The sequence below is a fragment of the Indicator indicator genome, chromosome 9 (genome assembly GCF_027791375.1).
Source record: "Indicator indicator isolate 239-I01 chromosome 9, UM_Iind_1.1, whole genome shotgun sequence".
In the NCBI taxonomy this organism is placed as follows: domain Eukaryota; kingdom Metazoa; phylum Chordata; class Aves; order Piciformes; family Indicatoridae; genus Indicator; species Indicator indicator.
In genome coordinates, this window is record NC_072018.1 from 7,019,739 (window position 1) to 7,091,518 (window position 71,780).

General features: G+C 42.2%; 2 protein-coding genes across 2 annotated transcripts; both read right to left on the reverse strand.

Moving 5' to 3' along the window:
* Nucleotides 1–15,265: 15,265 nt before the first annotated feature.
* Nucleotides 15,266–28,615, reverse strand: ANKEF1 (ankyrin repeat and EF-hand domain containing 1). The gene is made up of 9 exons (XM_054383748.1): nt 28,270–28,615; nt 26,987–27,186; nt 25,370–25,519; nt 24,579–24,702; nt 22,629–23,442; nt 19,044–19,270; nt 17,625–17,746; nt 16,363–16,506; nt 15,266–15,391 (listed from the first exon to the last, which is right to left on the reverse strand). The coding sequence occupies exons 1-9, from the start codon at nt 28,613–28,615 to the stop codon at nt 15,266–15,268; spliced, it is 2,253 nt and encodes a 750-aa protein (XP_054239723.1).
* Nucleotides 28,616–34,255: 5,640 nt separating this feature from the next.
* LOC128969064 (D-beta-hydroxybutyrate dehydrogenase, mitochondrial-like) lies at nt 34,256–56,012 on the reverse strand. The gene is made up of 5 exons (XM_054383750.1): nt 55,685–56,012; nt 46,944–47,096; nt 44,088–44,218; nt 40,769–41,111; nt 34,256–34,485 (listed from the first exon to the last, which is right to left on the reverse strand). Exons 1-5 carry the CDS (start codon nt 56,010–56,012, stop codon nt 34,256–34,258), a joined length of 1,185 nt encoding a protein of 394 aa, XP_054239725.1.
* Nucleotides 56,013–71,780: the final 15,768 nt, after the last annotated feature.

A 71,780-nucleotide genomic window follows, 5' to 3' on the forward strand; every position in this document is an offset into this window, starting at 1 on the left:
TCTATAGACTCTGACCACACATTGCTTGTCACACAGCCACAGAAGCTGGGTTCAGGCACAGCGCCATGCTGCAGCAAACATACACTGATTTCCTAATCCTGATCCACGCTCTGAAAACTTCTCCCAAAACACATGGTTGAAGCAAGAAGGGCTCCTGGGTGAGGGTGAGATGCTGCACAGACACTGGATGATTTACCCACTCGTGTGGGGAGCTGGTGGCAGTGCCAAAATGTGAGTCAGGTCTTCTCTGCTCCTTAAATTTAGACTTGTCAGCCTTCATCTCTCTCTGCAGCTTTGTGAAGCGTAACAGGATCCAAGGTAGTTACAAAACAATGTCAAAGGTGTTAAAATTATTACCATAAAAATACATCTGGTTTCTGCAGTAATGCCTTGAGGTGTTCCTGAGCTCTTGGAAACAAGAAGGGTGGCATGTCTTGTGTGGTCTTGGAGAAAAGAAGTCTGCCGAAACAGTAGGATTTACTTGCCTTTAAAAATCATTATTGGAGGCAGTTAGAAAAAATCAATTCTATTTCCCATGTGAACAGATCTCAATCTAGTTTCTAAATCCCTCTAACCTGATTAAGGCCTTAAGAACTTGAAAAATATGAGCTTTTTCATATAAATATCTCAGATTAAGGTCCCCAGTGCAGTGAATAAAATTAGGTGCCTAAATCTTATCTTGAGAAATTCAAATAGCTCAGCCTGTAGGGATCATTCAACCCTACCAAAAACTTTAGTACACCCATGTCAATACAGTTTCCCTACATATAAAGCTTACAAACATATATGTAAATATGGTTTATATATGGCAGTTTACAGCCAGTCTTAAGAAGCGATTTTCCTTTTACCTTTTTATCACATGTATTTGGGCAAACAGAGTCTGGCCTAGGCCAAACAGGTTTGAGATGTCTGTTACTTTCATCAGCCTTTGGATCACACCTTCACTAAAGGGAAGAGAAGGTCAGGTGTATGGACAGCGATTGCAGAGCTGCATCTCTTCATCTATGATCACATTTCCTTTATAGCACATGCTGGAAAGGGTGTCAGTACAGAAGAATACAAAGATACAGGACTCTGATGAATGCATGTGGTGTATATTTTTCCCTTGGAAGCGAATGTTGCAATTTTCAGCTGTGCCTTTGTGGCTTGCCAAGTCCTTGTGTGCAGTTTGCCATACTCAGCTTTCTCAGGCCGTACCACAAAGGAATTTGTCTATCCCAGCTTCTCCCCTTCACCACACCAGGCATGGGGGTCACTCAAGATCACAGGGCTGTGTGTCCCTTCATAGTGGGGACAGAGTGAAGACAGATCTTGTCAGTGCCACAAGAGGCCAAATATGCCCAGCTTTGATCCTTGTGATGAAGCTGGCCTGGTCCTGGGAACCATCTACCTTGGGGAGCCACCACTCCCACCAAGGAGGGAGAATTGGCCTTCCTTGAAAGTAGAAGACCATTATCATTTCAATCCTTCTGTACTGATTTCTTCACTGCCCTGTGAGGTACAGACCCATGGTACATGGTACATCCAGCATGTCTGCAGAGCACAGTCAAACCCAGAGCAGAAGAAAGAAGCTGCCCAGGGCAAAACAGATGTAGCACCAGCAGAAGCAGTGAGGGGTGGTTTTGTTGCTTTCCCTACCCTACTTCGCAATGCTTTGTGGAGTTGTAAAGGTCAGAGCACTTAAGCTCACCAAAGGAAATGTGGTATGTAGTATTTGACTTTTCAGAAGTACAGCATGGTGGCAATTGTTAAACCTGCTTCCTTTCATGCACCAACAGTCCCTGAAAAATAACATGCTAACAGAATAAATTTAGAAGCAGATGATGAAGCAGAAAGTGAACACTGAAGAGAGGCTAGATGCTGCAACCAGACTGATGTGGACACATCTCTGCAAAGCTGGAGATGAGCAGCGAGGGCTGTCCTGCAACCTTGGGGCAGGGTGTGTGGACAGGGTACAGGGGTGTCTCCATGTAGGGAGGGGAAGAAGGGTGAGAAGGGGGTGACAGCTGTGGTAGGGATGTGTCTGCAGGGGTTCTTGTGCTGCCTGTCCATGCTGTACCTGTCCTTACTGCCCCAGCAGAGCATTGGCCAACCAAGGCAGTGCTCCCTGAAACCAGCCCAGTGAAATTAGGTTGGTTGGTGTTGACACAAATCTGCAGGTACATCCTACTGGTGTGATCTGAAGATGCAAACCCAACAGACAATGGGTACAAAGCGGATGACACTAGTCAATCGCACATCTGGATTGTTTAACAAGTTAGAATTACTGCTGTGTTTTCAGCTGCCCCACTGTGCCATTTTGGCATCACAAATGCAAACTGTAATCATGCCAACATGACTAATCTTTGTGTGTGTCCTGGTGCATTCAAAAGTATGTTTCCTTGAGATGTTCCTGGTTGCCACTGTGAGATAATCAATGATCACTTTTTGAAAGTCACAAGATTTTAGCTGATTTGTCTCTTCCTGTGGAAAAATGCTAGGATATATGATCTTGGTAGGTGGTGGTAGTAATACAGGAGGTATCAACAGAAATAGGATGCTTGCTAGCTGGCAGCTGAAAATTTGTCTGCTGAGCTCCCTTTTTGGGTAACCGAAGGAGACTGGCTGTTAGCAATGGGAATTCAAAACCATACCAAAGAACTGCACTGAGCACTCTTCCCCTAGTATGGGAGTTCTAACTGGCTGCCTGTTTACTGAAAGGAAGGCTAAAACCAGAAGACAACCACAAGGAGGAAGAGGCAGATGCAAGAGGCGGAAACATACAGTGCTGGAAACATGAGGTGCAGCCCAGGAGGGGAAGAGGGATGGATGCAGCAGAGAGATAAAACAAGGCAGGCCCAACGGGTTTCTGCTCTTGCAATGAGGCAGGAGGGCACGAGGGATAAAGCAATACTGAAAGAGGAATGACAGCAGGTATCAGAAATTGAGAAAGTCTGTTCACCATCAGAAATTATAGCAAAAGTAGGCTGCTGTGCTTCTGCCATCCAGCTAGGAAATTCAGAAAGACATCCTTGTGGATGCAATTTAACAGCTTTTTGGTTGACCTGAAATCTCTGGATTATTCACAAGCATCTTGAAAAGCTGGGGCTGAGCGTGCAGGGCTGGTTTTGTTAAGACTCTCTCACTTCTTGTACTGTCTTCACATCTGTGATATTTATGGATAAATAATCCAGTACAAATAAATTGTGTCTGTCTATAAGAAGTCAAAGTTGTTGTGGCGCCTGGGGCTGTGACAGAGACTGTGTTAGAGAAACGCAGGCTGAGAGCTACTGCTGTAGGGAGGCAATGAAATCTGGAATTAAATAAAGAAACCAGCTCCAGCTTCATGCTTCCACCCAGCCTCTTGTTGCTGGGCTCACAGTAAATCAGCACGTGCTCCCAGCAGCCCCTTCTGATATATTAATTAGCAGGGCACCCTAACAAGGAAGGCAGTCAATGGTGTTTCAGTGACGACAAGCCAAGCCTGTTTCTTTCAAGGCAGTCTGCCTCATACTGAGCTTTCAGCTACTGTCGCAATAAAGAATGGAAGTGGATAATGGAAAACCAGAGAAGCTCTGATCTCTCCATGGAGAGATGGGAGGATGTAAAGGTGCTCTCTGTGTGCCAGCAAAGCAGAGTGAGCCAAAATGTGGAGATATCCCCCAGCAGAGCAGCAACAGCAGCAGCAAGCTCTCTGGAGAATTCCTCCTACTTCTTAAATCTGGTCAATAAACATTAGATGAAATGGATATTTCTTTGTCAATACTTATCTGAACTTCAGCTACGTGGGCACGAGCTGGCAGCCATAAAATATTTTGTGCTGGTTTATTAAAGAGGACCTTCAATTACCTTATTAAGAATTGACCATTGTCTTCCAGTACATTAAAATCAAAAGCTGTCAGTGTGGTTCAATGATGATTTCTTGCATTCTGAAGGTTAAAGAGCCCAGGAGTGCTGCTGAGATGTTCCAGTGTACACAAACTCCCATCATGGTGAGAGCATTTTCATGCCTTCTGCCACAATGTCTGCCATCTGCAGACAGCATCGGTCCAGTGTGATTTTGTGAATGGCATTTGGAGTAAAATTAGTGTGCTTGAAAGAAAATCCATTTTTTTTATGCAGTGGAGCACTAAGCTCCAGTTTGGAATTTGGTTTGAGTTTAAAAACAAGTGAAGGGTAGGATGATGTGTTTGGGAGTGGCTTGCCAGCTCTACTGGTATTAGGATATCGAGAATCCTGCAGCATTGCCTCTCAGCCTAAGCACCTTAATTCAGACAGAGGACCAGGCAGTGGCTGACCCTGAACTTCTGCTGTTTCATACCAGACCATGAACTGGTAGCTCAGCTACTTGACATGAGCCTTGGCTTTTATGACTGTGGCCAAATGACAGCTGCATAAACAAAGCAGAAATGCTGCTGAGTGGTTTGATTAATCTGGGCTTCCTGAGACCTTTCTCTTCAGTGACTCAGGCTTCTGTCCTTCACACACACACACACAAAGGATGTTCAGGCAATCTGCTTGTGGCAAATTTGCTTCTGAATTTCTGTTATTTGTTATTGATTCTACTGAGCCAAATGGTATAGATTTTACTGAAGGGAGAAAATTGCTTGTTGCTATCCAAGTAGTGCAGCCAAATAAACTCAGAGTCAGAAGATGTATTTACCAGGTATTAACCTACCTCCTCATCTAAAACCAAACACCACAACCTGAACAAGACCTCCCTTTACCCTGCAGCCCAGGTGGTTAAAATGATTCCTTAAGGATCAAAATATGCATCAGCTTAGAGAAACCCTTCACTGTACAATCCTTAAGCGTTCTCTGGGAGCTGCAGAGGGGAGAATCACAGGACAGGAGAGCTTGGCAAGGGATGTTGAACTGGGTGCAGGCAACAATACTGGTAAGGAATGACCTGCTTTAGCGGCTACCATCACCTATTCCTTTTCACAAAGCTCATTACAGGAGAATATTTCATCCTCTTAAGTATTGCATGAGTTAAATATGTCATTGGTGATTGTGTTTTTCACTTGCTGCAAGCACCATTCCAAGGAGACAGTACAAAAAGAAAGAAACAAGCTTATACTCAAGATCTAATTTAGAGTGTAAATCCTCTGCTGATCATGGCAGATGCTTCTCTCTCAGAGCAGCTCTGAGTGCCAAGGTCCTTCTCCAGAAACTACATCCAGAACCTGCTGAAGGACCAGTGTTAGTGAACTGGTAATAACAGAAGGAGCCACAGAGTCTATACAACAAAATGAATGCAGCAGAATCTAAAAGCTGTACTAAACTTCTCAATAATCATAAATCTTGTTTCCAACAGCTCTCAAGCTGCTTTACACTTTGTGGAGGCAGAGATTCAAGCATTGAGGAATGAAGCAATCATTCCTAGAGATGCAGGAGACTAAAAAGGGTTTGGATTTCTGGGTTGGTGTGTTGTCCACAGGGCTACATTGCCTCCCTCTCATGACCAACTGAGTCAGCTCAGGAATAACCTGCTGGTAATTTTCAGCTCTCTGGCTTTAAGGAAGCATTTCCCTCTGTGCCCTGCTGAGCAGCACTGGGCTAAGGCTGGCCAGGGTGATGCTGAGCAGTACCAAAGGAGCAGGTTTGACACAGGGCTCGTGATCTGCCTCTTCAGCCAAGAGCCTGCCTAATAGGTTTTGTCCCCTCTGTACTGGTCTCTGCATGCAGGAGTGGCAAAGCAGTCTGTGTGTGGCTTAAAGATCTGCTTTGCAGCAGGTGACAGGGAGAAAATGATGCCATTATACGCATGCAGCAGTCTGACTCCATCGCTGGTCACTTGCCATGGTGTTTATCTCAATAAAAATGGCAGCTTTTGTCTTAATTTATTTTAAAAGCACATCAGGCAGGGATTAGAGAATATTTTCCTGCTTCAGTCTTCCCCCAGAGCCCTGCACAGGGTGTGGCTGAGTCCCTGCAAGAGCCAACCTCTTCCCTGAGCTACTGGTGGGAAATACGTGCCTGATCTAAGTATATGGTTGTAGACAGCAGTAGATGGGTCAGGGCTGTTTCCCAGAATGGATTCTGCTCCAGGAAGAAACTGAAGTGGAAAATCCTAAGTCCTGAGAAGGGACCTAGTTTGAAGCCTTTAACCCTCATCTTACTTTTTTTCTTTTTGGTTAGTTGTTCAGGTCTGGGGGTTTGGCTAATATTGAAGTCTGTGAATTGATTAAACCTGTATTTGCCTGCTGTGAGGTAATGAGGATGAATTAACCCCTCCTACAACACTGTGGGGTGATTAAGCAAGGAATCCTTTCCCGAGCAACAAATCTTATGGCTTCAGAGTTTGTGTTGGGATCCAAGGAGAAACCACAGGTTGTGATTATAGTGGTATTCTAATGATGATGAGAGTGAGCTTTTGCAGGGGGGGGGGGGGGGGGGGAAACCAGTGAAGTTTTGGGTCCTTACACGGGCTCTCTTCGGCTTTGCCTTTCAATCAGCAGAGGGCAGCAGAGATTGAAAGAAAACATTGCTACAAAAAAATCCTGCTGCAGTGGCTAGAAGGGGAGAAAAATACTTTTCCCATATATTTGCATGGGCAACGTGCGTGTGCTAGAGGTGGGCAGAGGTGGGTATGCGTCCCTCCTGGCCCCCCACCAACCAAAAAGTGCCAGCAAGGGCTCACCAGGGGCCCAAGCGTTCATCACTGATGCACTTTGAAGGAATGCAAGCCTATTTCTATCCCTCTGGCCTCTGCATTGCATCAGGATCTCACTCCCGTCAGCTGGGTGGCAGAAGGAAAATATAGTGGTTAAATATTTGCAAGGAAGTTGAAAAGCCGTTCAGAATTACATCTGAGCCCCAGGTCTTGCTCTGGGCTGCAAAGAAAATAGAGCATGCAAAATGCTCAGTCCCTCTTGCCCAGCTAAAGCAAAAGCCTCATGGATGGACCTTTTCCCTGACAGCAACTTTTATTCACAGTATGTTGGCAAGCTGCCCCTTTTTCTCCTTCAGTCACAGCTGCTGCCATCCCCCAGTCCCAAGAGCAGCACTTTACATCCCTTACACCAGCAGATGTGTCTTTCTGCCCCTGACATTCCCCGTGGCTTTCTCTCCACAATTTTTTCTCTTCATGCCCTCCCCTCCATGATTAAAGCTGGTCATAAAACCAGCAAAGCAACAGTGTGAGCCCATTTACACACTAGGATTCTGCCAAAACCAACCCTGTGCTCTCCTGCTCACCCAGACATCAACATTAGCAGCAAAACTAAGAGGGTGCCAGAAAATCTTTACGTTGCCTTCTTGGATTGATCTTGTGCAAATTTGCAATTGAGGGCCACATTTTCACAGCAGGGTTAAAATGTAGCCCTAATGAGCGCCAAGGCACATCACCCTCATCCCATTTCTCAGGCTGCCACAGAGAAGCAGACTGCACATTGTTTTCGAGGAGCCTCACCCAGCAAAACTGTCCCATTTTATCAGAACCCAAAATGAAAGGACTGGGTAGAGACTGGCCCCAGCTCCACTCACTTAGCTGTCTGCTGCCACCAACACAGGAGATTTTCTCATACAGTAATTCAGCTTTAGGGATGGAGAAAGGTACTTGCTGCACCATAGCTCTCCAAAACAGGATTATTATGGATTTAATTATTTATGTTCTATTGCAATCATTACTATTATAATTAATAACTGTACATATTTACAACTATAAATAATTAGAACTTAGAAGCTTCAGCAGAAGGAAGGCACCAACATTTGTTTTTCTTCAGAGCAAACCTCACTGAAACAAAGCTGTCTGCTGAGGACTTACAGGTATACATTTGGCATATATTTGACAGATTAGAGTCTCAGATACCCAACGGGCTGCTGTCAGCTCTGGCACAGTGTTGTGCCTGTTCAGATGTGACTTTCAATTGTGCCTTTCACTTGTGTTTTATTTTCTTGGCTTACTTTATTGCTTCAAGACAAATTTCTGATTGTTGACAGTACCCCAGGCAGAAAACCGAGGGAAAAAGCATTGATGTCTCAGCTGCTGTAGCATGAGTCTTTGCAAATTATAAGGTATTTTTCACTACAAAAAGAAGGAGCAGGGTATATCTTGCCTCCTTGAGCTGTGGTGGGACATACCAGAGTAGCATACTTCCTCCTTCTCCCATGCTCACCAGGAAGTCTTTGCATTGGTCCAGCTGGGACTGGACAAGAACGTATTTTATGTGAAGAGAGCACAGGCAGGTCGTTGAAGTGTGAAAGGAAATTGGGTGATTAGAAGTGGTGTTAACTCATGCTGGCATGGTCAAAATCCTTGCCTGCACGAATTTTATTTTCCACTAGTGCCTCTTCAGTGCAAGAGTCACAAGCAATTCCCAGATACAGACTTCCATACAAGAAGTGGGCTCAGCACCGTCCTTACCACAGTTTCTTGCTGCACTTGTATTTCAGACTGAAACTGTCAGCAGCTGAAGGCATACCAAAAACAGGGGTGCTTGAGAATTTCTCAGGCATGTTCTGCTGGGTGCAGAGGTGCAGAGTGTGAGATAAATGACCTGCTCTCCCAGACAAGCTGGGAAATGGGGTTGAATGGTGTTTACTGACATCTTAGAAAATGCTTTGAAGATTCGGGGCAGGTTTTTAAACCCAGGAATCTAGCAAGGATCTGACTATCTCTTCCAGCACAGGTAGATAGTGTAATTGTACACCAAGGCTCCCCAGCTAGCACCAGGACCAAACCCAAAGAGTTTATCAGTGTGGCATTGCACACAGACCCAGTCTTCTGCCAGAGCTCAGTCATCACTTGGAGTGACCCAACCTCTGCTGCAAAACTTCCTGTAAACAGCCAGTAGTTAACACTCATCTTTGCAGCTGAGGCATTCGATGGAGATGGGTCAGACATGGCATGAGCGATTGTTTATCTTCCCTGATTAGGTAAGAATGCAAATAGAGTCAAGTAAACAGAACTGTCCCAAACTCCACGGGGTGTTTGTCATTTATTGTAGTGAAAACTATTAATGGCAATTCTGAAAAGTCTGTTAGAACAGAGATGCTAAGAATACAGTTGTGTGGGTTGTTTTTTGGGTTTTGTTGTGTTTGGGTTTTGTGGGTTTTTTACAACCCTATCTGGAGCTTGAAGGAAATTGTCCAGTTTTGAAATTTTTATTACAGCTTCATCAAAATTTTATTTCAGAGAAAAATATTTCAACATTTTTGGTGTTCCCCCAGAAGCTCTTGCTGTGATTGCTCAAGGCTCATTTAAAATGTGTTTTTTGTAAGCAAAGCAATATGCATCTCTGAAAATCACTTTTGCTGAGTGTTTCTGATAATCAGGACAAGTTGTTCACCAAAAGCACACTGCACAAGGTCAGGATCCTGGCCATAGCAAACTCATCTCAAAAGGATGCAAACCAGTGTTTCAAATGAAGAGGGTGCCTTTCAGTACACAGAGGTTTGACTGTCAGAACGTGACTATTCCTTGTTTACTGAGAAATTCAAACCTGTTCATCCAGGTAGGCTTTATGAGGAGAAACCATTGAGCTGTCAGACTGGTAAAGGAAAAACCCTGTGGCTGACAATTAGCAGCCAATTCAATCTGCTGGGAGTGGGAGGACCTTGCACCTTGATAGATGTGATCCCTTCAGCTGTGACAGGAGAAAATGGAGGAAGAAGTAGAAGGGCAAGCAGTTCTAGCATGCTGGTAGTGGAGAGCTCCTAGGAGTAATTGTGAAGAGGGGCTAAAAGGCTCAAAGGGATGAAAGTCATGATGAAATGATTCTTTAGGTATTTCTTGTAAGTAATGGTTATATTTTCTTTCTTTTTTTTTTTTTTTTTTTCTCTAGTAGATGCTAGGTCACTCTGGCCCATCAAATAATAACTGCTGACAGACATTCAGAATGAATAGGCAATTCAAAGGTAGTTTTGGCTGGTATGAATGTTTATGCTCACCTCCCCTCTTATGTGCAGACCTTTGTCTTCCTTAGTCACCAGGTAGGATGTATTGCACAAAATTAGTGGTTCCCAAAGTGCAGCCTGCTCTTTGCCTTTCTACAGCTCTTCCATCTTTTCCTTTTGGGATACTTGCCCTCTGTTTTTCCTGCAAGCAGTACATCATAGACTGTAGTAATTGGATAGCTGTAGCAGCTCTATAGTGCTTGATTTCCCTGCAAGCCCTGAGAAGAGCTGTTGGGTTATATGAGCACTGCTGGTAGTAGGAGAAGACTTACTCACCCGCTCCTTTCAGTAGAATCACACTTAGCAGTACTCTGCATTGTATTCCTTTTCAGGGCTTATAATAATAACATACCATGACACAGCCTTGACCCAGACAAGACCATTTTAAGGAGAGGAAGTCAGCCCTTAGTTGGGGATTAAGGAACAACTTCTTCCAGTCATTTAGAGCAATCCATTTCTTCTCACTGGACTCTCCCCTGATTTGTTATTACAAACAGGATGTTCCTTGGAACTGTGGCAATAGATTTGAGCAGTATTAAAGCTAAATGGCATTTCCTGGGGTTCAAGTTCAAACAATTGATGAGATGGGCTATTCAGGAGCCATTCAAAGGTCCTAAACTGTAAATAGATTTATTACCTGACAACAGATCTAGAATTCCAGTGCTGCAATTTGCCTTCCAAAAAGCCTAGTTGTAAGGTGCAAAAGCAGTAAAAATGGAGAAGTATGTTCTTACATTGCAGTGATCAGTATGTATTTCATTAAATATACGGTAAATTGGGGGAAAAAACACATGCACTGGATATAGGAACCCTGTAAGATAATCTGAGGACAGAGGTGAGAAAACTTCTTGTCTAATGTGGCCTTTACTAAAGCAGTCATCATATCAAAGTGACGATTTGTTGTATCATTTGCTTAGCATCACATCTTCTTAAATTAACAGTGATAGAAGAGGCAAGCTGGTGAAATCTAGATAAGCCTCAAGGACAATAGAAATGCACAAAGGGACACATGGTGGGTGTTTGCATTTTGGGTAGAAATGTGGGGGTTCCTGGGATAGGTGTGTGGGTGAAATGGGGAATTAGGTGTGCATGAGTTCAGTTGTCCCCATATGAGAGAAGAAAGATGCACAATGGTAAGGAGGGTTTTGCTTTGCTTTGTTTTAAAAATGAAAACAAAATCAGGCCTGTAGCACTTGACCATAAGGTCTTGTCCATCAAATATCTCTGGGTGCACAGTTACTGTCATGTCCTGTAGTATCTGATTAGAGTCTATTATTAAGTACTGGGGCTTCCTCCATAATGAGGAGCCTTAAAAAAAAAACACTCTAGAGTTAATAAAATTAGTTTTGAGCACATAAATGTGTGTCAATGGTATACTCAGCACTGACTAATTTCATGTGTTTTGCAATTGAACTAAATGAGGGGATGAGGAAGGTAATAGCCTCTGTTCTGTAATGGACTGGTAGTGAAATACTTCTGGGTGTCAAGAGCAGCTTAGTTTGAAACAACACTTGAAGACTTCACAAGTGTCTTGAACTTTAAAGGCAAATCACAAAGGGTGATTAAAGTTACATTACAGCCTGATTGTGAACCAAAACTAGTGTACAATTCATCTAGTCTTGAGTTGTGTAGATGTGCAGAGTTCATCTTCCCTTGTGCTTTCAGTGATCCTTTACTTAACTTTTCTGCACTGGTTTTGCCCTTTATTTTTCAATCAATTGTGCTATCTGTCATAGAATTATAGAATCATAGAATGCACCTCAGTATACTATTCGCCTTGGCCACCAGGGTACCTTGCTGTCCCATGGTTAACTTAACAACCACAACTCCAATGTTCTTCTCTGTGGAGCAACTCTCCAGCAGGGCAACCCCTAACCTGTACCAGTGTATGGAGTTATTCCTCCTGAGGTGTGCAACTCTACACTTTTCCTCGTTGGACTTCATTAAGTTCATCTTTGCTCAGCTGTCCAGTCTGTCCACCTCTCACTAAATGGCAGCACAGCCTTCCAGTGTGTCATCCACTCCCCACCAGTTTTGTACCATCAGAACATGCTCTGGCTCTTCATCTAGGTCACTGACAAATACGTTGAAGAAGACTGCCCCAGTGCTGACCCCTCGGGAGCACCACTAGCTGCAGGTCTCCGGCTGGACTGTGTGTCACTGATCATGGCTCTGGCTCTGTTGTTTATAAACTTAAACCATCTCACACCATCCACTCTTCTAACCCAGACTGCCTGAACTTTCTTATGAGGGATGTTATGGGAGGCAATGTTGAAGCCCTTACTAAAGTCAGGGAAGACAACATTCGGTCACACCATCATAGAAGGCTATCAGATTCCCTTGCTAAATCCATGTTGGCTGCTCCCAATAACCTTATTTTTCTTTCCATGTGCCTAGAGATAACCTCCAGAATGAGCTGCTCCATCACCTTTCCTGGGATGGAGGTGAGGCTGATTGGTCTGTAGTTTCCTGGGTCCAACTTTCTTACCCTCTGTATTATTAAGGTGTCTCTTTCTCATTGTTACTTGGTTCTGTTTAACACTATCCACCAAGTCATCCCTCAGCTTTTCCATCCCTCACAGCTTGCTTCTTATTCAATGCTTGTCTTTCTGCTGGTGTCAGATTTAACGCCTAGAGCTTTATCCCTTGACTCCATTGTGACACCTACTTTCAAATCCTTAAAAACTTCCTGCACTGCCATCTCTGCTCCATACAACAGGACTCTCCTACTCCACTTGTGGTGTACAATGAGGAGTCTCTAAATACATACTTATTACCACATTTGAGAATGATAATCTTAAAAGATGCTTCTTGACTCAGTTTGTTCTGGTGCCTGTTTCTGCAACAGGGACCTCAACAAACTGACTGTCCATGAAAAATGTTTTCTGAGCACTAGATAGTTGATTGGCTGTTAGATATCAAAACACCATTAAAGTCAGTGTTAGGTGCTTATTATACTTAATTCTCTGGCCCAGGGTAGCTATTTTTTCAGTATATAAACAAGTACACAAATACCACTGCCTTTCTCTCAAGAAAATGAACACGGGAGGTGTCAGCTCAGAGATACACTGGTGACATCACTTATCAGCTGATACCCCCAAACAGCACTGAGTCCACTCAGTTGATAAGATTTTAATTCTGAGACAGACTTTGAAAGCCCTAAATAATACCATAGCCCCTTAATAGCAGCAAAAAGCACTGACCAAGCTGGCCTGGGAGAACAATTAGAGGGGGAGACAGAAATCCTTTGTACAGAAAGTCATACATAATGATGTCCCTCATGCACCTCTTCTGTCAATTTGCACTCTGCTCCTGCAGAAAGACAGGAGCAGAGAGCCAGATGAGGGATGGGTAGTAACTTGTGAGACAAGTCTGCCAACTCTTTGGGCAGATGGCTACAGAGAAGACCAGGGAGCTATGGAGAAGGCAGCAGGCCAAAGGAGCACAAATATTTCTTTCTAGTCAGCCATCATGTTGAGTACTGCTGAGGCACACCTCTTTCTCCTCTCTTTTTGGGCCAATGTGTGAAGACTGTGAAAGTTTGCAGCCTATTCTGGCTGGATGAAAGCACATGGATGATGCTCATAAGAATTTCCTATGGGAACAGAAAATGATCCTTTCTAAGCACATTCTTTTCCAAGAAAAAAAAAAAGCCAACACAGTACAACTAAACACACAACAACCACAAAACCATCACAAAAAGCCCCAAACATGTTTCATTGTTACTCAGCAACTTTAACACTATTATTTTTACTATTTACAATCATCTGCAGACGGGAAAAGTTTTATGCTGTCAGACAAAGATGATACACTGATATTAAGAATTCCAGGACAGTTAAAATTTGAAATGGTATCTTTCTTGCTTATGGAGCCTTTCTTTATCCTAAACCATTAAAATGCTAAACATACCAGGACATTTTCTCAGTGTAAGCAACTTGCCATAAACTATTCACGTACAACCACATTAATACAAAATATATGATCAGTAGTGGTATCTCCAAATAGTATCTCACTGGATATATCTACTTGCTTTGCATTTCTCTTGGTTAGCTACTAAATATCACACTTCCATTTGAATGTGTAGCCTGAGTTAAAAAGGAATTGCTGCATGCAGCATCATGCAGGCAGAGATGGTGTCTTTAAGAACACGACCATGCAGGTTTTCTCCAACAACCACTCTGCTCTGTTCATACCTAGGCAAATCCAGGCATGGAAGTGCTGTATCACACATATCAGCAAGGGCAAAACTTGGTTCTCATTACTTGGTTCTTATTACCTGATGAGCCAGGAGGAAGAAAACCATTCTGGAGTCCAAGATTTACAGTTAAGAAGTGTATGTTTGGGGAAAAAAAAAATCCATCAGCAGTAGCTGTGCTCTTGAGCCAGACACATTAAGTCTCACACAACATTAAAATGAATTTGAAGAATGGGTACTAGCAAACCAGAAGCTGATTCAATTAACAGTGTTGGTCTAGGCCAGTGCCTTCTCCCCTAAGGGATGCACACATCACCACACCAGGCAATCAGGGAGTGAACAGCATTGCTAGGAATCTCTATCCTATGCCAACAGTGATTAGCTAAGGTCCTGAAACACAAGGAATTTTTATCCCTTCTGCCTTAGTTAACTAGACACTTCTCACAATCTATGTAAATATTTTTTAAGCTCCCAAGGATAATGGGGCTAGAGGGTTCTGAAGGCTATTTACACCTTGTGCAGTACTTAATGTGCCCTGCTTTCTCTTTTTTTCTGTAGTCTGTATGTTCTTCTACCCTGTGAAAGATAGGAAGCTTCACCTCGCTTCCCTATACTTTTTGCTTCTTTAGATATATTTTATGTCATTCCCTCCCACTTCTTGCCTCTCTCAGCTAATGTTCCTACTATTTCCACCCTCTGCTTACCCAAAACCATTACTGCCTTCTGGAAGCTCCAAAGGATGGGTGCTGCCAAGCAGAACCATCTTAGGACCCAGGCTGGTCCTAACACACAAATCTTCATATCTTTATACTTAATACCCTTTTAGTAGAAGGGCAACACTTAGACCTTTCAGGAAGGAGTTCTCTCTTGGGGTAAAAAATAGCTTCATAAAACTTTACCTTTACAAAGCCAAAGGACATGTGTGTGTCACAACAGTGACCATTCCCTGAAGTACACTGAGCAAGCTCCAAGACTTAGAATCACATGAGGATGAAAGTTTTTCCAGACTAAGCCCTTAACAAAAGATTGTGTGGAAGCAACATAACCTAGAGGAAAAACTTGCTATATTTTTTTATTGTCACTGAGACACATTTACTGAGCACTGCATGATTCCTTGCTGACAAAGGAGTAGCCTTTTAGATCTGTGTCCCCTCAACATATGTGCTGAATAGCTTCTTCCTGCTGGTGTGCTTATTCTGTAACTTTTCTATCAAAAGGCTTCATGGAGATTTCTGAGTGGCCACCAAGAGTAAGGCGTTCACGTAGCAGCTCCTGCTTTCTTACTATCTCCTCTGTTGTGGCTTCAGGGCCCCAAACCTAGAAAATAAAGGCATTTGTAGATAATTTGGATGCAACTTCTGCAGCTGAAGCATTAAGGAGATATTATTAGCCAAACAGAGCCATGTTTTAGCACTCCTTTCCATCCTGAGACAGAATAAAACTAGTGGGGTCTCCCAGCAATTTGCATGTGTACAAACAGAGCATTCTCTTGTTGTCAGTTCCAATCTATAACATAACGTGGGGTCACATTAGGGATAATGTGGGAAAGAAGATCCTAAGCTAATTGTTTAGAATGACTGACTCAGGTCCAAGATCTTCAGAGTGGAAAATAGTAATTAGCTGTGGAGTCATAGACAGTGTAACCTCATTCTCTGAGACCATTGCAGAAACTAGCACAGAGTTAGGGAAATGGTAAACAAACTCCAAACAAAAAAATCTCAGTTAGTAATGGGATTCTTTTCCTTTGTAAGGAGAGAAAAAAAAATTACTTTGCTGTGGTTATCTTTTCCTGTTTCTGTTATTTGTGAATGAGTATTAACAAGTCCCTGACAAAAAAATGAATCTATTACCAATATTCTAACTCTAGGATGTAAATGTTTCATGTGCTGTGATCCCTTTAGTTCAGTAACTGTCTCTGACATGAATAATCATGTGACAACTAAGTGAAAAGGCAAGTTAGAAGTTGTTGCTGGTCCCAGCATGAGGGCTCCTATCCTTTGAGTGCAGGAATGTAAAAATCCATACCATGAACCAAGCTCTGTTTGTGTTTTACTGTGGGTCAGCTTTTAAAACCTTGTAAGAGTTTGATTTCCATGATAATTTTCTTAGTATATGTGTACATATACACACAAACGAGATATGAACTCTTTAGTTTACTGTAGCTCTGTGGCAGCATCGCTAGTTGAGTTGTGAAGTCATTCCATCACATTGGCCTCATTCTTGATCTACAGCAAGGTCTACCTTTAAATTACCGTGAAACTACACTCATGTTTTGCTGTCACACATACTTTTCTGGGTTTGAATGTGATGTCATCTTCCTTGGTAGCACCACTGGTTATCAAAGAGTGGAGATAAAGAACACTGTCCTTAAGAGAATGCGTGGGCTTTTCAAAAACGAACTTCTCCACACCTGTCAGAGGTAGCTTTGAAGGCTGAAAGAGAAGAAGTTATCAGTTACACAAATACATGGTGCATGGAAGCAAGGCACCTTCTGATACTTCTTTTGCTGTCTGTTTACTGTGGGTGTATTTTTCTTAGTCTGTTCAGAATCTGTTTTTCTTAAAACTGATGTATTTTAATAACCAAAAATTGTGAGGGGAAACTTTTTTAAAAGTGGAGGATGAGTCTCCTTCTTGGACACTAAAACATTAGCTGCTCTTGAAGAGCTGCAATACAATCACCTAGTACCACTGGTGATCCCATTCTGTGCCAGGTGATGAATAAATAAACACTTAAAGTTGTTGTTCTCCTGAATATGAATTCTATACTATCCCTGACAATCAAAACGTTTTTGAAAGGGGGAAACTAACAGGGCTGCTGAAGGACACTTCCAGCCATGCAGATAAAACTGCATTTTCTCTGTAAAAAGCATCCTGGGTCTGACTAACAATTACCACTGGTAAACCACCCCCAATAAGACAAGCAGGATGTAGTCTGATGTCAGCTTGAGAATTGGGGCAACGAAGGTAGTCAAGGCTCCTGGGGGTGCAGGAAAGGTATTTGGGAATATAACAGCCAAACACCAGTGTGGGATTTGGGAAACAGGGCTTGGATCAACAGTAGAAGATGAAGGATATGAGAAAAGATGGGAAATGAGAAGTCAGCAAGCCTGATATCATTTCAGTTAGTTCCTTCAGCATAATAAAAAGACCTTTCTACTAATTCAAAAGGCTTTGGTTTCATCCTATGAAGAAACAGGTAGTCCCTTCAAGAAATTACAGTTATGGGTTTTTCAGTATTTACAACAACAGAGCTGGATGACCATAAACTTCAGGAAGAGGGGGGGAAAGAAGAGGAAATATTTCTGTGTCCTGTCACTGATACAAATCATAATTCTTGAGAGGGACTGGGGAAGGCATGGAGTTCATACAATTAGTAAGTCAAAATTTCAGCCTACAAGCAAGTACAAGTACTAGCAAGAACAAGTCCCAGCTTCTGAAAATACTTAGCAAAACTGTCTAATTTATAGCTTTAGTGAGACATGAATGGCAAATAAAAAAGCACTCCACCAAAGATTAACAAATCAATCCTGTGTTACCCTCTTTCATACCTCTTTTACTTTCTCTTCATCTTTTTTTTCTGGTACTTGCGGCAAATTTTCCAGTTTGGTTTGGAGCAGTTCAATTATTCTAGAATCTGCAAAGGCTTGAGCAATATCAAGAGCATTCTTTCCTGTATATACATATAAAAAAAAAGGCAAAACTCTAAACAAACAAAAAACCCCACTCAAAAACCTGTGTGAGCCATGCAAATGAACCTTGGCAGTTGTTATTGCAACTGGATAATAACACAATAGTCAACTGAATTTAATTTGGCCTTTATTTCATTAACTGTTCAGTGTGCCAGCAGCATACCTGACACTGGTGTAGGGGCTGGCAGTTATGAGCACTACTTGCAGAAATAAGGGCTTGGAGAAACAAACATTGAAACCAAATATTGCAGGAATTCTTAGAGTGGTTGCTTTGCTCTTAATGTCCTGGCATTTGCAGCTTAATATACTGGTCCTGCAGGTTGTAATTTTGATTTTAAGAGCTGAAAGCATTTAGCACTAGGAGATGGATGGCACGATACAAAGTTAGAAATGTAGACCAAGCTGTTGTAGGTATCTACCTCTTACAGTGCTTGCTTTGTGCATTGCAGGAAAGCCCTGTGGTTTAACTAGTGCTGAACACCTTCGGTGCCTAAGAAAGGAAAAATTCCCCTCAATCTAGAGACACTGTGGCTGTAATGTTGTTGTGACACCAAACTGCCAAGTGAATTGGAACTCCACATGGGAACAGAAATAAGCAATATACATCACTTCTACAAGCAGGGCTTCACCTACTAGGCATTTTGGGAAGGAAAGTCTCACTGTACAGAAATAATGCTTTCTATGTTTGAGCAAGGGCTTAAAATGTGATGTTACTGTTAAATTACTCTAAATATAGAAGAAATAACGTTGAATGAGGGATCTGCTGTGAAGAGGTAACACCTCAGTGTCAGTTCATATTTGTTTTCCTCTTAAGTTCTTTTTTTCTTATGAAGTAATCTTTGTGCCAAACAGCAAATATTTTAACCAGTGCTGCCTGTACATAAAAATAAGTGATTTAAATGGGTGGCAGTGTACACATTAGCCACAACTAAAATCTACTTTTCCATCAAATAATATTCATAACTAGGTAGATGGTTTTTATTAAAGTCACTTAGAATTCCATATATATCTTGTGAGGAGTAAGTGTCCTTAATCATGTAATTAATCATGTTACTTTATTTTCTAGATGCATAAAATCCAAGAAAGCTGAATATTTACAATAGTTAACTCCACACTGAGGGAAAGTAATTGAACCTAACTCACACTTTCATCCTGATCCTGATAGCAATCATAAATTCAGAACACTTCTCAAAGTGTTCCAACAACCTGGGGGGGGGGGTGGGGGTGGTTAATTAAACCCACAGGGAAAAGGACTTTTTGGCAGACGCTGATATTTACCATTGCTGTTTACTGTTTGGATGTCAGCACCCGCACTGATTAGAAAATAGACTATATCCAATCTGCAGATCTCAATGGCTCTCATTAGTGGGGTTGCATTGCCTGCTGCAGGGGCATCCACGGCCGCTCCAGCCTCCACTAACAGTTCAGCAATATCTAGGTATCCGTTGTAGCAAGCATGGTGGAGGGGAGTCCACATGAAATTGTCTGTTGCATTCACATCAGACCTATAAAAGTAAGAGAGGTTGTGGCAAATGCTAATAGATTCTGTACCATGCACAGCTCTAAGTACAATCAATGTTACCTGCCCACTGCAGTAGGATGTTCAGTATGTTTTTATATTGCTACTGCTACTCTGAAAACATTTTGGTATCTGGTATATAGCTCAGTGAAATATTAACTGTAAGAGTGTGTCTCAGTGGTGATCATATCTCTCGTGGTGTCTCATGCCTCATCTACAGGGTGTCTTCTATATGGAGTGTGGGTAAGATGAAAAGAAACAGTAGCATCAGGGAAAGTTTATGTTGAATATTAGGAATAATTTCTTCACCAAGATTGTCAAACCCTGGACTAGGCTGCCCAGCAAAATGGCAGAGTTGCCATCCCTGAGGGATTTAAAAGACATGTAAATGTGCTGCTGAGGGACATTGTTTAATGGTGGATTTGGCAGTGGTAGGTTAACAGTTGGTCTTGATCTTTACAGTCTTTTCCAACCTAAATCATTCTATGAAAGTTTTCAAAGGTACAGGGGGAAAATGGACATTCAAACAGCTTAGCTCTCCAGCAGGAAGAGGGAGGTGATTGTCACCCTGTACTCAGCACTGGTGAGGCCACACCTTGAGTATTGTGTTCAGTTCTGGGCCCCTCACTGTAGGAAGGATACTGAGGTGCTAGAGCCTGTCCAGAGAAGGGCAGCGAGGCTCATGAAGGGCCTGGACAATGGTCTGCCCAGGGCAGCGGTGAACGAGTTCAAGCAGCATGTGGACCTGGTGTTTAGGGACATAGTTTACTGTTGACCCTTCAGTGCTGGGTCGAAGGTTGGACTGGATGATCTTCAAGGTCTCTTCCAACCAGATATAGCCAGTGATTCTGTGGTGTTAGCGCTCCAGCTTGACTAAGATTGACAAAAAGCAGATTTAGGAACAGAAAACAGAATGCCTCTGAGGAAAGAACATGCTCTAAAACACTTGGCAAAATTGCTTATTGTCCAATTTACAAATGAGTTAGAGAAGGTCTGCCTTAGGAAAATATAAGGATTTAAAACCTTTGCAGCCACTGTGCCACTGGAGTAGACCTGTTCCTGCTCCCAGGTTAAAACTGGCATGTTCTGAAGGATGCAAGGCTTTGTTGGTGGGAAATATTTGCAATGTGATGCCTTTGGATGAAGCTTAGGGGGAAAAGCATGGTCAGCCCTTTAGCAACTGGCTACCTTGTGAGCTTTTGGTCTGGGGTTGTGAAAATCAAGGCTTGGGGAATGGGAGCTACTAAAGCCTCTTAATTATGTTTAAAGGGAATAAATACGGTTTAACCGAATCATTGCAGAAAACACAGTCCGTGAGCATGTCCAGACCAGCAACCTCCCACCTGCACCAAAAGCTCATAAGGAGAATCTTGAGTACTCAGAGTCAATTATTTGTGTGGTATTTAAGACAGCCTAGAGATCCTGAACTGTCCTGAAATTAGGGTTGTTGTCCCATTTACTCTAGGGACAAGGAGCTGATGTTTTCCCAAAAGACATGGAAGGAGGGAGAAGGAATTAAAATTATGATGAACAGTTTTTTGCTCTTCAAGTCAGGTGGTTAAAAATTTAACTCCAGACCAAAAGAGAAAATTTCTCTGTTCTTCTTGTTTAAATGTTTAATTTTTTTTCCTTTTTTTTTTTCCTCCAGAATTCTACCTTTGGTGAAGGTCTTATCACAGTTATTTCTCCTGACCTACCAGTTTTACCTTTGTTATCTTTCAGTTACTTAGCCCTTATGTTTTATTCGTACATAGTTTTCATTTCCTTTATATTTCTCATTAAAATAAGATATTCCAGTTATTCCACTTTCTCTCTCAACCCAGTCTCCATGCCTGTACAGATGCTCTGTCTGCCCCTGAATCCTTCTTCCTAATTTTATTCTATCAGGAACAAACCAATCAAATGGAACAGGGATAGCACAGCACTGACTTAAAAATTCTTCAGCATTTATTCCTGAACAAGCATTGAATTTGCCTTTAGCCCCAAACTGATGTACTTCTGAGTCTTTCTGGAACAAGATTGAAAGCACCTACCATGAAGTTGCATTTAAACCTCAGCATTTCTATAGCTCTGAATAAATGCTTTGGTTTCTATTTGAAATTAATCTGCGTTGCCACACTGAAAAGGTTATATTGTGACATGTATTTGAACTCCCATGCCAAACTCAAAGCATTTCAAAGTTCACTCTGTTGAAAGATGCAAAGCTAAACACTGTACTAATAACTTCTCTCCACTTCCTGATTTCTGTAAATTTAAAAGTCTCAAAATTGGTACTATTTGTTAAAACTATACTTCTAGGTCTTAAATATGGGAAGTAACTCAAGTGCTGTCTAGTGAGGTTTGACGAAAGCAGCAGGAATTAACTTGCTAGATTAATTTGCTAACTCTTGCATCCTTATGTTTGGAAGACCTGAATATACACATTTACACAACTTCCCCTATGCTCCAGGAATATCAGTATAATTACCAGGGTGTGTAAAGATTCATGTGCTGTTCAGTCTTTGCAGGAACTGAAGCAATGACTACAGCCACTTATCCTGAGAAATGAATGTTAAAATGAATTCTAGCTATAGGTAGAGAACAAAGCTAATGCAAATGTATTTGAAAAACGTTCATTTAAGCACTTATGTGAATAAGTGTAGGACTACAGCAGTCCAAGAAAAAAGAAAAGATTATGCTATTACACAAGTATGACTGAATCTTAAATTGATTTCATTTTTAAGCTGTCATTGAGATTTTTCACAAGTGTCTGCAAGCTGCAAAATTGCTGAAGCACTTCTAAAATGAGGAACAGACTAAACAGCAGCACGTGCTTCTGTTGTAAATCCTGCTGCCTCGGCCAGCTGAGGCTAAGGAGGAAAGTGATTATAAGGCTTATCCCCTTAAATCATTTGCAGGCAAAGGCCCTGGCATGTGGAACAGGGAAGTGAAGGATTGCCTTGATGATTTCAGGCGAGTCACTTGAGCCAGATTTCCCCAAAATCATTTATCTGTTTTTGAGAGTTCTTTTTCTGAGACAGTGGTATGAACTAACTGCAAGTCCAATAGACTGGATTTGTACGCACTTCGCTTCTGACCAGAACATTAATAGGCTAAGTGCTAAAAATTTCAGGCCTGGGGAATTTATCTCCTGGATGTCTCTATTTCCTTGCTACTAAAATGTGAGAAATAATAAACTAACCCTCTAATTCAGAAACATATTGAACTAACTTTAATACCAAATAATAATATTTGCATATAAAAACCAAATCATAGTCTGTTGCTTCCAAGTACTTAATGGGAATTTATGCTTTTGAGAGCCCTTCCAAAACATGTTAAAAACAAAATCTCTGAAAAGTTCTTACCCCTTTTCCAGAAGATACTGCACAACCTCTTTGTTCCCACTTGCACATGCAGCTATCAAAGGTGTTTTGTAATATTTATCTTTTATGTCTACTGGCACACCCTCCTCAAATGCTTTCTGTAAAGATAAGATGTCTCCTTCTCTGACTAGGTAGTTAATATTCATGTACATTTTCCTCGGCTCTTCTATATACCAGGCACGGTCATCATGCACAGGATGGGCAGATGGGTGGTCTCGGTTAAAATGGTAGCTATTAGCAGTGTCCTGAACAGCCTCAATCATGTACACTGGGAAGCCATCTTCCCTACGTGGACACGTGCTCTCTGGAACAACACAAATTGGCATGGCAGTGCCTTTTTTGCCTCTTTGTTTCTTCCCTTTCTTCTTCTTCCCTTTGGGTCCAAAGGCCGTTATAAGACAGTTTTTATGCAAGTAGACAGACCCTTTGAAGAATTTGTCCACTTCAATTCCCTCAGGGTCAGAACTTTCATGCATTGCAGCAATAGTTTCTATTTGTTCAATGTCCACAAAGGCACAATTTTTCTGGATAACTGCTATAAAATCCTCTTTAGTTACTGTGCCATCTCCCTGGTCGACAGCCTCAAATGCCTTGCGGAGGGCAGCCTGGTGCTCTAAGGACCAGTCGTAGAGCCTTATTGCCCAGCGTGGGTTGTCCTCCTTAGCCTCAGGCTCAGACTGCTTTTTAAAGGCATTTTCAATTTTACGTAATTCTGCTGCTGCTGCTTTAAAACCACCTTCCCTGGCAATAGCTCTTGGGGTTTTTGTTAATAAGTTTTTCCATGTAGGATCACAGCCTAAAAATAGAGACACAATTATCATCGTCATCAAATCATCATAGAATGGTACACTGAATATGTAGCAGAATTCCCAATTACATAATATAAGACTACTTGCAATATATATGCCAATAATTGTCACAGATTGGCAGGTTTACACTGGCTTATTTATCAACAGCAATAGGCAATGGAACTGCATCTTTGATCCCAGACTGGGAGGCTTGCAACATTGTCTGTGTTTGTTTCTCAAAGGAATTTTCATGCTCTTCTTATCTGTCCGCTCACGAATATGTATAGAAAGGCAGGAGTTCAGTGAAAAGTTTACATTTTTACTTAAAGCAGTGAGCAAGGTTAAGGAGAAACAAACTAAGATTAAAATGTCACTCCGTTTTCTATACCCTAATCTTGCAATTTGGCAATGTGCCACTAGTTACATGTTTGAATCATAAGCACAGAACATAGGATTTTGCATGGTCCTTTTGAATCAAAGGTTGAAGTGCTATAATCACCTGATTAAGGTAGAGAGTGATCCCAGATGCTTTGGAATAGGTTTCAGTCCCCAGGGGCACCAAGTTTTCTTTATGGCTACACTGAGATAATCTCATAGAATGGTTTGGGTTGGAAGGAATCTTAAAGGTCATCTAGTCCAACCCCCCTGCAGTGAGCAGGGACATCTTCACCTAGATCAGGTTGCTCAGAGCTCCATCCAACCTGACTTGGAATGTTTCCAGGGATGGAGCTTCTACCTCTCTGGGCAATCTGTGCAAGTGCTTCACCAGCCTCATTGTAAAAAATTTCTTCCTTGTATCTATTGTAAAACTACCCTCTTAGTTTAAATTATTTTAAAATTATTAGCAAACCAAAACCTCAAGTTTCAGTGCCATCTTCTACAAACAACAAGCACCAGAATCCTTTAATACAGGTAGACTATAACTTACACAAACCCATGATGTTTCTGCTGCTTTCTTTGAAAAAAGTTTGATCTTATCGAGATTCTTATCCAGAAATGAATCTTAATAACTTGTTAGGCACTTCTTAATGAGCATTACATTTGTCACATGATATGCCAGAGAGTCAAATCCTCCATAAATGCCAAGTGAAATCTTTCCTTCAGCACAGAAAAAGAAGTGCAAAGTAACTTATTTGTAACATACCTCTCTGTCCTATAAATTTGCAGCAATTTGCAAATCCTCCCTCCGCAGCATAGTGAAGTGGTGTGTTACCATTCATAGCAATCAGCCCCAAGTCTCCGTTATAAGCTGAAATTATCCGCAGAATCTAGAAAAACAAAGGCACCCAAAATCTTATCTTTTTCTTCAGATGGGGAAATGTGAGAATGAGTTACAAATAAATCATGTTCAGGTGATCAGTACATGCATTACATTCACGTTTTTGGTAGTGCTACGCTTACAGAAGTCAGGAAAAGGAAACTTTGTGTAGTTGCAGACACCAAGGACAGTCTTCATTCCTGCCAGCCTACTGCATGCCACCATTTTGAAGTAACTCTGACACTGCATGCACAATGAAAACTGCATGATTTTATATGCACATTGAAGATGAAAGATAAGGAGGAAGATGCCTAACTGCAGCTGTTTGCATCTACCCTTATTAGGGCAATGTTTCATCCAAGTTACACATCTGTGACAATGCTACACGTTGAGAGAAACAAGGTCTCCAACAGAGCTGTTCACACCAGAGAGCCACACTAGCATACACGCTCAGAGCTACCTTAGCAACAAAGGCTTTGCACCTGTGAGAGAATCTAGCACTGCTGGATTCCCTTTGATACGTAAAAAGCTGTTATTGACTGCTGACCATTATGCTTTGATCAGCTGAGGTACTAGACTCAAAACACAACCAAAAACACCCAACTCCAAACAAACAAACAAAAACACTCCAGGTTTGTCTGCAAACAGCAATGCTTTAATACAACGACTGATGATACCTCAAAAAAGCCTCCTTTGGCTGCAAAATGTGCAGCACTGTGTCTTTCAAAGTCAAACAGGTTAACATCAACTCCTCGTTCAAGCAGCCCACGCACCAGCTCGAGAACACCTTCTCTTGCAGCTTCCATTAAGGCTGTGCGGCCTGTAGCCTGCAAGGCAGGAAGAAAACTATTCAGAATTCATTTTGCATGCTAATTCAGGTTGAAACAATATGATCTGAGTGTTACCAGGTGGCATAAAATTGAAGGTCTTCTTTTTAGGTATTACCAAGTAAAAGGATGCAAGTTTAATGTTTCAAGGACACTTGGAGGTAAACTTTAAGAATCTAGTCATAATGCTGCTAAAGTATATGTAGTCAAATCCCCTCCACCCAATATATTAGTAAGTCAAGTCCCTTGACCAGTCTCCATGAAAATCAATTCCTCAGCTAAGGAATTATTTATTTTGTGTGCATGCTGTCATGCACATCTACAAAATTTAACACAAAATGCCACCTCTGTCATGCCAGAGCATGAGGAGGAGTGCTAAGGAGAAGGCAAAGCAACTGCACAATTCCACTACTGTTGTGTGAGGAAAATTCAGGTTCTAGTACACCAACACACTGTCTTTTTCTAGGTAATAGTGTATATTTGTGATTAGCAATGCCTGTTTTCTTTATAAAGGCTGACTTTGGTAGATCAGAGCACATCTTAGATAAGAGATCACCAGCTATTAACATGTTGGCTCATGGCATCACTTAGAATAACTTTTTTTTGGCACCCCGCATCCCAAGATGAGTAGAGACAGCAGTAAGCCATGGATGTTGTTCTGCTGAACCATGCTTTTTTGCTTGATATCTTTCTCTGGATCTAGCAAACCCTTTCCATTATATGACCAGGTATGTGCCCACTATACTACCAAAAAAATGCAGTTTTCTCACATTGCAGGTGCACTGTGTGTATGAAACAGACACGTGCATAAGAGGATAGGATTATGATGTCCAAACATGGGGTTTCCTATAGCTGCAAACTAGGAAAGATGTAGCAAAACTAGGACCAAAACAAAAGCCATGGGTAGTTTTAAGGGAAAAACTTGAGTTCCTTGACTTGATCAACAGCACAGAGCTTCAGTTCTTCAGGTCTTTATTAAATTAAGAAAGTACATAAATGACTAAGACATACAAAAGGGGAAAAAAAGAGTTTCTTATGCCTCACCCTTGCCTTGATTTTTCATCATGTTTTCCATGCTGGACTCACCTTTTAGTGAGTATTATTTCAACAATGAAAAACTTAGGATGTGAATATTATTTTAGTGAATATTATTTCAACACTGAAAAACTTAGGATGCACCCAGACAAAATACAAATCAGCATTGCTCCACTGAACTGTAGCTTCTACAAGCTGGCCCAATTACATTTGGGTTTGTAAAATATTTGCACTTTAATCTACAAAAATCTGAATCAAGATACATGGTTCAAATAGGAGGCCTGCTCCTGCAAACAAAAAAAAGGTGGTACAGAAGAGGGGAAAAGGCATGGCCACAGAGTTAAGCACTTGTTCAACTGAGGTATGTCATATACTCTAGTTGCCTGGTAACTATTCTATAGTCTCATTTCTTAGTTACAGAAATATTCATACCGGGTTTCTTGCATTGGGATTTGCTCCTCTTTCCAAGAAATTCAGGCATATTTCTTTAATATCATGAGCTTCCTCACAGGCTTTTAGAAACACAGGCTTCCCATCAGCAGCACAGTTGTTAACATCTGCACCCTTATCCAAAGCAATCTGTGTGCAGTGGTAGTGCCGCCTTGTAGGTAAAAGGCAGTAAAACAAAACACCTGCAAAGAAAACCAGCAGAGGTTATGAGCCAATACTAAGTTATTAGAAAGATTACTTATTAAGTTATTTATGTGGACAGTAAGTTCACCATAAGCCAGCAATATGCCCTTGTGGCCAAGAAGGCCAGCAGTGTATTGGGGTGTACCAAGAAGAGTGTGGCCAGCACATTGAGAGAGGTTCTTCTCCTTCCCCTTTACTCTGCCCTAGTAAGGCCACATCTGGAGCATTTGGTAAAGTTCTGGGCTCCCCAGTTCAAGAGAGACAAGGGATTACTGGAAAGAGTCTCTTGGAGGGCTACAAAGATAATGAGAAGACTGGAGAATCTGTCTTATGAGGAAAGGCTGAGACACCTGGGACTAGCCTCCATAAGACTGAGAGGGAATCTTATCAATACTTATCAGTATCTAAAGGGCAGGGGTCCAGAGGGTGGGGCCAGATTCTTTTCAGTGGTGCCCAGTGACAGGACTGGGGAAATGGGCACAAACTGGAACACAGGAGGGCTGTCTGAACATCAGGAAAAACCTTTTTCCTGTGAGGGAGAAAGCACTGGAAAGGGCTGCCCAGAGAACTTGTAGACTCTCCTTCTCTAGAGAGATTCAAAACCTGCCTAGACATAATACTGGGCAAACTGCTCTGGGCGACCCTGCTTTAACAAGGAGGTTGGACTAGAGGATTCCCAGAGGTTACTTCCAACCCTTTCCATTTTGTGATTAGACTATAAGCTTCACAGCTGAATGGACAAAGACCAGTTAACTTCTCCTAGAGTATACACATGCAAAATGTTTAGCAACTTTAAACCTGGGGAGCAAACCAGCATTTGATAAATGACAGGTCATTGGCATGATTCTCAATCGCAAGTTACCTTTCAGCTGTGTACTGGATGGATGTATGATTTAAAGGCTTAGACCTTTCAGGGACAGTCTTTTTCATCAAAGCTCTTATAGCCAATAGCTTCTGCTGAGGATCACCCTCAACCACTGTTCTTCTCTACAGATCGGACACAACATAGCCAACAAGTGTATAACGTAATAAAGGGGTCGTTATGTTGTATTTCTGGTCTGATAAAGTCCTCTTTTACTTACCTTTGCCTTCATTATCCACAGTCGTCATGTCTGCTTTAGCTCCTGCTAATATATCCAAAACCAACTCATGGCCCAGCTCAGCTGCCTTCATTGCTGGAGTACATCCCATTTTGTCCTGGACATCTGGATGAGCTCCCTGTTCTAGCAAGAATCTGCACATATCAGTGTTGTTTTTAATGCAAGCCAGATGAAGGGCACTATATCCTTCCATGGGCTCTGTGGCATTAATGAGATTGGGGAATCCATTCTGGACCAGCTTTTCTATTTGTTTCTTGTCTTTCTGGTGAACGCATTGAAGAAGTTTGTAGATCTGTAAATTTAGAAGTCTGTTATCTACCGGTAACATCCTGGAACAAGAAAAAAATGGCTTTTTTCAGGGAAGCAAGTTCTGTGTGCAGAGAAGAAAACATGCAAGCTCAAAGATGAGATTATAATTGCATGCCGGCAAGAACAGGAATCAAGTCTTGGTCAAGGCATGAAAAGATCCACTTCAACTTGACAGTACACTACACTTTGAATTAATTTATCTAATTTGGTACGTACAAGTTATATAGACACTATATAAGCACATCGTAGCACTTTGCAAAATTGTTCAGACTTTTCTGAAGGAGTCTCATTTAAGGTGAAAATTCGTAAACTATAAGGTAACTGCTATCCATTCACAGAACTGTTTTAATCTACCATTACTTGGAATCCTAAGGAGAGGCTGATCACCTGCCATTTTAGTACTTCAAAGGGGAAAAAAATAATCACAAGTCACAGCATCCTTGGACTTGCTGAAATATGAAATTAATAGTAGCATCACCTCATCACTACTTGGGCACCTTTTTTTTTTTCTTTTTGGTAGCCAATACATGACCTTCCTGTTGCACTATGGACATAAAATTGCATTTCTCTGTGGCAAAACCCTTGGGGAAAAAACAGTGCAGACAGTGGGGCACTGGCCTGGAAAAGGTTTCCCTAGGCAATGTCATGTATTCTTCTGGAGAAAATGTCAGTGCAGAAAGCCAGCTCTGCATTTCCCTCATGTCCAACTTTGATTTTGGTTTTAGGATTTTTAGCCTCTTTTAGTTTCAGCACTTGTAGGTGGAGGGCCAAGCACAGATCAGATGTTAAATAGGACCATTTCTGAAGCTTGCTTGAGTGGATGGGAAGCTTCCTATGACCTTCAGCAAGCCTTGGGTCACCCTGTATCTACAAGTGCGCTTACAGAACACACAGCAGAAAATTGTGGAGGAACAACATCCTGGTAGGGAATACTTGGGGTTTGTGGGGTGTTTTTTTATTAGCAATATATCCTGTAAGTGGAACCACTCAGCGATCTGTCTGGCTTCTGCTGGGTGCTTTGTGGATGTCCAAGAAAAAGTGAGTTTTAAGAGATGTGGAAGAATGCACAGTTCCAACCGACTTTTTTAGGCAACATCTCCCATTCTGGAAAGGGAACCTGAGACAAAACTGCAGGAAAAGTAGAAAAAAAATAATAAAAGAATGCAGACCAGTGTTGGAAATTGATAGAGTGGTAATCCTTGTACCACAGGTACAACATCCCAGTTGTTTTTTCTTCAACTACCATCTTTCATTTCTTTTGAAGCTCTGCAGCCAGCCTATTTTTCAAAGAGCGAGGGTGTGAGTTTACTGATTACCGTCCCTCCTGTGTTTCTCCCTACTAAACAAGCACTGGGCACTCTCCCTGTGCATCTGCCCATGCTGCCTAAAGATACCTGCAGCCCTAAATCAGGCTAGGTGAAAACCAACCTGATCTTTCACAACCCTCATTCTGTTTATATGCAAAGTATATTCTTGTATTGAAAAAACTTAATTATGAAGTAGCAACAACTTAAATCTGTTGCCAGTGGTTTATTTTCATCCCTAGCATGTTGTGCTTCTTGTGGTATGTTGTCCTGTGAAAGCAAATAAATGCAGAGATTGTTTTCTCTACTGCCAGGGGTTACAACTATCACAGCACTCTAGTTCTAAAGTTTAGTGTTGAGAAATCAGGCTCCTTCTGGGTAATGCTGTGGCAGAAGTGAAAACTGCTCTCCCCTGCGGAGTCTAGCTTTTAGAGTCTGAAACATTAGGGAGTAATTTCTGAGCAAATCCTCCATAGAGGCAGTTTCTCCTGCCTTCTGAATGCAGGGAAAGAAGTGGTGTAAAGTCTGCAGGGACTGTGACAAGGAGCAGCAAGAAGCCACTGCAGGAAAGGCTCTTAGAGTACTTACATCACTGAAACTCAGCAAAAGAAATATTTTTGAAGATAGATGGATCTGACAAGCTTAACTGTGTTCCATTTCCCACCACCCTGTAGCAGCAAGGAATTTGGATTTACTTTCAAAAACTGGATCCTTTCTTCCCACTGTTATTCATTATTTGCACCTGGATTTTCTACAGCATTTTTTCAGGAACTCATGTAGGATCAAAACTTGCTTTCCCTTCTCCTCTCTGAAGCTGCAAACACTGAGGAAATCTACATTCTCCATGGAAATAGATTAGCGATGCTACAGAACACAAGCAGCATTGCAGTTGGTAAAAATCTGTTAGCAACATTTGATGGAGACAAAAATTAACTTAATATTGAATGCATTATGTATTTGGATTTATTTTATGAATTATCCCTGAGATTCAGAACAGTGCTAGCGCTAGCTCTTGCACAAACATCGTCACTGAAGCACATGCATCCAAGAATAAGCACATCCCAAAATACCATGTTTTTCAGTGGGTGAGACAACACACTTGCAAAACAAGTCTGAAACTGAAGTGAAATAAATATGTGATTAGGTATTACGTGCTCTCTACAACCTTTGTCCTTCTCAGGACGTGAGACTGACAGGACACCTTACTATAGGCTTTTCTTTTTGCTCACAAGATAAAGTATTTCACTCCATTACAATTTTTGCCCCAATTCAGCCTGCTCTGTTTTTCGTGATGCTTTTGAGATGCTTATCATGGCATTCTTTTAATACTTCACATGCAATAACAAAATTATTTCCATAAACATAAGTGAAATGATTTTCCTCACAATGTTGATGTTGTTATCTCAATTCAACCACCAGTAAGGTCCTACCAAATTTCAAGTCTTTGCTTCAAAGCCCTAAGATCCAACAATTTACATGAAAACTACCACACCATCTTAACTGCAACAGTTAGTATTTTTTTGCAGTATTCCTTGAAAGTGACTGGATCAAGTTTCATTAGAAGTTCCTACAGTAACAGAGTGTGGTGGGTTGAAAATTTCCGCCCCCCCCCCCCCCCCTTAAACTTTACCGGACTAGCTCAGTTTGGAAGAGAATGGAGCTGTATTTACAAGCAAAACTACAATCTACAATGAAATGCAATGAATATGTACAAATATACAGTATTTACAATATTTACAATTAATAAAACAGCACAAGGACCCCTTTCCCTGTCCAAAAGACCAAGGAAAGCTGCCTCCCCCACCCCTCACTCCCACCCTGTACAAATGGGAAAAGAGAGAGAAGCAGAGAAGGTTAATACCAGACAAAAAGTGCAGTGAAGATCGGCAAAGCCTGTTAGAATCTCCCCAGAGAAGAAGCAAGGAGAAAAGAACAGAACTAGAGATTGTTTTGGGAACCAAATCTTATGGGAGATAACCCTCCAATGGAATTGTTTAGAATAATCATAATTTTCATTTTTACACCCAATAGTGATTTACTTACACTTTTACTACTTTCTTCTCTAAATCTGTGAAAAATTTTAAAGACATAGCCCTGAACTACCACACAGAGTCAAAGTAAGACAGAAAACTCTACCCAGAATTGGGTAAAGTTACAAGGAAGTGAAACACGTTTCTATAATGAAAATGTAACTGCAGCATTCTGCAAATTTTCATTAAGTAAATACTATCAACCATATGTATTTCACAGAGGTTTTAATCTGTAACAAAATTTTTAATGGAAAACAAGTTAATGTGGCTGTGGGATAGTCATACTCCAGGGAGGACTTCATGAAGCTATAGTCAAAAATCCCAAGCTTGTAATATCTGCTTAGCAACAATGTTATTTGTTGACAAACATCATTAGAATCACTACCTGCATTCTGTCAGCTTGTATCATCATTTAGGTTGAGAGCACGAATTAATTTCAAATTCAGATTAATCTTTTTCCTTGAACACTTGGCATTAAGAAAATCATTTTAATCAGATTCTTGTTTTCTCACAAAGCTTTCCAAGCTGTGATTAAGGCACATCAGTAGAGATAAAAGGTCTGGCGGTCAGCAGTCTTGCTTGCTGCCTCTCAGTTGAAGCCTGGCACCTGCCTGTTGTTAGAAGCACTTGTTACTCCCTTTTAAAAGTTTTCAGCATGTCTCAGTTTCAACATTTCAAGTTAAAAACATCCCTTTAATTGTCACTATTCTTGAACCACTAAACAAAATTTTCATGTGTTTTATCTTCAGTGAGAGAAAATAGCTTAACACTTTCTAAATTTAATCTGTTTGCATGCAGGCCATAGAGATAAACACAAGCGCTGCAGGCTGGTATAAAAGAAACCAATATGGCAACAGTGCTGTGCTATATTTACAGCCTTATAAAAATAATTGCACTGGATTTGGGGCTGTGACTAATGTTTAATAGGAGCAATGCAGCAAAATCTTCCTAAAGTCGAATTCCAGTACAATGAGGTGCCTATAATGCTGGATTGTCTCTTTAAGCCCTTTTTGAAGTTAATTCTCGAGAAACGTTTTGCCTTGGGCAGAGGCACAGCTCAGTGCTGAACAATGGTCACATGGCTGGTGCTCTGTGTCAGAATTGAGCAGGTTTCCATCTTGTGTTGCCATAGCCCAGATACAGCCCTCTGGGAAAATGGGCCCAGTCTTGAATGTTGTAAAGACAGTCCAGAGGTTATGGCTAGAATAGTTCAAACAATGTAAATTCTTTTTATCTTTAGTTTGTCTTGCAATTTCTAGTCACTTTAGTGTTCATCCAAACTGGAATGGAACAGAATCCAAGTGGCCAGCAGCAGATAGCCCTGGGGACAGCCAGCACGTGGCCATCAGGTGTATGAGCAATACCTGCTGGGGACAGGGGCTGGGAGGAGGTTGCTCCTCGGCTGGGAGGAGAGCTTAGGTTCCCTGCAAAGCCCTGGACTGTTGGGGAGTTGATGAAAGGTGGGCTGCTGCACCCAGGAGCAAGGAACAGGGTGAGAAACCACTCCCATTGCCCCTGAAGTGCTGAGAAGCCAGGTAAGGGACAAATCTGGTGTTCATAAAATGGTTTGGGTGGGAAGGGGCCTTTAAAGGTCACTTAGTCCAACTTAGTCCAACCTGTCCTGCAGTGAGCTAGATCAGGCTGCTCAGAGCTCCATCCAGCCTGGCCTTGAATGTTTCCAGGGATGGGGCTTCTACCACTTCTCTGGGCAGCCTGGGCCAGTGTTTCACCACTATCATTATAAAAAAAAAGTCTTCCTTGTATCTAATCTGAATCTCTCCTCTTTTAGTTTAATCACCCCTTGTCCTGTCCCTGTACTAGCTGATTTTTCTTGGATTGCACCCCAGCAGAATGGGTGGCCTGTACAGGAGACCAGTTTTAATAAGAGCAAACCTATTGGAAAAGGCACGCGTTGAAGAACTGGTGTGAACCCATGCTGTACTTACGTGGTGAGGCCTTGCTTGTCCGACCATGCAGAAAGGGGGTGTGCTGATGTCTAGCGTGTAGTATTTATTTTCGAAATCTGAAGCACAGCAGCTCTGTGGTGCCGTTCCTGCTGTGCCCCCCTCCCCTCACAACCTGTCATCTCTACCCGGAACCCTCAGCGGCAACTTGGGAGACACCGCCTCCCTCGGCTTCCCTCGCACCGCCCACCACAGCCACCGGGCGCTCACCTGCAGAAACACGGCCCCCCGAGAGCCCAGCCGCAGCGGCTGGAGCCCCGCTGCGTGCGCACCGCCCGTAGCCGCGCCCGCCATTGTCGCCGCCGTCTCCTCGGCAACGGCGTCGCGCGGGTGGCGGTTGGGCCGGAGGCAGCAGCTCCCCTCAGCCGCTCCCCTCAGCCGCAGCCTTCAGCCTCTGCTCCCAGCCGTTCCCCTCAGCCGCCGCTGCCTTCAGCACCGTGAGGGGTGCGAGGTACGGGAGGGCGCCTTTCCGCCCTCGGAATGGGGGGTGAGGCAGGGTACGCAGCCGGGTTGCTGGCTTACGGGCGGAAGGTAGTGATGAGCCTCGGCAGGGAGGGAGAGAGCGGCTGCAGGGCTCGGTACAGTGAGGCCCTAAGAGGGTGCAAGAGTCCGACCCTAACTGAGGGTCACTGGCCTGTGGTGCACCTGTTTATGGCCAACTGGCTGCGGGGGTGGCTCTCCGTTCTACTCCACTCTGGTGAGACCTCACCTGGAGTACTGTGTCCAGCTTCGGAGACTTCAGCACAAGAAAGACATGGACCTGTTGGAGTGTGTCCGGAGCAGACCACGGAAATTATCTGGGGACTGGAACCCCTCTGCTATGAAGAAAGGCTGAGAGAATTGGGGTGCTTTGCCCAAAGAAGAGAAGGCTCTAGGGAAACCTTATTGCAGCCTTTTAGTACTTAAAGAGAGCCTATTAGAAAGATGGGGACACTCTTTGTAGCAGGGCCTCTTGTGAGAGGGCAAGGGCTAATGGTTTTAAACTAAAAGAGGAGATTCAGATTAGACATAAGGAAGATTTTTTTTTTTCTGATGAAGGTGGTGAAACACTGGCACAGGTTGGCCAGAGAGGTGGTAGAAGCCCCATCCCTGGAAACATTCAAGGCCAGGCTGGATGGGGCTCTGAGCAGCCTGATCTAGCTGAAGATTTCCCTGCTCACTGCTGGGGGATTGGACTATGTGACCTTTACAGGTCCCTTTCAACTCAAAGTATTCTATGACTTCCCTGTGTCACCTCTTGCCTTCATGAGGGAAAAAGCGTTTGGTGTACTCATCTCATGTTGTTGTGCTACGGTGCAAGTGGTTGGTTGTCACAGCCTTTGACATTTTCTTGCTGTAGATGTTCTTGCCAAAACTTTCCCTCCAACAGAAAGCAGTGCAGTATAGTTGTTTCACCTCTAAATTTTACTAGAATTGCTGGCCACAAAAAATCAAATTACAAGATCTGTGTATAACCCAACTTCATAGCTATCACCAAAGGGTTTGTGTAGCACTGTAATATAAATTAGGTGTGTTAGACTTGAATTGAAACATAATTGTTCATACACACAACTGGAAGGAGAAACTATTTATTAATAGCAGAAAAATGTCAGTGCAAACAACTGGGGAAAATACTCAAAACTGTTTAAGCAAGTTGAAGCGTAAGTGATTCTAGAAGGCAAACACCACTAGCACTGGGACTTCCAAAGCTCTCTGTCTATTTCTGTCTATTTCCTTTAGCGTCTAAATTCAGCCTTCAAGTGTGGCAAACCAACTGGCACTTGGTGCCCTTGCTGTGGTCAGTAATAGTGTACAGGATGATGGCTGGCTGCTGCAGTGAGACTGTTTGTCTTGTACCTGGCCAAGAACGGCTGTTGAATTATATGCAAAACACCTCTAGCATTAGGAAGTTCAAAGACAAAGTTGTTTTTTGACCTGAAATGTCTTTTGCCAGGGAAGTGGTGACACCCAGCTGGATGTACATCCAACAGCATGGAAAGGCGGGTGACGCAAAGCATAGGACTGTGTGGTGAGTCACAGCAACAGATAACATCATTTTAGCATAAAGCTTTTAATTATTTTCCTTATGGGGAATGTCATTTGCACAGTAGCTATTTTGTGGTATCACTGTGTATTGTGAGTTGGGTGGATTATTAGTCTGCTGTTATGCTTTGGTTGATGGCTTTGCTTTTTGGAAAATACATTGTGCATGCCCTTCCCCTCTTTCTCCCTGGTTACACTATATAGATGGTGCAGAGATGGCACAGCAGAAGCTGTTTTTCTCTCTGTTTTGTGTAATGTTTAAGTTTTTTTGCGAGGAGATGTACTTGCGACTTAAACTGAGACCCAGGCAAATTCTCCTTTTTTTCACTTTGTAGAGTGAAGCACATAGAGCACAGAGACATAGTTCCCATGCAATTTGATATAGACAGGGTATCTGCACACCACCTGAGTCTTCATTTGAGGGCAGTGCTGTCCACAGGTTTGACATGGTATGAATTAGGGTGGCCTTGAGGCTGCTCTGTCTTGGATCTCTACACACGCATGCTCACCTGCCATACAGGGATATCTCTAGCAACTGACAGTCAGGAAAAAGCAATGTCCACTCTTGGGACAATTCTAGAGTTGCTCTACTGGCTGGCTTCATGGGAAGCCCATTACAGGTAAGTCTTGCCTACTGTGTCATCAACTGATAATGAGATAAGCAGTAGCAAATCATTTGCTAACCAGGAGTATTCCAAAGAGCATTTACTACTGAGGAGCATATATGTCTGAAACACTCCTAAACATTAACCTCAATTGCTCCTACAACATACATTCTTCATCATGATGGGTAAAGCTCCTGTAACTGATATGCTCACTATACAGCTGCAAAATGGTCTAATTACACATGAAAAGATTTCACTGCTAAACAGCTGCTTCAAAGTATTTGAAATACAGAGGCTGTGAAGTTTTCTTTGGTGTTAGCAGAAGGTGCCAGACTGACCACACTGCACAGTCCCTGGTCAGAACAAGTGGAATAATGCATCTGTCATCCTCAGTATCACTGCTCTCTTATTATTGTGCTGGTTTTTATCTGTTGATGTAAATGCACAAGGATGTTGCAAATGTTCCACAGCTAACCACTGGAAGGAAGCTGTATACTGTGAAGACTGTCATGCTGGTTGGCACTAGAGGCCTGCTGACATCAGTGGGAGCTGGGCTAGATGATAGCCTGGCTTCAGCTGGAAGGTGTGCTTGGAAATTGCATGGATTTTACTTAAGCCTGTTTACTGCACAAGTGATGTTTACTCCTAGTCATCTGTCTGTATTCTGCAAAAATCTGCTCCATGGTGCATCACACTCCAAATCTCCTTGTTCAGATTTGCCAGCTTGAGAAAATTACACAAACTTACACATTATACTGTTTCAGCTGGCTGTTACACTTGAGGGAGCATGAGATTAAATTGGAGTGTTAGTATTGCTAAGCATTGTAAAAATCTCTGCCTAGCCCATCAATGACACTGCAGTGGGACCAAAGTGCTGCAGCAGCTACTCAGGTTGTGTGTGTAACAGGTGGGGATGCCCACAGCAACTCTGACAGTAAGAGCAGAGGTTCAGCTCTTCCACTCACCAAAACAGCCTGTGGCCTGGACTGGGGAGTTGTCAGAGAGGTGTTTCTCAAACTGTGCCTTCTCAAGTCTCTTGGGAGGAACAAAGAATTTCTGGAGACAATTTTTGTTTCAGGTGGCAGCACAACCACCTTAAAACTATACTGGTGGTAAACACCCTGCTACTCCATGTGTTGTATGTATATTTCCTGGGAGCCAGTCTGCTCCTTTTTTGGTGACACTGTATGAAGCTGTTAGAATGACTCATATTAATGCACAACTTACTAAACTGATTTAGCTTAACTTTTTTGCTCTTTATACTCTTTCTGTAATTGTTTATTCCTCCAAATCATTCTTTCAGCCACTCAGTATGTGCTTTTAGGAATAAGCTCTTGCATAAAAGAGAAAATATATGAAATAACCAATGCAAATGCTGAGTAAAAAAAGCCCCACACTGTTTGGAAGTTACTTCCTGGCCAAACATCTGTAAAATCCATGTACATCTTCAGACAGCTGAGACAGTGCTCCATAACCCATGGTGGTTATCATGTCTGCTTACAGACTTTGTTAGGTCCCTGATAGCATGTCCCTGGAGAAGGGACTTGTGAGAAGGCTGTGTCTCTTCTGTGGTGGTTATTTTCACAGGATTTTTTTCCCCAAACTGTCAGCTGGCCTTATAAAAGAAAAGTAGTGATAGAAGTGCATGTGTTCTGCCAAGAAGTTCTCTGCTGAATGCTGAGATGAAAGTTGTATAGAAGAGCAGTCCCAGGAAAGCATCTGCAGCAGGCTAGCTGGGTATTGAGAGAGGAGCATTTCAGATTTAAAAGTAGTGCCAATAGAGTATTTTTTTTTTCTTTCATCACCTGGATTTTTCCTAAAACACTGTTACTTATTTGGATGTTGTAAATACCGGCTTAGATATGCATCTGCACTTCGACTTGTCTTGAGGTAAAGATGATGTCAGGGTTCCTGAATAAGAAAGAGGCGCTCCTCACCCAACCGTGTGACAGAGTAACAAAAGAGATGGGGGGTAGGCCAGCAATTGTATGCTCCTCAGGTGCCACGTGGGCCAGGATGAGGGCTGGAATCCCTAGAATTGAGTGAACTTTTCAGTGACAGGTCGGCAGAAATTCAGCTGAAGAGCCAACAGCTCTGGGGGATCCTCGGAGTTTGTCACTGACTAGGTTAGCAACGTTTGTTCACTGTAAGCTTCTGTAACTAATCTCAAAATTCTATAACCTATGAGACCTGTGGGAGAGGGAGTGGTGTCCCTTTCATTACCATTTCTTATGAGGATCTCTTTCCTATTAAGTCCAGGGACTGTGAAATAATTCCTGCTACATTTTTTAGGTTTTCTTGTCTAACACCATGCCTTGGAGCCCATATAACTCAGTGGGAGGATACCAGATGACTTTCAGTGGGAGTGCATCAGGCCTGTTAATAACTGAAGCTCTGACTCTCCCTTGATTAGTTATATGCAGATCATAATATTAAAAAGCTGAGGGGGAAGACAAAAGATAATAATTTTGTATCTACTTTTCAGTTAGCTTCCATGCTGAGAGGTTATACACCTATGAAAATACCTTCACTTGTCCATCCAGCTTGGCACTGCATCCCAAGTGAGATGCTACACACTGCAAGTTCTTAGTTTTCAAGACCACGGAAAAAATGTTCTGGAGTGTTTCTCATCTGATGTTACATGAAGCTACTAAAATATTGATCACAGGCCACATACATGATCACCACATACATGGCAAATAAAGGAGGAATTTTCAGCTGGAAATATTTAATGTAGTTGATATCTGGGGCGCAGCTCTTCTGGTGGTCCTGGATCTCAGTAACAACTTACTGTTGTAGCTTTTAGAAATGCAAATAGAAGGAAGACCACTTAATGGAAAGTGCTATTGTCTGTAAGGCAGAGCAAAGCACATCTCCTGGGCCCGATGAAAAAACATCTGAGTTTCAAAGCTGCCTCTTGAGTTCAGTGCCTGCTTAACTGTAAGAAAGGGTAATCTGCACAAAGAATGGCTAAGAGCACAAAAGCAACTCTTCCAAAGCAATGTAAGGCTGCTGAAATCCCTGAGGTCAAGCAAGGGGAATTCCCATCAATTGGTTCAGTTGGAATAAGCCTTGTTGCTATTCCCTTGCTTGGCCTTGCTTAGTTGTGGTTAAATGAGGAGAGTGGATGATAATCATCTGATAATCTTGCTGTTGATGGGCCAGGGAACAGGTGGGAGCTCTGTCTTGTACTCCAAACAATGCTATCTCACTAAGTTTCTGACTCAGCCCAATTACCCACCATAAGAGAAAGTAACTTCTCCCATGAATTAATTAAATATATTAGGAAAGACTTCCCAGGTATAGGATGCAATTTCTGGCTCAGACCGAAAAGTTAAGTAGGTCAGCTTACAGCAGAGCGTTCAGTTTGATAATGGCAGACCTGGCATAGAGTAAGATAATGCTCCATGCTGCTGTTACCACAGCTGATCTCAAATATTCTGGGAGCTTTTGGTCCCACAGTTCTTGGATTTTGTGCTATGCTACAACCAAGCCAAATTTAAAACTGTGTAGGTGTAAATCAGCAATCTTTTCCACAACAGTTTGTGGAAAATTGCTAATGAAGCCACTGTGCTCATTTACTCTCATAGATACACATTAGTGAAGTTTTCCTGCTTATGTTAATAGAGACTTTTTCTTCATCAGACCTTATCCACTGTAATAGTAGCAAGAACAGAGTGTGCTTTCTAAGCTACAGGTTGCTACTGCATGGGGGTATCAGTCACCATGGTGTGCAACTCTGACTACACTTGAGGTTAACACACTGATTAATCCAGACATTTGATAAAAGACAGTTTATTTAGGACTGGGATACTCTTTTGTAAATGAAATGTACTACTTATTTTCCATGATATAGTGGCTTTGTAACAGGTTTATCCAGGACACCTGAAAATGTGCTGAATTGTAGTTAGCCAAGACACTGTTTCCATATTACAACTTTGTTACTTGACTCTTCCTAATTTTCTACAGTCACCTAACTCCATTCAAAGTCTACCAAAATCTATTGCTGATTCCTAACTTTCCCATTAACTCCTCCCATCATCCCTAATAAATTGCTTCTTGGGTTCCTACAAATAAGGTATTTTCATCTCTGCTCTGATGATTTCACATGTGCTGTTGCCTTGTGGGATATGCTCCATTTTGTCTCCATCATGTCTCTGACACAGTAACCTGGTGTTCCTGGGGGCATTAAACTCAGGCCTGGCTGAGTCACTGAGTCAGGCCTAGCCCGAGTCACTGAACAGTACCAAGTTTTACCTTACTCAGTGCATAAGACAGAACAGAATCCATCACAACAGTTGGGAATAAAGTACACACAAACACCAGTGCTTTCTCCTTCAGCTTTGCTACCATGTAACGTGCTTTGGGAGCAGGAGACATTAAAGCATCTACCATAGCATCTACAACCTCACTGCTGTTAGGGCTTCCTTCACTGAGTATGCTGTTGAAGAAGTTTGCCCGCTCTTGAACATACTCCTTATTATAAACTGCCTTTTCCTCTTCACTGAGTTCATTCCAAATCTCTTCAGCACTGACTGGTGGCTGAATTTGGGTAGAGCGTGCATAATTTCCCGGCTGAATAATACAGACCTAAAAACAAGATGTAAAACTTAGCAAGATCATAAAACAGATCAAAAGCTTTCTGCAGATATATTTCTTCCAGAAAATGCTTTGTTGAAATTTTAACCTTGAAAACTTGACTGAAATCCAGTCCAGTATATTCCTGTAAAACATTTAAGATTGCAGAGGTGCTTTATTCTGACTTCCTCATTTGACTCTGAAGTTATTACTCTTGTTTCAACTACTCAGCATAGCTTCACAGAATGCAACAGTGCATCTTTGATTTTTGTAGTATGCTTAATGGCATAAAAGTTTTGACAATACTGAGATAAAGCATTTCAGTATGACTTTGATGTCGCTAAAGTGGAATATTTTGGACTTTTCACTGAGTGGCAAATCTTACAATTGGTAGCTTTTTGTCTCAGTTTGGGGCAAACAGACATGTCAGAGAAAATGAGAAGGTCTCTGGGAAAGAAGTGTTGTTTTCCCCAAGCAGGTGTAATTAAGAGGAAAATAGCTGTTGTGAGCCAAGTACAGAAGGGAAGTGGTCAATCTGTCACTGAAGCAATTAGCAAATGTCTGCGCGTGTAGACTTAAACTGAAAGCACACAGATCTGCCTGTTTTCTTTGCTGCTGTTCTGCTAAGTTCTGAGGCTTCTAGGGACTTTCAGAGCAGGCTGAGCACTCACAGTGTATATGCTTCTCCTCAGTTAGCAGTGGGCTCATTAAAACTATTTGTAGATATGCAACATTAAAAACTCCATGGCATTTAACTGACCTGATTTCTAAAGACAACACAAGGTGAGGGAAAATGGTGATGAGCTCTGTAAGGGATCTGGGGATCTGACAGACGTTCTCTGAAAATTCTATAGTAATATAAAATGTTAATGTCTCCAATCTGGCACCCAGCCCACCTATCAGAAGCTGAAGCAGAGAGACAGTGTACATAGCTGGGGGCTTCTTATGCTGCCTCAGGTAGGTTTATCATAGGGCATCTTTATGTGTTATTTTTGTAAGTGTTTAGTATTAGCCAAACTAATGCTGACACTAAACCTCCCACTTTTTCTTTCTTTCTTTCTTTCTCTTTCTTTCTTTCTTTCTTTCCTTCTTTCCTTCTTTCTTTCTTTCTTTCTTTCTTTCTTTCTTTCTTTCTTTCTTTCTTTCTTTCTTTCTTTCTTTCTTTCTTTCTTTCTTTCTTTCTTTCTTTCTTTCTTTCTTTCTTTCTTTCTTTCTCTTTCTTTCTTTCTTTCTTTCTTTCTTTCTTTCTTTCTTTCTTTCTTTCTTTCTTTCTTTCTTTCTTTCTTTCTTTCTTTCTTTCTTTCTTTCTTTCTTTCTTTCTTTCTTTCTTTCTTTCTTTCTTTCTTTCTTTCTTTCTTTCTTTCTTTCTTTCTTTCTTTCTTTCTTTCTTTCTTTCTTTCTACTTTTTTTAACAAAGGAGATGTGAAAACTTCATGTTTTGGAGCTCTCCAAAGTTGTTTAGGAGGGAAGGAGAGATGATGGGTTTTTTCCTTCCCTGATTTTCTGTAACCTTTTTAATGGAAGACACATTCTTTGTTTTCTGTAGGCAGCCAGCTTGCCTAGCTGGAGTTCCGTGAGACAGAGCCATAGCTCCATTTGTCCCCTGCCACCTCTGGGTGACTTTCTCCTGAAAGGACAAAGCGAACAACAGGGGAGCACAGGCGGCTGGGACTATGTATAACGTAGGTTCTCTGTAGGGTAGGTTCTGAGACAAATGCCAGCCAGTATCTTGCATGCAATGAAAAACAGAAAAATAACTCTCATAGATATTCTGGAAGTGTTTGTCAGCCTGGTTCACTGTACTGTGGGCTGGGGCTGTTCTGGGGGTGGAGGGAACAGTAAAAATCCCAAAGCAACTGGAGTAGCTAACCTGTTAAACTAAGCTCTTCCATGCATTTGAGATTATCCTCAGATAATCAGTTCAAATCCTCATCATGCTGTGTGGTATTAGGATGTGTAGAATCACTTGCATTTTATATTTATCTGAGAGGAGTTAATAGATGCATAGCTGTAATTTCTTCCACCACAGAGCTTAGGAACGATGCTGTGTAACCATGCAGGCAAAGGGTACACCATTGTAAATCCTCTAGGGAAGACTTCTAGTGTTTGAGAAGAGTGTTACAGCAGTGGAGTGACAGAGAAAAAAAGCCTAGTGAAGCTACTTAGTGATCTCAGCTTCAGATTTGACTATCAGTGTTGCTTAGTCAGGGCACTAAGAGTGCTCTTAGAGCCTCTTAAGAGAATAAAAACATAATTATTCTGCAAAATAGTGTCTCTTGCAGAATAGCTTTGCCCACAAAAAAAAGGAAGGAGCTTTTAAGCACTCTTGTCGTGAGGGAAGCAAGAACCCCTGAGGTAGGTGATAATCCTTCCTTGTGGCTATGAGCTCTCAACACCTAGGCTTTTTTGCTCCTACAGCCACCCCAGAGAAAGTTTTGGTCACCTGGTACTCTTAAGAGCTCTTCACTGAGCACGGCTCAGGCAGGCCTGTCTTGCAAGGTTCCTGTGGCATATTAAGGCATGGACCCCCTCAGGTCCCTGCACTGTAGAGGATGTGGAGAAGGGTGGAAGTTGTAGTGTTGGCACAAAGAGAAGACGTGCTATCCCACAGCTTCTTAGAAATACAAACATCACCCAGGTCCACTGTTCTCAGTGACTTACAGCTGACTGAGAAACCACCTCTTTCCAAGGGGAAGCTGCACCCATAGATTCAGCTCTGATCTCTTTGTGATATGGGTACATGGAAGTTGCTTTGCAAAGATTACTTATTATTTTGCATATGCTTGTTCTTATCCCATGGCCAAAAAACTTCACCCCAACACCACTGTATGGTATCTTTGTGCAAATTGCTTGCTATGCTTCTTTCCCCACAAAAAGATGCATTTCATTTCTGCAGGAACCTTTAGGAGTGAAACTTTCACATGAAAATCAATGTTAGAGATAGCAGGGAGTTTCACATGTGCAACAGCTACTCATTACATCACTTACCTGGACACCAAACTTCTTCATTTCCAGTCTTAGAGCATCACAGAATTTTTCAATAGCTGCTTTGGTCATAGAATAAATGCCGTTTCCCAGAGTAAAATAGGCAATAACACTGGACATGAAAACAATACGTCCTAGAAAGAAAATTATGCAAATAAAGTAACTTCACTCTCAGTCTTTAACATAGAATTGATTTACCTGGGTCTTGTGAGCTGCTGATAAGAGGATATTTAACATGATGCTGTTTAGCTCCATAGCGCACCAAAGATGGGGTGTGTAAGTGTGCAGTCCTAGCACAGGAAGGCGCTCAGCTCTGTTAGGCAGAGAACTTCACACAAAAATCTTCTTTCCATCTAGTGACTGATGCTGGACTAGACATTCCTGATGTGCCAGAAACAAAGTACCTTAAAAAACTTTAGTTTGAAAAATAGTGATAAAAGACTATGCTAGTGATAGGAGAAGGACTGCAGAGCAGAGGAGGAGATGATTTTCCCCCTGGTGGATATATGACTACTAATTGCATTTTTTTCTGTGTTTATGATGTCTCTGTACTGGGACCTGGCTTACCGCTGTGCATATAAGGTCAAATTCAGACTGTGGAGTGATAAGCATCACAAGGGAAAGGTGACTTGACAAAATGCGTGCAGCCTTACACAGCCTTGCTGTGACTTCCCTGATCTGTGCTCTGCTGCTTTCCCACTTTATAACTCTTACCAAGCACAGGCATGCCTTAAATAGCAGAGATTTCTGCTCTGAGGCACTGGGCTGTGGTTCATTTCCATTTATTACTCATAAACTTCTATCACACCGTCATACTACAGAGTAAGGAATGTGTGAATGTGGATAAATACCAGAAGTGAAAGAGAAGATGGCCTTGTTGCTAACAATACTGAAAACATGATTGGACTCCTATTGCTGCCACAGATGCAGATACCATCTAGGTCCCAGATCTGACGAAATGGTATATGTAGGATATATGTGGGATATTGAAAGCATATCATGGGACTGCAGTGAAATCTGAGTTAGGTTCTCTGCCTTCCTACACAGCATCTGGAATAAATCTTATATACAGGAGAACGACTGCCAGCTTGCTGATCAAGATGCTACATCAGCTGTCCTGGCCATCTGGAAAAGTTATGGGGAAATGTTGCTCCATTCAGATTAGAATGCTTTAATTCTAGGCTGGAGGGCAGTACCTCCCTTTACAAGTATTAATAATTATGAGGTTTCCTAAAATGGCAGTATGCCCCTTCCTTCAGAATGCAGCTACTGGGTCAGTGATGGTAGGACAACCTCTGCTTTCTTTATCCAGTAGCTAAGTGATTTGGGGCCTGCACCCAGGATGGAGACACATCATTTAACTCAACTTACTGCCTAAGGTAACTGGAACCCAGCTTTCCAATAAGAATGCTCTGACATCCATGAATCAGGCTTTATATTTGAAGAAGCCACTTGCTGCCCCCAAAAGCATACACTTTACCTGTGCTGACTCTTCCCGCAAGGAAGGAGACAGGAAACCTAGGATTCATCTTAGAAGTGCCCTGGACTCCTTTCCTATATAATGGGACTTGAAAATGGAGTGTGGGCAGTAAATAAAGGCAGCATCAACAGTTAGGAGTGAAATGCAGAGTGCTCTTTTGAGCTAAGGTATTCTGTGTGTGCAGCTATCCAGATCCAAATCCTCATGTGCATAATATCCCCCACAAAATTAGTCCCTTCCACTTCAGAGTAACCCCTTGCAATTCATAAAGTCAGAAAAATGCCTGAAGTGGATCAGGATCACAGAGTTTTAGCAGTATGTAAGACAACACAGCAAAAAGTGGTCGCCCCATGTAGTGGCCTTGTAACACATTCACTAGGTATATGCAATAGCACATTCTTTTACAAAAACATCCACCTGTCAGTATATAAAGGCTTCTCTCTTTTTTTTTTTTTTTTTTTTTTTTTTTTTTTTTTTTGCATCAGAGTATCATCAACCAAAGGCAACCAAACAGAAAACAGTAGAGTAGCCAAAAAGGGGACATGTATCTTACCAATGTTTTGTGTCACAGTGACACCTGGGGTCTCCAGATGAAACTTTATTGTGCTTGATGCTGTGCACACAGGAAAATAACCCTCACCTTAATGAGCTTACAACTTAAATAGACAAGCTAAGCAAATAGGGAAGAAAGGAAAAGGGTGTATTTTTTCCCCAAATATACATGGAGACAGGTAGGGAAGGAACTGCAGAGGAGTAATTGAGACAAGTTGTCATGCTCTAAGGGAACAATTTGAGCCACTTTTCAGAAGAAAGGATAAGGCCTGCATATGGAGGTTCATGCAAATGGGTACCCATTCTCTCCATAAGGCACTGTTTCACATGCTTGATGTGTCCTGCCCAAGGTCACAGAGAGGATCTTGCTAGGCCTGGAACTGCAAGCTGGATGTCTCTAGTTCACCTCTGTAGGGTCATCCTTCCTCTTCTAATTGCCAAGCAGTGAAATAGTAAAGCTTAAATAATGAAGTTAAGCAGTTTATTGGATCTTCCTGCTTTTATTGTCAGTACTTAGAAACTCTTGCCTGGGCTTAATGATCCTCTGTAAGCATTTTTTTCTTTCTTTTTTGAGTCAAACACTGAGAAAATTCATTATTCATAAATACTTTTTTCTTTGTATTGTAAAGACAGTCTTTAAGGGTATTTATTTCACTTACAGCTGTACCCTCTTTCCAGGATCAAGTTGCTCTTTCAGGCCACACAGAGGGAGCCTGTCATTTCAGTTCAATGAGAGACAATTAAGGCTTCTTTTATAGATGCTACATTACCCTGATTATAGTAAGCTATTTATTCTACAACTCTAAATAACAGTGGATTAGCATTACCCTTGTATTTCCTTAGAAGGGGAAGAAATGCCAGGGTTGTCCTGATGCTCCCAAGGAGATTCACATCTGCAAATTTTTCATACTTCTCCATTGACAGCCACCCTGTCTCACCAAATGTTGATATTCCTGCATTGTTGACAAGTCCCCAGAAACCTAGAGAAGAGAAATGTCTCAACAAGCATCTTTCACTGCAAAACAAACACCATCAGGCCACAAAGCATCACAAGGGATTTCAGCCCTTGGAAACAGCTTTTTAGTTGTGTTTTCTTTTAGTCTTTTCTATTTATATGTGCAGGTATGTTTTGTTTAATGAAGGTATGTAATTGTGGCCATTAGCTGCACTATTTTGTGGTTTTAAAAGTGCCAGGAAGCCACTCACTCCTCTCCTCTCCTCTCTTAGTAGACTGGGGAAGAGAATAAAAAAAAAGGTAACACTCCTGAGATAAGGACAGTTTAACCACTAAAATAATAATAATAAAATATAATAATTGTAATGAAAAAGAATGTAACAAAAAGAGAGAGAAATAAAATCCAAGTAAAGGCCAGTGATCCACAATGTAGTTGTTTACCACCCACTCACTGATGCTTGACTTGCCCCTCCTGGCCAGCCCTCCCACCCCCTCAGTTTATATGCTAAGTATGATACACTGAGATATGGCTGCTTTGGGTCAGCTGTCCTGGGCATGTTCCCTCCCAGCTTCTTATGTACCTGCCTCCTTGCTGACAGAACATAGAAAACTAAAAAGCTTTTGACACAGGATAAGCACTACTTAGCAACAGCTACAATATCAGTGTTATCAACATTATTCTCACACTAAACCCAAAACACAGCACTCTACCAGCTACTAGGAAGAAAATTAACTCTATCCCAGCTGAAACCATGTAAGTCTCACTGCTATTTAATAATCACTCACTTTATAGTCATCTTGAGATTTTTATGAATAACGTGATCTGGGAGACTGCATCTTACTGCCAATGTGGTGTACTTTGATATTTTAATTACTTAAATTCTACTGTGTACTATGAGCAGCTTTGCAAAAAATATATTAAGCAGGCTAATGGCTAAGAAGTAATATTAGTGCTTGACTAATTTAGGAGCCTACATTTTAGCTTCTTTTTCAGGATTTGTGCTTGAATTCCTTCTTGAAATCAGCCAGAATCAGGTACATGGGTGCAGCACTGGGTAAAATAACCAAGTAAAGTCAGTGGCTGTGGTTGTTTTTTTAAATTTTGTACTCTTGGACAATTCTATCCTCTACATAACAACAGGTTTTGGTGCTAAGAAGGCCAGCCCCGTGAAATGCAATAAGATTCCAGCATTGAAAAGAGGAAATTTATCAGCAGCAAATGTTGTTCTTACACAATTCTCTGCCAGAAAGTGCAAGCCCTTTAGCCCAGAATCACAGAATGCTTTGTGTGAGCACGATGCAGTGCTAAAAACCTCAACTGCTGGAAATGATTTTTTGTTGAAGTATAGACTGCTGCCAGTTTGGAGCTGATGTGCTGACTAAACACTGTTTAAGATATGCTGATATGTTCTTGCCTTCAGAGCACAGATCTGCAGACCTATAGTAAAGCAGTGAGTGACAAAGAGCTTTTGAAAACGTTTCTGTTTCTGTCCTCAAATCCTGACTGGATTTCCAGGGTCACCAGCAGTGTAACTAAAAGTACATAGGGTAGCCTGACTTGTGCTGAAACAGCTCAAGATGCAGACAGGATCTGCAGCCTTGATAATTTTGCTTGTACTTTTTTTTTTTTTTTAAAGAATTCTTGTACGTGTTTGAGGCACATGGTATTTCTTGTGCCTTCTGCAGGATCTCCAAGCCTAGGTTTCTGCTGAGGCAGAGTGGGTAACAGTGCCTATCTTCTTCTGGCACAGTCTGGCATGGGTGTGATGCTGATGTAGCTGTAGCCTCCTGTTTCTGTGATGGCAAAGATATTCTTAGGTGAAGGTGCTGCAAAAACACTTGGGCTGAACTATTTTCTTTCCAATCTTCTCTGACAAAGCCACTGTGATGATTTCATGGTCTGTTTAGCCTGAAGAGTGAGAGTGGATCTTATATCAATACCTAAAGGGTGAGTGTCAAGAAGATGGAGCCAAACTCCCTTCAGTGGTACCCAGTGACAGGTCAAGGGACAATGGGCACAAACTGGAACACAAGAGGTTCCATCTAAACATCAGGAAAAACATTTTTCCTGTGAGGGTGACAGAGCACTGGAGCAGACGGCCCAAAAAAGGTGTAGATTCTGCTTTTCTGGAGAGATTCAAACCTCACCCGGGCATGTTGCTGTGCAACCTGCACTAGGTGACCCTGCTTTAGCAGGGGGGTTAGACTAGAGGATCTCCAGACGTCCCTTCCAACCCCTGCCATTCCGTGATTCTCTGACTCTATATTTTGGTCATTCCAGAGCTCTTCCAAGAACTGCTAATAAAGGACTGCATTCACAACAATAGTCAAAGCTGAAACAGACAATTGTTTCAATTAGTCTGTAAAGTAGATCTCTGTAAGCTTTCCTAACATATGTACACTATTTGTATTACATAATGCAACTGAGTTTAAACAAAGAAAGAAACAAAGTTCTTTCAGGGATTGTCTCATGTGCAGAACAAAACAATCAGGAATTTACCACACAGAACTTGGGTAACTGTCCTCCAAGGAGGGTAAATGCAGCAGTCTGTCACTCAGCGATCTTTGACACTGGACCTCTCAGAACTTTAGACACAGACTGACAGCCAGCCTAATAATACAGCAGTTTCCTATATCCTCACCTCTTTTCACCAATGTTACAAGACCGGGGAGAGGAAATAGACCATAAAACTGGCCACTGGAACTGGGCATCCTAGATTTCCTTCTTCTCCCTGCCATTGCCCTGTTGTTCCAGGCCTTTCCATCATTCTGTGGGTCTATGTCTCCTTAAAACAGAACTAACCCTGTGGGAGTGCCTTCCCAGTAAAATGCTTCAGGTCCTCTCTAAGAGCTAATTATCAATAGTTTTGTAATTGCACATGATCTGATCTGGAGATGGACTGAGTAGCTGCACACTCCATCTGTTTCTACTTAAGACTGGTGGTCTCTGTACTCAGGGTTTATTTTACATAATCTAACGCAACATGAACTAAAGCCTCGCATCACTGAGAAAGCTGTTCTCTGATCTTCTCAGCTTCACCTTTTCTAATTAAAAAGTAGTTTTGCTTCTGCAACTGCATCCTGCCCCACACAGCAAGAACACTTGCTCCACATATCCCTGAGTTCATTATGTCTTCAGAAATACAACCATTAAGCTTCAGACAATTGATTTTCTTCCTCTTAACTGTGAAACACAAAATTTAGCCTGCAAGGCTGAAGTTTTTTCTCCAACCTCATGCACTTCAAAGACCCCAGATGGTTAATGGTGAGGCCAGCATGTGTGTATAAACAGGCTGTTCACAGAAAAATGGCTCCCTCTTTCTGTGCAGTGGCCAAAACAAAAGTCAAGAGGAGAAAAACTGGCTTAAGTTAAACTGAAAGATATTTTTATGAAGAGAAAACTAAGTAAAGCATAAAAAGAGATTTTGCTCAGGGGCAACTCAAAACATTTCATTTGCCCTCAAGCCAAACATACTGTTTCCCAAACATTTTGTCATTCCCAGATGGGAAATGTTCTGATATTTTCCACAAATTTTCTTGCCACTTTGTTGCATTGAATTAATTCACAAAGTTCTATCCCAATAATGAACAGTTCATTATTCTCTTATGCCACTTATCCCAAAGATTTCCTACCTCCTGAGAAACAAGCTGCACAGTGATGTAAACGGGCTACTTCAAGCAGCTTTGGTTTTCCTTTCCTGAAAGGTCTGCAGTAAAAATTAATTGCAATAAACGTACATACAAAATATTTTGCATATTTGCTAAGACAAATGCAGCTCAGGTATGCTAAGAAATACAGTCCTTAGATGGAAATCTAGAAGGGCGAGGCACAAGTAAGAATTGAACAGCTGAGGGGGAGAGACGTTCATCTCCTCAGAGTGTCCATGCACAAACACATTAGGAAACAATCAGCTTAAGTCTGATCTGGGAGTGAAAAATTACTGACTGACTAAACAGAACTCAATCCCAGCAGAGTTTAAGAAGAGGGGTGTTAGACTATGCTACATCAGACAGGGAATAAACAAACTGGAAAGTAGCACTGGGTTTCAAAGAGATTTTCACTGATCTCTGTGTTAGGAAAATGGATCTTGAGGACAAAGATTAAAAGATATAGCTGGGGATCTAAAGAAACACTTCAAGAACTCTAATTTAAGATTAGTGAGGCTTTCAGGAAAAGAACATTAGCTCTCACATAACTTTCCAGATAACTTCTACTTCAAGACATGGTGCCCAAGAGGCACACATCCAAAGTCCTTATTTAAGCCCAGAAGATGCCTGATGTTTTTTCCAGAAACACTTAAAAATCCTCTCCCTATTTGAGTCCATCAAGCTGTGTGCTTGAACAGGACGTTTCTTTGCAGGTGCCTACACACAGATAATGTCTGAATCTGGACTAATTTTCTAAACTCAAACTTGTATTCTTGATATCACTGATCTTTGAAGTATCTCATCAAAACCTGATCCCAGACAAAACTGACAGGCTCTTTCCTGAAAGATTCCAATCCAATGCTAGAGGAAATGAGCCTACTGAAAAACAAAGAGAGGAAACAAATCAAAACCTGAGAATCTGTGAATTTTGCTGTAGAGCCTGAGAGCTGCAAATCAACATGCTCCAAAGTCTTGCTCTACTTCATATTGGCTCTAATGTGCAAGCGCTAGAAGTTTCTTCTAAGTAACAAACGACTCATCTTAATGGGTACACAAGCCATAAAAATAGGCAAAGAAAAGCATCAGAGCTAGCAGATTTTCATGGAGGGAGTTAGCTCTAGAGAGTGAGCTACTACTATGGAAATTGATTTGTCATCCTTTTCAGATTTCACAATCTAGAACAAATATTTACAATGAAATAAACGATGAAGTAGAAGAAAATCCAGCTAGGTGTGTTGCCAGTAGTTTAGATTTCTACTCTTGCATAACAGAGAGAGAGAAGCCAAGGTGGAGTTTGGTTTATTTATCTCATGCTTACAGCATAACTAGAAGCTGTATGGAGTACTGTAGTTTATTCCTGAGATTTTATACATTTTTTATACATTTTATACTGAATAGTCTACTTAAAGCAGAGAGTCTTTTTATCTTTCAGTTTTTGACAACTCTAGTTATCCTTGTCCCGGAAAATGCCAGAGCACAGTATTCCCCCATTTCTTCTCTCGCCACCAACAACTGCTGAGTGAGGCTTCCAGGATGCATTCTCCACAGAACCAGGAACTTCTCATGCCTTCCCATGAAGTGAGTTGAGTCAGTGGGAGAGTATGACCCTCATGTCCAGTGAAACCCATAGTTATGTGGTCAGGTTTTTCACTGGGCAATTAAAAAAAAAAAAAATTACAGGCTTTATAGTGTAGAACTGCAGCAACTTCAACTTGGGTCGAGGTTTGAAGCAACTAAAATCTGCCAAAGAAAAAGGGTTCAGAAGGGACTTGGACTCAGTCAGCCCCTCTTAATTGCCACCTTCTTGTCCTCAGAGCTCTCCATTGCAGATTGTATACTCTTCAGGACAGACGCTCTCTTACTCTGCTTGTGTATCAGGTCTAGAACAAGAATATGTGATGCTGACGATAATCAATTGCCTTTACTGAAATACAAGCAGAAACAAGAGCATTCTGCATGTCTGTAAGGAGGAAAGTGGCATATAGAGACATAAAAAATGCCAGGAAACATGGATTTTCATCAACTACAAGAAAAGATTTAAGATAAAGGACAAAATTTGGTCTTATCAGTCAGATTAAGATGACTTGGAAGACTGAATATCTGCCCAAAAGCCATCCTTGTCTGAAATGTGCAGTCCATGGGAAGGATGCCAGTGCAATTGTAAAGAATGCATATTTAATTTTCACCAGGATTTGCCTTGAGCTGTTTAAACACAGCATGAAAGAACAATCTAACTGCTTTCTGTCTGTTCTGGTACATGTCATGAGGATTCACTTGGAATTCAAACCTTTGCACACTTACTATTAAACCTGAAGTGGTCTCCTTGTGGCAGTTTTTGGAATGATAAAGGAGTGTTTCAGTGACCTGAATTCAGGAGTCCAGTATGTTTGTGGTACCTGAGTTGAAACTGATTAAAAACGGCATAAAGTGCAGAGAGGGAACATCCCAAAGCAAAGTCCCAGTGATTCTCTGAGAGATGCCTCTTCTCAGTTTCTACAGAGAGCTGCTGAGTGGAACTATTCTGTTCTGAGGCACAGAGAGACAGACAGAACTATCCAACAGTACCTACAAGCTAAAAACCCCATGCAGAACACTGCCAGCAACTACTATAAAGGTGAATGTTTTCAGAGCTTTTAAGATGATCTATGAGCTACTCTTAACTTTTCAGCACCATCCACTGGAATCCCACATCAGGAAATCCTACTATTACCAAATTACTTGGTTAATATGAGAGGTAACCTTCAGTTGAATCATTAAATTGAAACTGTATTTATAATGTTAAAATAACAAAGAAACCTACACATCTATTTTTAGGGGTACTGAGGGTACACTCCCACTGAACTCTTTTGCTTAAAGAGTCTACATACAGAGTATCTTCCCAATTTCTTTACATTTAAGACAAAAATATGGCTTTGTAAGTTATGAAGGCAACTTGTGGCATTCACTCCGTTAACATCAGACATTTAAGTAACTCTTTTGCTCCTTTTTGCTTAATAAATTTAGGAAGAAGATTACTTGATAACTGGGAGGTTTCCCAAATGGCATATGTGCTATCTGGATCTAAAAAATGATTTTTCTGCCTTTGCCTATGCGCTTCATAGTAGTTCATTTTCTTCATAGTAGCTGGTATGGGCCTGTGTTTTGGGTTTGTGTTGGAAACAGTGTTGACAATTCAGGGATGTTTTCACTATTACTAAGCAGTGGTTACAGAATCAAGCCCTTTTTTGCTTCTCCACAGCAAAAAGGTTGGGGGGGAGGGGGAGGGGGGGCACAAGAAGTTGGGAGGTGACACAGCTGGGACAGCTGACCCCAGGAATATTCTGTACCATGATGTCATGCTCAGCATATAAAGGTAAGGGAAAAAGAAGGAAGCGGGAGACATTCAGAGTGATGACATTTGTCTTCCCAAGTACCCATTATGCATGTAGAAGCCCTGCTTCTCTGGAGATGGTTGAACACCTGCCTGCTGATGGGAAGCAGGGAATGAATTCCTTGCTTTGCTTTGCTTGTGCATGCAGCTTTTGCATTACCTATTAAATAGTCTTCATCTCAACCCATAAGTTTCTCACTTTTGCTCTCTCAATCCTTTCCCCATCCCACTGGTGGGGGAGTGAGCAAGCGGCTACATGGGGTGTGATCTGAAGACATGTCCACATGCCTATGAGCAGCAAGTACAACCACCACTTAGTGCTCAATTGTGGACTCCAAGAGTCTACATGACAGCATGAACACAACCATTCCTTAAGCTGCCAGAATTGCTGGATAAATTATCTGCAACCCAGAGTTGCAGGTGACGTGGCCCTCATTGAGCCTCTGGAGGGCTTTTGTGAATCGTCAGCATTGTCTCTGCAGCTTGGGAAAATGGACAAGAGGGAAGGCTCTGCCTCTTAATCAGATAAGGTCAAGATCAACCATAAATACATGTACTTAATGAGCGGTGTCTTGGTTTTTCTTCCTTCACTTGTTTCATCCTCTTCTCAGCATGCTCATGAACCAGGGTGGCAGGGGTCTTCCATTTTGTTATCATTCCACATGCTTTATTCTCTGCTTATATTCCCTATGTGAGCAGGAACTGTTTGTCAGTAATTCTGAGTGAATCTTCTGAGCCCAAGTAAGCCTGCTCTGAGCCAAGTGGCAATGGAGGTAACTGGCCTCATTACCTGTGCCTTTCCCCCCATGTCATGAGGGGATAACCCAGGATTTAGGTTGTCTGCAATTATTCTGCAAGCTAAAGTCTATGCATTCCCCTGGGTACACTCTCCCTGAAGTGTAATTGATAGGTTTCCTTTTAAGCAACCCTTCCTAGGACTGACATGACAAGCCTCAATTTGCACAACGAAGCAGTTAGTTTGGCAGAGCACAGCATTTACCTCGTCTTTCTTTTATTCTCTCTTTCGCAACTCATGCACAGAAACACATCACCTTCCCACTGCCTCCAATGTGTGCACAGTTGTTCTTCCCTTTCCGTGCTGTTTATTCCTTTGGGATACCTGAGGAAGGATCTCGGGGACACCCACACAAGGAATTTCCTCTTCTGGCAAAAGGTGACACTCTGAAAAGCATACCAACTTTACGCTGTCAGCATCTTTGTAAGGGCCCCAGTTTGTGTCTTGCTTGGCCAAGCCCCAGGACGTTTTTTAGAATAAAATATTATTACCGATCTGCTCCCTTAGTGGCAGAGCTCCCCAGCCCAGCCGACCCTGCCTGCAACTCCTCAAGCCCCGGGCTCACAGAGGGACTGTTTGCGGCCGCTCCGTGTCCGCCGGTTCTGCCGACCGCGTCCATCCCTCGCCCTGCCCAGCAGCCACCTAACGCAGACCCCGCGGCAGATGGGGCCAGGATGCCGGGGGAAAGGCGGTCTTCGGGGCTGCGGCGGGCGGGGTCCGCTAACGGCCGATAGTCCGGAGTCAGGGCTCGACCCGCAGCCGCCCCGTTGGCCCCAGCGGCCGTGCCGCCCCGCCTCACCTTGCTCGGGCAGATGGCTAAGTACCATCTCCTTAGCAGCCAGCACGTCGCGGTCGCGGGTGACATCGAGCCGCAGGACGCGCAGGTGGCCGGGGCCGACTGCTGCCTCTCGCTGCAGCCGCCGCGCCCCCTCGCCGCTGGGGCAGAGGCAGCCGGCGAAGACGGTGAAGCCGAGGCGGTGGAGGCGGAGCGCCAGCAAGTGCCCGAAGCCGCTGTCGCAGCCGGTGATGAGCACGGCTCGGCCGGCCGGTTCCAGCGGCAGAGCTCCGCGCCGCCACAGCCGCGCCAGCAGCAGCAGCAGCAGCAGGAGAGAGACCGCCGCCCACATGCTAGCCGCCCGCCGCCCCCGCGCCGTCTGGACGGGAGGGAGGGAGTGGGGAGCGCCCTACCCGCCCCCGGGCAGCGGCGGTCCGCAGGCACCGCCCTCGCCCCGGCGAGTTGAGGACGCGCTCCTGCCGACGATGGTTAGAAAGGCCGTCGTCCTACTGAAGCCTGGAGTTTAGTAGGGTCTTCTTGCCGCCGGAGAGGGCCACCATCATCCCCGCGATGAGTCATGCCGCTTGTTTGAAGAATAGCGCGGCTGTAAGCATTGTGCGATAGCCTGTCAGACGGATCTGTGCGGGCAAAAGGGAGTCGGGCTGGGCCAAAATCCACTGCTGACGTTACCATGGGCAAGTCAACCTCTCCGCTCACCTGAGTTTCACACAGTCCTGTCACTACGGACTAGCTATAGGGCACGAAATGAAAACATCATGTGGATCTGTGAAATGGGTACCTCTAAGACACCTGCATTATGTTACAGTTGTATATTGTGTTACAGTATTAAATCAATGTGGGTTCTTTATGTCTCAGGTCTGTATGCTCTATGTTATATCAAGGGTGCTTATACATAATCCTCGGGAGCAGAAAATGTCTGCTTCTTGTAGGCTAAAATGCCGGTTACACATTGCTGAACGAAGATCCCTGAGAGCTAAGATTACAGGGGAAATTTGATTAGGCAGTGTTTTCTCTGCCCTTTGTTTCATCTAAGAAACTCTCCATGCAGCTATTGGAAGGGATAGTATGTCATATCTGCCTCCTCTGAGCAAAATGAAATGGTTGAAATAACCAGATGGCTTTATTAATTGCAATTCAAAATTGGCTTGTGAAAAATACAGAAGGGCCAGAGGTCTTTTCCAATCTAAATGATTCTATGATTCATTGACATATACACTGTGGCACAGGAAGCAGCAGGACTTAGTGCACACAATTCCCAGAAATAGCACCAGTCTTTGCAATCAGCTGCATTTCATGTTTGCGTGGGGATGCCTTTCCACTGACATAAAGTGTTTTGAATTACAGTCTGAGGAGAAAGGCAATAATTATTGTTTAAACCTCTTTACCATGGTCTGAAGCATTAATGTGTCTTTTGTCGGCTGCCCATCTGCCTACCTTTACACTGGTTAGTGCTCTCTTACGCTCTCCTGTAGGCATTGTGTAATAGCCTTAAAGCCTCAAGTGGCTTGGAAAAGGAGGTTAGGCTTTGCTGCTGGGAGACAAAGTAAGAAGTGGAATGGTTAAACCCCAAATACCCAGATACCTTTCCTCAGTAGGATTTATTTGATTGTGCTCCTTTATACTGGGAAAGGCTGCCCTTTTTTAGCCTTCAAAGATCATTCAATTTTCTGCAACTATGTGAATCACCAAGCTTTGTCTTTACATTTAAAAAAATTATGCAACTCTCAAAATCATGAGAGTTGATAACAGCCTGTCCTCTAGGCAGCTTCCCTGTCTGGCATAAAAAGATGGGGAAGGCTTCCACATTCACCTCCTCCATGCTTCCTACCCACCTCTCCTCTGTGTCTGCCAGTCTTTACTCTCTCAGCTTTTGTATTCTGTTAATAATATGGAGATCACAGGCAGTGACAAAACCATTCTTCCAAATAAAAGGTGACCCAACTAACCTCTGAATCTTATGCTGTCTCTATTCCAAATAAACTTCAAAAGATTTTAGAAGTGTGGCACACGAATGTGGCAAGCTCCCATCAGAGAACAGGATTAGCATGTTGGCAGAGCAACAGAATAATTTAGCCTGAAAATTAGAATAATTTAGCCTGAAAATTATGGATTAAAACTGCATCCTTCACAGTTAGAAACAACTTCATGGCTACCTACCTAGTCTATAAAATGAAGCTATTTGGGTCTACAGTGGAGACAATGTTCAGTAGGATTTCTCTAATTTTTTGAATTATTTTCCTTTGGATCTATATTAATCTGTTCCTAGCTCAAACACATATATGTACACACACCGACATTAATATTCATATTGAATTCATAGCTCTGTGTTTAGGCTAGTTCCTGGAATCTTTTATATAAGGGCTCCAAAAGTTTTTATCTCTGTCTTAATCTGTTCTACCTCATAAGTAATTCAAGTCAGTTGCAGCTTACCTGTAACAAGTTTAAGCAAAGGCCCGGATTTTGAGGAAGTAGATGAGGAAATTAAAGGTGTTTAAAGGCTGGTACTGATGAGGATTTGAATTAGTCTGTACCTAGAACATGCCTAGGGATCTCCCACTCTTCCTGTGAGCCTTTTTGGGAATGGTAACCTGTGAATAAAGCTTATGCTTAATGTTTTCTTCTAGGTCACTCAGTAAGTTTCACAGTATGAAATAACAAGTTGCTACAGTTAAAAATTGAAGAGCAAGGCTCCCATAAGCATCACAATGTTTTCTGAGGTGAATAAATAAGCAGGTATTAAAAAATGATGCATTCCCGAGGAGCACAGTAATTACAGTTCTTCCACACTTTGGAAAATCAGGCCATTTCCCAAAGAGCCAAACTATGGATTTAAGGTATTTAAGATTATGCTTCTCTTGGAAAGCACTGCTTAGATTTTATTGACTCTATTACTTTTTGCTCAAAAGCAAATTAGATGGAAAAAATAAGCAGGGAAACATTGCCATGTTGTCCCTACTCTGTCAAAAGAATGTATGATTCTATGATTCTAAACCAGAGTGTATTTCTAAAGAAATGTCGGATTGTTCTCAGGCAATGGCTGGAAAGGGCCATAATAAGGAAGAGCTGGGATGGACTGTGCTGAGACCTCTGGTGTGTTCCAGGACTTTCCTACTGACTTTAGGAGAGAAAGATCTGCTTTTTACCTAGTTCCAGAGCAGAGGGTCAGTGGCTTGGTACGGGATGTTTAAATCACATGCAGAGGCAGTGTACCCTTTCTCTGACCTTAGTTCTTCTCATCTTTTTTCCTCTTCTTATGTCTGCTCACTTCTGTTTTTTCACTCATTCTCTTGTTCCTGTTTCTTCAGTCCCCTATCCCTCTACCCTTCCTAGTGGTCTTACCATAAATTGGAGCTGTCTCAAAATTTGCACAGTGGTACCTACTGTACCCACTGTCAGTAGCAGGTAGGAGAAATAATGGTATTTGAGGGCTTTCTTACAACCTCAGCTCTTCAGCATTGTGTGGAAGTCATCATTTTTATTTTCTGAAGCTAAGATGAAACTGATGTCTTTTCAGATAACTACAGAACCATCCTTAGTTTCACAGGAGTCACTTTTGGTGCAAAGCTTCAGAAAAATGCTGAGAATGTGGCAGAGTGCCTCTTAAAAGCTCCAAATGACAAAGCAAACCTAGGAAGTGATAAACACGGGCCTCTCTTTTGTTTAGCATTCTTACACTTTTGAAACCAATCCTGATCCTGGGGTGCAGGATCACTTATATAGTGAAAATTACATTTATTTCACAGAGAGAAAAATGAAACTCATCTTGAACAGCCCATCTGGATATAAATTTGGCAAAATACACTCCTGCCTTCTAATACAGAATCACAGAAGGGAAAGGGTGGGAAGGGATGTCTGGAGATTGAGCCCAAAGCCACTGCTAAAGCAGGGTCAGCTAGAACAGGTTGTGCAGGAACACATCCAGGTGGGTTTTGAATCTTTCGAGAGAAGGAGACACCACAGCCTCTCTGGGTAGTCTGTTCCAGTGCTCAGCCGCCATCACAGGGAAAAAAAATTCCTGATGTTCAGACAGAACCTCTTGTGTTCCAGTTTGTGCCTGTCACTGCGCAGTGCCAGTCCTGTCACTAGGCACTGCTGAAAAAAATCTGAACCAATCCTCTGAACCCCTGCCCTTTAGATATTGATAAGCATTGATAAGATTCCCTCTCTGTTCTCCAAGGCTACATGGCCCCGGGTCTCTCAGCCTTTCCTTGTAAGAGAGATGCTCCAGTACCATCATCATCATTGTAGCCCTCCACTGAGCTCTGTAGTAGTTCCTTGTCTCTCTTGAACTGGGGAGCCCAGACCTGGACTCAGTATTCCAGATGTGTCCTCACTAGGGCAGAGTAGAGGTGGAAGAAGAGAACCTCCCTCGACTTGCTGGTCACACCCTTCTTAATGCAGCCAGTGACTTAGTGCTAACACACAAATGATGCTGCTTACTGCAAGTATCCAAAAAGCCAAAATCAACTCTGTTTTTTCAGGACTGGAAAAATGAGCTTTCCAGGAAGAAAATGAAAACTGTGTATTTTTTCTGCAGTTAGAGGGCCAAAGACAACCTGAACAGAAATGGAAGCAGTTTTTAGAGCTGGCAAGCAGTGTGTCATGTTCAGGACTCAGCCAGTGAGTGCTGTGGTGTCAGAAGAAGGGAGCCAGCTGAAGACTGCCGCTGCATGGAGCAGTTGCATGTGGGCTGTGCATAGGCAATAGCAAGTCTTTGAAGACTAAGCAGAATGTCTGCTTCTGAATAATGTGATGAGCTCTATTAAAATCTTACTGCACATTTTTAAGAACACTAGCTCGGTTGACAAAACAGATTTAGGATGTCATGTGTATTGCTCAGTGGAGATGGCTTCTTTTTAAAGGGCAAGGCAGGAATACCTCTACTCATGAAATACTTTCAAGTACCTGTCAGTGTGTACAATGTCTAGCTTGTTTCAGAGGTGAAGTCTTCCATTTGTCATAATATTTTTTAAGTCCCTAGGATTAAGTCCTGTCCCTAGGATTAAGTCCTGTCTGGCAGTATTGGAGTGGCAGCAAACATAGACAGGAAGATGGGAGGAGAATTCACTTAGAAGCAGGAAAATCTGCCTTCTCCTCTAACCTGAAGTGACTGATTCTTTTTAAACTGGATCAGGGACAGATGTGTCATGGTTCAGTTGATGTGCATGGATAGTGTGGTAAGTGAAAAGTCACCCTCTACCTTCCTATTTTTACATTCCAGGAGAAAAAAAAAAGCCCTGTTTTGTCTTGTTTCTAACTTTCTGACTTGAAAATGCTACTACAAAATGACTCAAAGGGAGTAAAAATGCTTAGAGTGCTTCTCCACACAGACAAATACCCATTTCTGTCATGACAGAGCTGAGAGCTTCAAGTGGAAGTGGAGGATAAGGATGGGGGGTGACCAAGTTTCCCTCTTCTCCTGGGGACAGAGGTAGAAGTGCTGAAATCAAAGTGATTTCCTCCAGTACATATTTTCACCGTAGCTATGTAGTGTGGACATAGTTAAATTCATCAGGTAAACTTCTTTGGACCTGAAGGTTACCAAAAAAGAGTCACAACACGATGAGATTAGCATTTATCTCTGGTTACAAGTTAATTCAGCTTGGGGAAGAGCATGTGTTTGAACACAATGGCTCTTCCTGAGCATCTCCATATGATGAAAAACCCTTACACTGTCAAACTGTTGGGGAATTCCAGTGCTGTCAAGAGTAGATACAAAATCACTTGAGTGGCATAAACATTATCAAATTCTAGAAGAATTTTACCTAAGCCCCAAAAATCTACCCAGAATTATTACTGTATAAGTGCCTGGCAAAGCAGATGACATATTAATTTGACTGCAGATTCTCATGAAGCAAGCAGTAGAAATGTGTCATCTGACTAAGGCTGCTGTATCCTAAAGGAAGACCTTCCTTCCTTTCCAAAGGCATAGCTTACCCCTGTTAAGGATAGCGTGCTCATGAAAGTACCAGGGACCGTGAGCAATTTTTAAGGTCACTCTGATTAGCTTTCATCACTTCTAATTTATCATCTGAAGCAAAAGCTTTCTGAGGACAATACAAAGTTTGCCATTACTTTTGGATGCCTGATTGCATCAATACAGTGACAGAACAGCAGCAGCCTGGAGCTCATACAGTGACACAGACAGTGAAGTTTTAGCTTCTGTATAAAAAGAATGCTGAGCTTGCTGTTTCTACCTTGGTATTCCACAGCAGCACAGATAGATTTGCCAGTTGAAGCTGTTATTCTAATTGAAAATTCATCCCACCAACCACGTTACAAGCTGAACAGCTCCATCATGCTCTGCTGTCCTCTAAAGCTGGGGACACGAAGCTTTGAGGTTTGCTTGGATCAGCAGAGCAGAGTATTGACAGTGCTGTGTTATTCACACTGGGCGTTTCTTATTTCCAGGAAGATGCATGTGCCAGGCGATGCCCACCAGGTGGCAGCCTGTGCAGCAGAAAAATGGACCTGCAGGAAAAGAGAATTGCCCTGTAAATGTGCCACCTTCTCTGCGGGCAAAAGTGCACAGGGTTTATGTGTTCAGACAATGGTCTGCAGATGTGCCAGCTCTTGCAGGAGAGCTGCATGGGAAGCAAGCGAGACATACTGACAAACATGGAGATGCCACAGAGAAACAAGACAAGTTAAGACGTTTTAGAGGAATAGCAGGAAGTTGTATCCCTGAAAACGCAGTTTAGAGGAGGGGTGCAGTGAAAGAAACCTAGAAGACAGACAGCCAAAAAATACTTTGTGCTGATTAGAGGCAAAAATGTTCTGAGCTTGCAGTGCAATAAATATACATGAGCACAGGAGGGTGCTGCTCTTTCTCTGACTTAGCATAAAGCTCTATCTCTCTTCTCCACTCCTTGGTGCCATCAGTTTACAGGTTTCAGAACAACATGTGTTCTTTGGTCGTAGAAAAAGATCTGAATAAGCCCCAGATCTACATCTTTTTAGATTGAACTAACGTTCACAAGAAGGGTAAGCTGTGCATTGAGGTGATGACCTGCCGTAGCCATCAGTCTGCTGGATAAGTACCCAAATCTGTCAGCCTGCAAAAGGGTGTCCTAAGGACTTAATGCTGGTATAGGTGAAGGCATGGCAATTTTACTTTCATCCCTCAGTAGCTAAGGGCATAAATCAGAGCGCTGGTTGTTTAAGATTTAAGATCATATTTCCCTTGTGCTTTTTTGTTCAAGGACAATCCATAATGTGGTACATAATTTGCCAGTTGACCTGAAGTGGAGGAGTCTAGCGACCAATTCCTACTGCAAATAGCTGTATGTGTTGAGTGTCACTTGCCTCTCCTTAGCAATGTGCCAGCTAGTGTGGCCTAAGGGCACAGAGCAAATCAGAGATCAAGTGTGACAGAGAAGCCTGGTTTACTTATGTATAAGTCTGACTTGCCCCTTGTACAGGACAAGCTTAATACCTTCTCCCAAAAAACACCAGAGGAAATGTACAGATGGTGGAAATACAGGAGAGTTTGTATTTTTTAAAATAGGAGTAAAAAGACAACTCCATGGTAGAGTTGGAGGGATGGGAGTGAAGAGGTATTGTAGATATTTAAGGGGCTTTTAGTAGAAGAAACAGAGACACTGATATTTGCTGCTAAACCCACTGATGCAATCTGAGTCCCACAGAGAATGATTCAAAACCTGGTCACAAACCTCATTTACATTATACAGAAATAATTAATCAATAGGTCTGTTTTCCTCTTGGAATGTAAAATCCTACCAAAAAAACACCCAGGCTTAGCTTCTCTGATGTATTTCAATCTCCAGCTGCATGAAGCGCTGTCAAGGATGCTGTCTCCACAGGGTTTCCTTCTTGGCCCTTCAGTAAGTGAGACAGCATGTAAGGCCACTTTCTGGGCTCAGAGGGGAAGCACATGCTTGTCAGGACCATGTCTCTGCAGATAACAGGATGTAAATGTTACTCCTTGGGACAGTTTCTAAGCCCCATTTTTCAGAAGCTGTGTGTTTACCCATACCACTCAGCTGAGCAATTTCCCTGACTCAGGATCTTTGCCCTCTCTAACAGTTGCATCACTGCTAAGAAATTGTAACTGCCTGGTTACAGAAATATGAGGGCTCATTTTTCCAGCTTAGGCTGTGTGTGGGAGATCATTTGGACTGGCACCCTCTCAGGCATAATGTACTGAAATGTCATTCTGCTCCTGGGTGAAGCTTGGATTCTTCCCAACTTTGGGTTGAAGCATCTGTGCATCTTGCCCTCATCTTTTGGCAGATGCCCAAAGGCACAGGAGAATACACTTGTTAGTGCTGGGAAACTGAAAATAGATGAATTTTAAATCCTAAAGGCTGGCTTTTGTTTAGGTTCTTCTACTTTATTCTTGCCATCATGAAAATGCCCAGTTTTTGAATGGGCTCCCAAATGAAAGGAAGATGCTTTGGAGCAGCACACTGAACGTTCAAGTCCTACTGACAGGACTTTGGCTGCTCAGATTCACTCTGAACTGGATCATTTTTAATGCTTCTCACAGTGGACTCAGAGCATAACTTTAAGTACTTGGATTTGGAAGTTAGAATTTGAGAATTAACTGATAAACTTTGCACGTGGATTTTGGCCAGTTTCTTTCTCTGGCATTTGGGTTTTTGGTTTTGTGGGTTGGGTTTTTGCTGTTGTTGTTTTGGTTGTGTGGTTTTGGGGTTTGTTGTTGGGGTTTTTTGGTGGTGGTGGTTTTGTTTGTTTTCTTTTGTTTTAATTATTAATTTTGGTAGATTTCCAAGGGAACAGACATTTGACTCAAATTAAGACAACATGCCCCAGAGCAGCTCAGTTCTGTGGTGATGTTCCTACCTCTGAAACAATCTTCCTTTCTAGCAGAGCCCACTGGCATTGCTCTGACAGAGTACAGGGGTGGATGTCCACACAGTGATGTTTCTGATCAGTGAGAATCGAAGGCATTGCTCAGTTAGCAATGGGAACATTTTGAAGCTGCGTTCTTATCTGGCTTGCTAAAGAATATCATGTTTCTGAAAGCTATATGTCACGTGAGGCTCTTAACTAATGAATGCCAGGATGCATAGCTAAATGTTGACATACAAAAGAAGCTGTCTTATGAGCACCAACTTCTCTGCCTGGCAGCAGGAGCAAAACACAGTTTACCTAAATTTGCTCAGCTACTTTTTTTCCTTGATTAAATAGCTTCTTATAAGAAACTATTTTCCTAAGGGAAATATGAAGGACTTAAATACTTATAGAGAAAGAGAGAAAAAATCCCTACCATGAAATCTAATTGTGTGTTCTACTTTCCAAAGCATTGCATTTCCCTTCCTGAACTGTCATTTGACATCTAAAGGAAAAAGACTAGCAAAACCTGATTAAACCAGGCTCAAGTTTGGGCAGTACAGCCTCAAAATCAACATTTGTCCCTGGTCCTGCAGGGTTTTAATCCTAGACATGGAAAAAAACAGGTCTTTATCCTGTTGTGCCCATACTACAAGGGAATTTCAGAGACTTGGCAGAGGTCAACAGGGATCCAGATGGAGCTTCTTGAACCAGCTTTTTGCAGCCCTGTCCTGATTAGAACCACTCAGGGAGCGGCATTAAGTTATATCACAGAGTTTTGTTAGTGCAGGTGTGGGCAAAGCTGTACTGCTCTATGCCCAACTTGCTCTCCCTGTTCTCTCCTAACAACCCTTTATCTCCCTTGCTGTGTTGTGTGATTACAAGAAAAGTGTCTCTGGCCTCTCTAGAGCCTGCCTGTCCCTCACCATGAAGATTCACTAGGCAGAGCCAAAGAATTATTCAACAATGTTCTTAGGTAGACTGGATACAGGCAAACATAGAAGAATTAAGCGTCAGCACAGAATCAGAATCAGAAAGCTGGGCCTTGGATGAGCTGTATTCAGCCTGAGGTTGAATACATGTTCAAGAATCAAGAATCAAGAATCAAGAATCAAGAATCAAGAATCAAGAATCAAGAATCAAGAATCAAGAAGGTTGGAAGAGACCTCAAAGATCATCGAGTCCAACCTGTCACCCTAAACCTCATGACTATCTAAACCATGGCACCAAGTGCCATGTCCAATCCCCTCTTGAACACCTCCAGGGATGGTGACTCCACCACCTCCCTGGGCAGCACATTCCAATGGCCAACCACTCTCTCTGTGAAGAACTTTCTCCTCACCTCCAGCCTAAACCTCCCCTGGCGCAGCTTGAGACTGTGTCCTCTTGTTCTGGTGCTGGTTGCCTGGGAGAAGAGACCAACCCCCTCCTGGCTACAACCTCCCTTCAGGTAGTTGTAGACACCAATGAGGTCTCCCCTGAGCCTCCTCTTCTCCAGGCTAAACAGTCCCAGCTCCCTCAGCCTCTCCTCATAGGGCTTGTGCTCGAGGCCTCTCCCCAGCATCCACTTAAGTACTCAGAATTCAGAATGCAGGTAAATGCAGAGGTGCTAAATTTTGAAGTCAAAAGGCATTCCTAATGTTCATGAAGTTAAACATGCATCAAGAGCTTTGTTGTACAGGGAGCCAAAGGAAAAAAAAAAAAGGCTTAGTATTGCACAATAGGGTTTTTGGATTAGCTGGTCTCAATTCCCATTTTATTTTGTTATTCCATAAAATCACATGTTAGCAATAAGATTTATACTAGGAGTTCTTTGGTGTCTCTTATTGCCAACTCCTTTTCTCTCTCTTTTTTTTTAAGAGGAGAATTTATATACAAACGTAGCCATTTGTAAGCAACCAATCTATTCAATAACATTTCCCTCTGTGGTACCTTTATGCTAGAAATCCAGAAATGAGACACTCTGAAATGCCAGAGTCTGTAGAATACTCTCTCCATTGGATTTCCTCCTAGCCTGAATTTTCACAACAGTGACATTTGGGTTTCAGTTACTCGGTACGCTGGCTGATGAATATTAAACAAGGTCTGTATACATTTCTTGGGTTTGCTTTTACAGGCTCTGTTTGTACTGAGATTTTTTTTTTTTTACAGGGCCCTTCTTGGTGCCCTCTATTCCATTCTTTTATTGTTCTCAGGTTGTTCTGAGAGACAAGTGACAGTGCAAGTCAGGAAGAGAATGATTACATTTTGCAGGGAAATTATACGGAGTAGAAAACCAATAGTTAGATGCTCTCTGGGACTGCCTAAAACTTCTTTGAAGAATAATTAGCTTGCAAGAGAGCTCTGGTAGCTGCAATTCCTCCCTAATTCTGTATGCAGAAGATAAATTTAGTCTGGGATAAGCAATGTGCTTTGAGATCTCTTTGCTGGTCTGGGAAAATAGTTTGTGTGGAAAGAATGAAGGAATTAGCTAGAAGAAGTATGGAAGAAAGCCTGACTGGCCATGTCCATCCTGGGCTCAGAAGCAAACAACAAGAAATAGGGGAAACTGAGCAGAGGAAAGCATAGAGGGAAGTTGGGAGCTGGGGCTCAGCACTTGATTCTCCAGGTGACTCTGTTCAAATGGCAATTAGCCACTGGACTAGCAGTCCCATGGAACAGAGCTGCGTGACTCTCAGTGTGGAGAGACAAACCCACAGGCAATTCAACAGGTAGAAACGATTCTTTTGATACAGCAGCAGGAGTCAGATCCAGGGTTGTGTCCAAGCTAAAAGGCCTGAAATGGAGATCAGAAAAGGCTCCCTGAAGCTGGAAGACATAGAAGCAAAAGACTCCTGTTGAGCGCCGACCCAATCTTACATTTGACCATTTTCAATGTGGTGCTACTTCCTGGAATATTGCTACAGGTAGTCCTGAAGTTGGGACATGAAGTGCGAGGTTTAATGGCTTTGTTGGTTTGAACTCATCCGGGCAGAGTTGACCTAGGAGTGAGATTAGTCTTGCTCTGTAGAGCTATCAGTGTTCTATTTTGCAGAAGCATAAAAATACACTTGAAACGTGCAGAAAGCTGCTACAAACAGTTGGTGACAAAGTGCCATCAAATCAGTTCATTAACTCTCTAGAAGAAAGGACTAATGAGCCTGAAAAACTTGCTGGAGGCATAATGTTACAGGTGTTAAGATAAGGGACATTTTAGAAAGAACTAACAAAATTAGATAACAAAGCAACATAATCACAAAAGAAGTCACCATAGACAGAGATTGATCCCAGGGCAATGGAGAATGATTCCTAATTTCCACTCATCCATGGAGACTGATGTTTCATATTTGTTGGCATTTGCATCCTTGAAGTCATGAGCATTGTATAAAAACACATCTTTGTTTTGCTTGGGTTTGCTCTGTTGGCTTTTGTTTTGGCGTTTTTGTTGGATTGGTTTTTTGTTGTTGGGTTTTTGCTTTATTTTGGTTTTCTTTTTAAATGTATCTATTCTTAGGAACTAGCAAAACATCAAAGCACATGTGTACCATTAAGCATGTGATTCATCCCCCCTACAGCCACAGATATCTCTCACTCTTGCAATCAAATATGTGCCAAAGTGGTCTGTTGGAGCAGAGCCCAGCAGTACTGTGTGCAGGTTTGAGCTCATGCGTACAAAAATGGTGCTAACAAGCAGGTTATAGACCTGTCAGTTCAGCTTCAGTTCCTGGAAAAACACTGGAACACATAACCAACTAAACAACCTGTGAGTACCTAGAAGAAAATGAGTTCCTACTAAAATAGGGCAAAACCCTGGCTTGAATTTTGAAGCTATTTGACAGGTTCTCTTATAAGAATGGCATGGATGAAAATACTTAGGTGCAAAACTGGTTGGGAAACTGAAAGAAGGGTGATTCTGAGGGGGCTGGGCTGTCTGTATGTCTTGCCTTTCCATATGCAATCTGTCTGATGGAAGAGAGGGTATGCAATTTAAATTTGCTTCTCACACCATGTGAGCATGCTGAGCAGGATTAGAGTTCAGTGTGATCACTGCAAGCTAAATGTGGTAAAAAAACCAAACCAGCTTGTGATTCAAGTGCATTGTGCCTCTGCTGAATATAGATTTATGTATTGTAATAAGTTCTTAGTATAGGTTATTATATATAGTTACAACAGGGTGGGGAACAGCTACATGTGTAGTTGGTTTATGAATAAGGATGAAAGATTTTGATGGATCATGAGTTGATTGTGAATAAACAATGCCATGCTGTTGCAGAAAAGGCATATCTAATTCTGAGTAGGACCACTGCCAGTAGGCAAGTGACATAATCCTTGCAGCTAGCTCTAAGCCAGCAAGTTTTGAACAGTGTTGTTCAGGACTGAATTGGACAACGGTTGAGTATGAAAAGGAAAGCTGTGAAACCATTGAAAGGTCTAGAAGACTTGATCTGCTGGATCTGAGGAGGGGAGGTTCATCCTGAAGAGACGGAGACTAAGGAGGAGATTAAATCTCTTCCAAAACATTATCAGCAGCTGCAAGAGAAAAAGAGAATGTTTTGATTTTCCAAATCCCAGCAATTAACACAAAAAGCTGTCAGCTAACCTGCTTCAAGGGAAAATCAGGGCACTTTAAGTTTAGTAATTCATCTCATTCTAAAGGAATATGAAGGATTAGAGCAGATGTCCTGAGAGAGGTGAATCTCTGACACTTTGAAATTAAGCTAGACCTCTGTCTTGTAGAAATGACTTATGCAAGTCCTCAGCTGCACAGGTGGATGGACAAAAAAAATACCTGGAAATCCCTTCTAGACTTCTGGTTCTGCTAGGGTTTGTCACTGAGAAGTATTAAATGTGAAAGCACAGAGAGGAGCAGGGCAGGAGAGCACACAAAGCAACTAATGAATTACAATATCTAATTTGAAACTCACTTGTTAATCCTGGCTAAAATTTGTTGATTTCATTTCCCTGGTGTGCTGGTGATCTCAGAGGGAAGCAATGCAGAGCAGGCTTCTTACAGCTCTTCAAACAGCAGATGACAGTCTTGTATACTGCAGGCAAGTTGACCACACAGGTATTTTTGGTATTTCATGGTCCACTGAATGCTATTAATGTTCCTAGCATTTGGACTTTTTTTCCTTTCACCTACTTTTCTTCATAGAGTCTGCTTAATGTTTTGCTTTCTCTTTTCTCTCCTGTAGTTAATTTCTGGATCCTGAAGCTCCCTTTTAATACTTACTCAAAGGCAATTTCTTCCTTACAGCTCTATGCACGTAATGGCTCCATTAAATGCTGAAGTAGGAAACCAGTACATGATGTTTCACTTCACATGTGATACTGTTAATCATGGTGATTGTGTACCTCTTTGAAATCTGCAGTCATGTTACCTTCAGGAACCAGGAATTCTCTGCATCTAGTCACTTGCTTATTTTTAAGACAAGAGATATTGCAATCTCCAGGACATTTGAAGTCAGTTACTTCTTGCTTCATTCCTTTATTTCTTTATCATAGAACACTTACTAGTCTTTCGACTGAGAAAATGTATTTTTGCATTCAAAAAGAGGAGTACCACAAATTATGAAAGAACAAGGGTAACTGACTTCTTGCTTAGCTTCTGGACTTGCTATATTAACAAATTCCTGAGAGAGCAGTTCCCTTGAATTCGCCTCATTAGGAGAACTGACTAATTGATGGATTAATCCACACCTGATGGGCTCGACCTCAGTTTCCTAAATCTAAACTGAGCCAAACTCTTGAAATGGGTCAGATCTATATGTAAGACTTGATAGAAACGTTAAATATTGGGAGATGATGAGTCAGCAGAGTTACCCAAAGCTTGCCTGATGCATAAATGGCTCCCAGGACGCTGGAAGTTTCTCTTTTCCCTGGTACACTCTGTAAGTCCACTGCCAGTTTAACTCTGTGGTTCTTGCCTTTGGCTGGAAAAGAGACCAATGCAGTCAGAGATCTCTACTCCTAATGCAAAGATTCAGCCACAGCAGTGGGTAGTTAAGGTTTTTATCAGTGGTTGAAGTTTATTGCTCTAGTGTGGCCCTGGGCAGGGTAAGACTGTGCTTATTACATTCCAGTTACAAGCATGTAACTTTTTCTGTATTGCTGAGTTATCACTGCTTGCATCTGTTCAAACATGTTTGTGTGGTGACAATACTGAAGTTCCAATGGGAAACAGCATTTCAGGCTTTGCTTTGGGCAGGAGTTGACCTGTGATACCATGCAGTGCAAAGTGCGTCCAAGTGGCACAATGGAAAGTTGGAGGTTGTTTCTTATTAAAAAAAAAAAAAAAGGCCAAAAGCCTCCCCCACCCAAAGGACGCACTTCTTGCAGCTATATTTTTCAGTGCTTCCCTGAGCTGATACAACAGCATTCGTTGCCTGTAGCTGTTTTGTGTGGTTTGGACTTCTTTTGTCCCTAGGAAATGCCAAAATAAATTAGGCACATTACAGCAAACTAATCTTCCAACTATGTGCTTCAGAGTTGCTGCACTCTGGAGCAAGGGATCTGGGCTCCATGGGCAGATGCTGCCTGTGGTACTGGCTGTTACAGAGATGCATGTATGCTCACGGGCTAGCATCTTTAAATGGCACAACTTGCCCTGTCATGAGATTGTGGGGACAGGCTTTTGGGTGGCGGGGAAAGTTCTCCCCCCCTCCCCCCAGCTCTGCAATGGGGAGGGCTGTTCTGCAGGGAAATTGCCTTCAGTAGATTTTTATTCCCCCTCCCCCTTACAGAATCTCTGTTTGGAGAGTCAGCTTATTTCAAAGCCAATTCAATTAGCCTTATACTGATAGAGCAGTAAGATGTTTTTACATGCTTTTAGGACTGTTTAGAATGATGAAAGGAAAACAAGGCCATCTTTCTCTCCCTCTGTCTAAGATCAAACTAAAGAACAAGGAGTGTAAGAAAAGTCTGTGGCTCATTAGAATACATGCTATGTCCTGTAGTGTGATACCAATAATGTATCATAAATGTCACAGCATGAAATTCAACTGCTCTAGAGCAAAACCCAGCAAAGCCACTGTGTCACCACCAACCAGGTGACCTCTGAGAGACTGGTGCTGTCCTACCCTGCCACCAGCTGTGCCTTATCCCTCTATATATGTACTGTTTTATATCTTTTATGTATCTTCAATATCTATTTTATGAACTCTCAGAGACTGCTAATAAGTCATTCCTTCAAGGGAAGAGTGTGAGAGGTGCAGGATCCAACTGGATGTGATCTGCAAAGCTTTAGAGCATTGGGCCATCTCCAGTGCAGGCGAGAAGCACACATGACTTCATTTGTGAGTCT

Bases quoted from the DNA above. Each gene is read 5' to 3' on its own strand.
- LOC128969064 (XM_054383750.1), bottom strand. From the start codon at position 56,012: ATGTGGGCGGCGGTCTCTCTCCTGCTGCTGCTGCTGCTGCTGGCGCGG. The intron at 44,219-46,943 runs GTAATGCTAATC...TTTTCTTTCTAG, and splicing joins CCTTCTAAGGAAATACAAGG to GACGTATTGTTTTCATGTCC. The intron at 34,486-40,768 runs GTACTGTTCAGT...GCACCCTCTTAG, and splicing joins ACTGAGTAAGGTAAAACTTG to GGCCTCACTGTACCGAGCCC.
- ANKEF1 (XM_054383748.1), bottom strand. From the start codon at position 28,615: ATGTTACCGGTAGATAACAGACTTCTAAATTTACAGATCTACAAACTT. The intron at 17,747-19,043 runs GTAAATATCAGC...ATGTATATACAG, and splicing joins CCAAACAGTAAACAGCAATG to GAAAGAATGCTCTTGATATT. The intron at 16,507-17,624 runs GTATGAAAGAGG...CTTCTCTTTCAG, and splicing joins ATGAAGAGAAAGTAAAAGAG to CCTTCAAAGCTACCTCTGAC.